At 31.9% G+C, this 72,089-nt stretch overlaps 4 protein-coding genes and 1 long non-coding RNA gene across 5 annotated transcripts in view; all 5 read right to left on the bottom strand.

Annotated features, from left to right (window-relative positions):
- The window catches only part of LOC111697829 (uncharacterized), a 4,878-nt gene extending 698 nt beyond the window's left edge, over positions 1 to 4,180 (bottom strand). Inside the window, exons 1-2 of the mRNA XM_023467956.1 lie at positions 3,463 to 4,180; positions 569 to 644 (exon numbers count right to left, since the gene is read on the bottom strand). Coding sequence (XP_023323724.1) covers positions 569 to 644; positions 3,463 to 3,708 — 322 coding nt within the window. The 5' untranslated portion in view covers positions 3,709 to 4,180. The remainder of the gene's footprint in view (positions 1 to 568; positions 645 to 3,462) is intronic.
- A 182-nt stretch (positions 4,181 to 4,362) lies between these two features.
- On the bottom strand, positions 4,363 to 10,627 carry LOC111697817 (ras-related protein Rab6). The gene is made up of 6 exons (XM_023467946.1): positions 10,561 to 10,627; positions 8,800 to 8,968; positions 8,422 to 8,519; positions 7,338 to 7,419; positions 6,553 to 6,675; positions 4,363 to 5,162 (listed from the first exon to the last, which is right to left on the bottom strand). Exons 2-6 carry the CDS (start codon positions 8,926 to 8,928, stop codon positions 4,968 to 4,970), a joined length of 627 nt encoding a protein of 208 aa, XP_023323714.1. The 5' UTR covers positions 8,929 to 8,968; positions 10,561 to 10,627; the 3' UTR covers positions 4,363 to 4,967.
- Positions 10,628 to 16,470: 5,843 nt separating this feature from the next.
- LOC111697812 (uncharacterized) lies at positions 16,471 to 35,178 on the bottom strand. Its single transcript, XM_023467943.1, has 12 exons — positions 34,869 to 35,178; positions 33,246 to 33,303; positions 28,449 to 28,495; positions 26,384 to 26,466; positions 25,468 to 25,517; positions 23,625 to 23,750; positions 21,500 to 21,599; positions 20,720 to 20,781; positions 19,949 to 20,056; positions 19,520 to 19,642; positions 17,311 to 17,470; positions 16,471 to 16,785 (listed from the first exon to the last, which is right to left on the bottom strand). Exons 1-12 carry the CDS (start codon positions 34,972 to 34,974, stop codon positions 16,585 to 16,587), a joined length of 1,224 nt encoding a protein of 407 aa, XP_023323711.1. The 5' UTR covers positions 34,975 to 35,178; the 3' UTR covers positions 16,471 to 16,584.
- Positions 35,179 to 36,025: 847 nt separating this feature from the next.
- Positions 36,026 to 56,459, bottom strand: LOC111697828 (uncharacterized). Its single transcript, XM_023467955.1, has 18 exons — positions 56,162 to 56,459; positions 55,140 to 55,272; positions 53,970 to 54,029; positions 53,456 to 53,892; positions 52,323 to 52,378; positions 50,890 to 50,938; positions 50,110 to 50,201; positions 48,276 to 48,457; positions 47,872 to 47,944; positions 46,998 to 47,070; positions 46,348 to 46,418; positions 45,903 to 45,955; positions 45,100 to 45,164; positions 42,300 to 42,374; positions 40,878 to 40,970; positions 40,571 to 40,626; positions 39,603 to 39,698; positions 36,026 to 36,261 (listed from the first exon to the last, which is right to left on the bottom strand). The coding sequence occupies exons 1-18, from the start codon at positions 56,281 to 56,283 to the stop codon at positions 36,026 to 36,028; spliced, it is 2,022 nt and encodes a 673-aa protein (XP_023323723.1). The 5' UTR covers positions 56,284 to 56,459.
- Positions 56,460 to 62,231: 5,772 nt separating this feature from the next.
- Positions 62,232 to 65,555, bottom strand: LOC111697823 (uncharacterized). The gene is made up of 3 exons (XR_002764390.1): positions 65,444 to 65,555; positions 64,336 to 64,397; positions 62,232 to 64,222 (listed from the first exon to the last, which is right to left on the bottom strand). It is a non-coding gene; the product is annotated as an uncharacterized LOC111697823 (long non-coding RNA).
- Between the last annotated feature and the right edge of the window lie 6,534 nt (positions 65,556 to 72,089).

Below are 72,089 nucleotides of genomic sequence, written 5' to 3'. Positions count from 1 at the left end.
TCGCTTTTGCAATCAAAATATCTTTCGAACGGTGTAATAATACAATTATAACACTATTATTTTGGTTCTCAGAGCTATAAAGTTTTTGGACAGATATTTTCATTTTATCAAGAAGGTTCAAGAATAAGCTCAAGCTCAAGCTCGGGACAAAATATAATCCAAAAATGCGATAACCTTTGAGATATAAAGGCAAGTCCGAAAACTTTATAGCAAGTTATGAAACTATTGTGTACTTTATCATTCATACTCACTTCATGGTGAATTTCATTATCGACGTATACTATAAAGTAATCATCGTGCTTTAAAGTTCAACTAGGTCTATATTATAGCACTGTGCTATAATGTTAAATTAGCTGTATATTATTAGCACCGTGCTAAAAAGTTTTGATTGGTTCCCGAAATTTTTCCCAAAAATTTATGATATTTTTAGAAATTAAATAAATTAAAATCAACTTAAAAATTTGTTTCTGTTTTTTTTTAAAGCTTACAATATCTATCCAAAATAAAAAGTGTTTCGATTTTTTTTTTTTTTTTTTTTTTTTTTTACTAGTAAATAAATGTTTCTCACCCGAGCTTGCCGGAGTAAGGAAACTAGGATGGTTTTCAGAATCAGAAAATTCAATGAAGTTCTCAGCAACCGTGTCCTACAGTGGTCGGCGAATAAATTAATAGAATGAAGACGACTGTTTTGTTAAGTTTTGATTATTATTGAGTTTTTTCTCTCGAAAGTTTACTAGTAATTAAAGAGAAGCTTTTTTAAGATTCTTTGTTTTTTTTTGTATTGGTCTACATTGCACAAACAAAAGCGTATGTTATAGGGGTGTTTTTCCACGAAAAAATAATACCCCCCACCCAATCCCGAAGTTAGGTATGTTAAAGTGGGGCGCAAAAAAATTTGTCGGGGCTTTCTTTGCTGAATTTTGAAAAACAAATGGTTTATAGGGAAATGAACGATTATTTTGAGAAACTATTAAAAAGGATGAAAAATCTTGCCTTGTGAAGTCCATTTTCTTTTTCTTTTTTGCGCAATTCATTAAATTGTGATTCTTAGCATTTTACACACTCCTGCTATTTTTCCAAAAGTCCATTAAATTATGTTTAGACTTAATAAGTATCTACACTTTTTCAGGGATTTTATAAAAATAATCAATAATATCAAATTGCCCTGATCAAAGATCAAAGTTACAATTAAGAAAACGCATTAGATTTCATTCCTACACAATTTACTGATGGCCATCGATTTGAGACATTTCGGGATTTTTGACGCAAGTGCTTGACCCATTTATACGTCAATAAATAGGATTTACAACTCAGATTCTTGTGAAGCCTCTAAAAAGTGTAAAAATGGACCTCAAAACGATACCCATCTGTATAATCACAAACAGCAGGAATTTGTATTACCAAAACTCTAACTTATGAAGCTTAGTCTTCCAAGTTGTAATTCAACTAAGGGTAGAATTAGGACTTGTTTTGCAATAAACTTTAAATTGTGACGTATTAGGTCAGTCCTGGAACAAATTTAAAGGGACTGGCGCAGATATCTCAAGTGACCTTCTATTTAAAAAGAGCATGCCATAATTTTAATAATTTTAATTATTCCACGGTTTTTCTTTTAATATTATAACAATAATTTTGATTATTACACTTTCTTCCTACGCATAATATGAGAGATAAGAATGTCTAGAACACATTAAAAAAAATTGGATCCTATCTAGACATAAAAAGGTGTGAGCCACATATGTTTCCAAGCAAAAAAAAATCTGAATGATTGATTGATGGGATGGGCGGATTTTTGGTAATGTCAATTTGGTAATGACAATTTGGTAGTGACAATTTGGTAATGACAATTTGGTAAGGTGACATTTTGGTAACGACGATTTGGTAATGACAATTTAGTAAGCTCACAAAAGTGACAATTTGGTAATGACAATTTGGTAAGCTCACAAAAGTGGCAATTTGGTAATGACAAATTGGTAACCACAAAAAAGTGACAATTTAGTAATACAAATTTGGTAACGTCATAAAAGTGACAATTTGGTAAACGAAATAAAAGTGACATTATGTAAAATTGTTTAATTTTTAGTTTTATATTCAATTGAAGATAATTGATTCTAGGAATCTTTTATTTCTGCACAAAAGAAATGCGTTAAAATAATTGTAAAATTCGCAATATTTTCTAAAAACCACGTTTCAACCTGCACTTGTGTCATATACTGCAAGAAGAGGAGACTTGGATCATGAATTACTTATTCATCACCCCTTCTAGGGGTGGCAAAATGTTACAAGATTCAGAAGGACTCAAATACTACAACAAGAACGGACTTTATGTATGTCAATGTTAGGAAGTTATCAATGTTACTTTTTATATGTAGTTACCTTCCCAGAAATTGTCTTAACCTAACTTAACCCAAAATATTGTGAGAAACAGCACATTATTTAACATTTAATAGCCCGCAGCGCTTGGCCCCTAGCCCACCCTAGCCGCAGCTCTCGGCCCATAAATTGTCTTAACCTAACCTAACCCAAAATAATGTGAGAAACAGCACATTATTTAACATTTAATAGCCCGCAGCGCTCGGCCCCCTAGCCCACCCTAGCCGCAGCTCTCGGCCCATAAATTGTTTCAACCTAACCTAACCTAACCCAAAATATTGAGAGACAGCACATTATTTAACATTTAATAGGCCGCAGCACTCGGCCCCCTAGCCCATTCTAGCCGCAGCGCTCGGCCCAGAAATTGTCTTAACCTAACCTAACCCAAAATAATGAGAGAAACAGCACATTATTAAACATTAAATTGAATTAAATTTAACTTTTATCAACAAATTGTCACTTTTTAGTAGTTACCAAAATGTATTACCAAATTGTCACTTTTTTGTAGATACCATATTGTCATTACCAAATTGTCACTTTTATGACGTTACCAATTTGTCATTGCCAAATTGTCACTTTTTTGTAGTTACCAATTTGTCCTTACCAAATTGTCACTTTTGTGAGCTTACCAAATTGTCATTACCAAATTGTCGTTACCAAATTGTCGCCTTACCAAATTTTCATTACCAAATTGTCATTACCAAATTGACATTACCAAAAATCCGCCCGTCATTGACGGGTTTCTACATTTTTGGGGCAAGTACTTAAAATCAAGGTAGGATGCTGATTTTTTAATCATACCATTTTGGATGATATATCTCGACACCATCTTCAGGATTTTAATTTTTTTATGTATACATTCTGAACTCTTTAGTAAGTGATATGCATGTCGATAACTAAACTTGGGGTGGGCATAATGAAATGTTAAAATTTCAGTCGATTGGAACAATCAGTAGTTTTTTTTTTACATTTTAAATTTTTTAACTCTTTGGCGTCTTTGCATGTTTGTACAAATTGACCGTAAAAATGAACAGCCCTAGTAAACATGTACAGTTTCATGTACATTTTAAAGAGTTTGAATATTTAAACCTGGAAAATATTGGAAAGCATTGAAGGATCTGGGCATCCTACTGTCAGAGGGACAGTGCTCAATGTGTGTCCATCTACATGGTCCATCATTTGATCCTCCCCACATACAGGGGTCATCAGCTGCTTCTCTACAGCAACATGATCAATCAGCTGATTCCCAGATTCCACGTGTTCTATCAGTTGAACATGGTTCACAATTCTTCTGTTTATATTTAGATTCTGCAGTTGCTCTGCATGAGAATTCATTTCGCTCCCGTCCTTTATTGAACTAAACACCAACCAGCTCTTAATCAACCATTAAAATTGGCGGGCATTTTAAAAATCCTTATTCATATTTATGATCTGAAATAAAGTGAAATAAATATTTCTACATCTAAGTTGCATATTGCTATCTAAGCAACGAGAAAAGTGCTTGAAAAACGCTTTGGATATACGTAAATAAATTCATAAAAATACGATAAAAAGCTAGTATTACAACCAATTGAAGTGGTTTTGAGTTTGGTAACGTTGAAGGATCAAAGTTTATTGAGCTAATTTAATAAAACCCAATTAGATTACAGAAGCTTGGAATGTTTTTCTTTTCAATTCAATGCATCCAGACTGCCTTCGTAGTTTTTATAGATTCTTAAATCTTAAGAGTAATAATTATTTAAGGTATTTTGAATACAATTGAATAGTTTTTGAAACAGTAGCGAGTAGAAAAGAACTAATTTGTATTTTCTGTACAAATGTAAAAAATAACTCAAAACTGTTCAGAGTTAAGAAGTTTCCTAAATAATTAATCTGAACTTACCTAGTCTCATTTAAAAAGCATTCTTAGAAAATAATGAAAACTAAAATTTGATCTCTATCTTACTACAACTCTTTCTCTACAAGGTGCAATACAGTTAAACCGTACAATTTGTACATGAATGCATTTTGTATTTTTTATACAGTTGCTCATTTAAATCTCTACGCATTAATTAAAAAATCATAAATTACATATTATAATTAATCATAAATACTTCTATTCTCGTAAACTGGGTAAAATTATTAAAAAACTAGCCATACAAATCACACATAATTCACGCAGGGTGGGGGGTCAAATTCAACATTCTAGACACTTTTAAGTTGAGAAATTATAAATAGTTTCCCAAACAAGATAAAAATTGAGTTATATGTTAGCAATTTAAACCAGGAAGAAGTCCCAAAATATTAGTTTTTATGGCTTTTCAAAATGCATTTTAAAGCAAGAAATACAATTTAAATTGAAAATTTGGAATTATTACAGAATTTCTAGCAATAACTTTCTTCAGAAGTAAATATCAAATCTGGCCGTTAATAAGATTTAAATTGTTCTGAAAATTTAATATTCAGGTCCTTGGATCTGAATTTTCGATTTCAAGTTATAATCTGGCAACAGAAACGCCTAGTTTCACAATTTTAATCTGAAGGGAAATTGAAATCGCGCATATCCCAAGTCTTAAACATGGCCGTTCAGTGGTTTGAATACTTTTTTATTCCTATTAACATGAGCAACCAGACTCCATGTTCTGGGTTGGAATAGGAGTGTCCTTCAGGATAACTTCGGTCATGTCGTCTTTCTTTGGTTCAGCTGACTCCATGCCGGGAAGTGCCGCGGCAACGCGCCTGAACAGCTGCTTCACGTTGTATCCGGCCTTTGCACTCGTCTCAATAAACATCACGTTCAATTCTTTTGCCTAGGAACAAAATTAAGTTTAGATTTTATCACAATTACACACAATTGTTGGAGATCGTTCAAAGTTTTCGACTAGAAGCCTGAAGTATTGACATGTTTATATTAAAAAATGATGAGAATTCAGTAATCTCAATAAATACTTTAGATACTTCAAGACTATCCGGTGTTATCTATATATAAATTTGGCTTGTCTGTCTGTTTGTTTGTATCCAATAAACGTCAAAACGGCTGAACCGATCGGGCCCAAATTTTTTGTGGGACATCACGCGACCACAGGGAAGGTTTATGAATGATCAAAATTTCAAATATTTGTCTCCATCAAAATTCGATCGTCATTAAATTTTTGAAAATTTTGAAAATCCGCGAATTATTTTTGTTTTGTTTTACGATGTACAGAAAGAGAACATGTTCACAATCTAAGGCTAGTTATCTAAATTGGCCGATTATACTAAAGTTGGTATGCCTGTTAACCCTATTCCGGCTGGGGGGGTAGTCCCAGGGATCCCCCTGACGTTTTTTGGAAATAACTCAAAATCTATTAAATTTTTTTTACTTTTCTAGCTTTGACGCCTTATTTTACCTTTACTAGACTAAATCTATATATAGACCCATTTCCGATCATTGGATTTCGACATTATATAGCTCTTTATAAAGCCTTAAACTTAAAGGATTTTTGCACAGATGCCTTTAAAGAGGATTTGCACATTTTTAGTTTTTCTTGAATAAAAATTTTGTTTCAGAAAATTTTGCAAATATTTTGGCATATTTAAATATGCAGTGGCAAGGGCTTTTCAAAAATGTATAATTTATCATATGACGCGCACTTTTTGTTTTTGCACATTTTTTCTTAATAAATTGAAATTGCAATAAATATTTGGAATTTAAAGGTTTACACTGTAAAAGGAGGGTTCAGAAACGTCCAGGAATATGAAATATTGTACTTTTAAATATGTAATCCAGGGAATAATAAAATTTTGAAGCTGTCCCTTAAAATTAGTTATTTGCAATGTTATAGATGGCTTAAATAAGAATTTGTTTGTTGAAGATTATTATGATTTAATAATAAAACCAATGATAGGTGACATGACTGATAATATATGATCTTGATATACATTATACATTTCGCTGCTTAGCATAATATTGATTGAACACATTGAACTGTGGGTCCGGCCTTCTAAAAGAAATTAACCCATATTATTGTTCGTTTGTTGTTTACCTTGTCCTTTATCCGATAGATCGGTTTAGTTTAAAGTTTACCTTCCTTGTCCTCTCATCAGTGGAAACCTGTCGTTTATCCGATAGATCAGTTTACTTTAAAGTTTACCTTCCTTTAACCCTCATCAGTGGAAACTTGTCGTTTATCCGATAGATCAGTTCAGTTTACAGTTTACCTTTCTTTCCCCCTCATCAGTGGAAACTTGTCGTTTATCCGATAGATCAGTTTTATTTCCCACCAACATTATGATAACATCAGATCCACGTTCAGTTCGTACATCATCAATCCACTTAGATGTCTAGAAAAAAATAGAAAATTAAGACCTGGAAACTTTTGAATAAAAAAGAAAAAGAAAAAAAAGATTTATTCATTTCCTCATCGCGGCATTATTTCTTATTAGAAAAATCCGATGCTCAGACTGATATAAGATTGGTAAAACTCGAGAGAATAACACTGGTTCATATTTCAAAAGTTTAAAGCTCAGTTATTATAATTTCACGACTATACTGAAGGATCAAAACAATTATATAAAGATAAAAACGATGTGATGCACTGGAATAAAAATGACAAAATGGACATCAAATGGGACATTTTGAAACTATCTCAAAAATTCGTTTGTATCAAAACAAGAAATTAATTTTTCTCCATTTAAACGCATAAAACTCAAAAAAAAACATGCCCGACACCTGAAAAAAAAAAGTTCAGAATGGAGGAATGATTTTTCAAGAAAATATACCCCTGTTCAATGTTCAATGTTTAATGTTTGATCAACATATCAAATAAATATATAACCCATAGACCAAATTTTATGAATTACCTACTGCCGGTTCGAATCCTAGATCACCAATTCAAATCCTCATAAATATTTATTTTTGAATCTATAACTCAGGGTTGGAACCGGCAATAGGTAGTTCAGCAACCACTTCCAAATTCATTAAATTCCATCCCTGTTTATGTTACCTGGTGGAATGAGTTAGCATTGGTGATATCATACACAACTACAGCAACCGTACTGTCACGGATATAAGACGGAATCAGGGACCTACAACAATTTTTATGTTACTTTTGTGTCCTTTATCACTCATGATCACTTCATAGTGGATTTTATTATTGACATGATATAAATTTATCATTGTGATAAAAAGTAATCATCGTGCCATAATGTTTAATTAGCTGTATATCATTGCACTGTGCTATAAAGGTTTGATTGTTTCCCGGATTTTCTCCAACTTCAGGACATTTCTAAAATATTTTTTCAATTTAAATCAATTCTTCAAATTTTGAATTTTGCTTTGTCAAAAAATTTTTGCGGATCCGGATCCGGATCCAAAATAAGTTTACAGAAATTAGAGGTCGAAACTTTTTTGAGAGGAATGAAATTAATCTGCAAATGCTGGAGATCAATGCTTGATCCCCATCTTTACAACACAAACTTGGGGTCATATGATCATTGATCATATCATTTTCTAACGACATATTCGCAGAAAAAGTTAATTAAAAATAATAAAATTTTTCCATGTTAGATAAAAATTCAAACTCTTCAATTAACGTCGTTTTCAGATTCTGTAGTTCTGACGAAAAGTTGAAAATTCTTTCTTCTTTTTTTCCCAGAGTACAAAGGACAACCGGGTAAGTTATAAAGAATGTGACACTTTCAAACCTGCAGACGAATGATAAAAGCCCGGGTCCGTCCTAGTATACAATGTTTAGACCCCTCCCCGCCCCCCCCCCTCCTATCAATTTTGTACAAAACCACTAATTTTCAGCAAAATTATTTTTTTTATTTTAGAGTTAGGTTAAGACAATTTATGGACCGAGCTGTGCGGCTAGGACAGGCAGGGGCCGAGCGCTGCGGCTAAGAAAGACTAGGAGGCCGGGCGCTGCGGCGACATGACCAATTACACCCTTGTTTTACAAACGAGATCCTTGTACAAAATTGATATAAGGAGGGGGGGGGGGGGTCCAAAAATCGTTTACTAGGAAATTCCCAAAAGCCCTCCAACATAAAAGTATTGCTACTTGAAAAATGCGGGAAAGTATCGACCTGAACCGTTCTTGTCCCGCGGTGTCCCAGAGTTGAAGTCTAACCGTTCTATCTTCAAGGTACATTGTCTTGGACAAGAAATCTATTCCAATTGTTGCCTAAATAGGAAAACATATGTTTTATTTTTAATCTTACAGTTCTTCGTCTACAGAATAAGGCTCTTCGCTCATATATATATTTGTTAACTAAAGGTAGCCGAACGGCCACACCATTTTGGCTAAAAAATTTTCTTAAAAACGTTAATTTTATTAAAAATTAAAACATGACAAATATCTTGTTTGAACAAATTAATTTATAAAACACAAACTTTAAGGTTTATACTCTTACATGAAAACTAATTTACAGCTTTCTTTACATTTCTAAATTCCGAATTCATACCTGATATGTATTGTCGAAGCTATCGTACATAAATCTTGTAATCAGAGAGGTTTTCCCAACACTTTGTTCTCCAAGAAAAACCAGTTTGAACTTCCGAAGAGGGTTTCCGAAATCTCCAGATGTCGCCATTTTTATTGCCGGTATCCAAGAGAATAGTTGAATAGAAAATCTGAAAATATCCAAGCCATCAAAATGAAAATTCTTACTTACAGAAATAATAAAAATCGAATTGTTGAGAGAAAAATCGAAGTGAGGTTTGAGATGGGCTCAATCCTAGAGCTATGTTTTTTTGCTTATTTGAACTATAATTTGGGTCCGTTCTAGTATTTAATTTTTGGGCCCTCCTATCAATTTTGTACATGGCCAAAATTTCAACTATTTTCAACAAAAAAAATATTCATTTTATATTATTTTATCTTTAGGTTAGTAAGACACTTTCTGGGCCGAGCGCTGCTGCTAGGAGAGGCTAGGGAGCCGGGCTCTGCGGCAATATGACCAATAATAACAATGTGATACCCATTAGATCCATGTACAAAATTGAAAGGGGGGGTGCAAAAATCGTATACTAGGAAATTACCGAACTATTTCTTGGTTCACTTGAACCATTGTTTTGCTCATTTTAACTATATTTTTGCTCATTTGAGCTATTATATGGCTTATTGGAACTTTTTTGGGCTCATTTGAACTACTTTATTTCTGTTTTGCTCATTTGAACTATTAATTGGCTCATTTGAACCTTTTATTGCTCATTTGAACCTTTTATTGCTCATTTGGCCTTTTTATTGTGCTCATTTGAACTATTGTTTTGCTCCTTAGAACTATTTTTTACACATTTGAACTATTTTTTTGCTCAATTTAACTATTTTCTGACTTATTTAATCTATTTTGTATGATTATATCTACCATATATTTATTTTTGTAGTTCAAATGAGCAAAAAAATAGTTCAAATGCGCAAAGAATGTTATCGTTTGAACTATTGGTACATTGTACCAAGTGCAATAGTTCAAACGACCAATAGATCAATAAGTCAATAGATAAAACGGCAGCAGTCCAAACTAAATAGCACCCTCGGACGGACCCCATCCACTACCCCCCCTGTAAAAAATGTACTGAAAATATGTTATTAAATTCCAGGATTAAGTTGGATTTAAACAATTTCTGGACCGAGCGCTGGAGCTATAAAGGCTAATGGGCCGAGCACCGCGCATAAGAAAGGCTAAGAGGTCAGGCGCTGCTTTAACTTTGCCTTGAAGGGGGGGGGGGGGGTTGTATTTATAACAAGGCAGATAAAGATTCCAAAAATTCCACAATAAACATTAAAATTTATTATGTAAGCAACTTTGGATTTATGATTTATGCAATATGCATGCACGATAAGGTTCAGCGGTGATTTCTTAGAGAACAATTTTTGGAACCCCCCTCCCCCATATCCTATCAATTTTATACAGCGCTCGGCCCTCTGAAATGTCCTAACCACAGCGCTCGGCTCAGAAATTGTCTTAACCTAACCTAACCCTAAAATAATACTAAATAATATAAAATTAAAGGTCATGTATAAAATTGATAGGAGGGGGCGGGCGGAGGGGGGTGGTTCCAAAAATCGAAATTTGGAAATGATTTGTGATTTTTCTATTGAGTTATGACGTCAACAAATTTCATAAAAACTTGCAAGATGTTAAAAATAATTACGATAACACTATTAAATAATTTTTAAAGAAATCAACGCCAACTTTAAGGTAATAGCTAACTAATTATACGACCTGAAATCAACCAGAACTTAATAAAAAGGAGATGTTCAATAAATTTAATAAGAAACGACCCCTCCCGGTCCGAGACACGTACTTAAGAAAACTGCGGGGCATTGCACAAACATAGCAGACAGACAAACTTTCTCTCAAATGGTGTCTTATCGATTGGACTAGTGTAAAATTGAACTAATGTATACCTTGCATGAAAGCCAGCAGATCAAATCTATCTGTTAAAGTTAGCGGTCTCAGGGGGCGTACAAGGGGGGACTGGTATAGCCGACCCCGTACGCGTGCCCCCCTAAGGGGGGGGGAATTTCCACATAAAAAAAATACTTTAATATAATTAATCTCACTTAAGCTCTATAATTAAAAAAAGTTTCATTAAAAAAGCTTTAATCACTACTACCTGTAAGTTTAAATATATGATTTATATCAATATGTCAATTATATAATACAATATGTAGATCGTTCCTTTGAAAATATATAGCTATTTTTTTTAAAAACGTTTCCATTTCTATATTTCACACCTTAATTGAAGCTTAAACACCGGATCAGTATTAATTATGAGGGAATGCCTGATGAGAGTCCACTTAAGAAAATTACATAAATAATTTATTAACACTTATAAGTAGCACCCGCACAAAATTGTATCTATTTCAAATTCGGTGCATGGTGATGGACCAAACCTCTGTAGAGTAAAAAAAAAGTAGATGTTAGTTCCACATTTATTGAAAATATATTTCGGTCTGGGTTGACCCTCGTCAGTTCTTGAGATTGCTTCTGTCACAAATATTAAAAACAAACTTTAAGCGGTAAAAGATATAAACGTTATTAATTACGTTATTTAAATTAATTAACACCATTTTTGTGTTCATTTACGTTATTCCAGCGAATTCTAATTTGTTCTGAAACCAAATTTGTTTTGAAAAGGGAGTAACTTGAAATTATCATATTATTAGATTATCTTCAAGCTTTAACGCTAAAATACGTGCACACAATATACGAAAAACCTGGTGTTTTCTGCAAGAAAATTTTTACATTACCCTTATACATTTTTTAAATGCAGATTCATTAATTTTAGATTTTATGATTAAACTACAAGGGTGTATATGCAGGGGGGGGGGGCAAGGGGGCAGTGCCTCCCCTTACACTTTGCAAATCTTAAACTGAAGAGTGAAGAGCATAAATAAAAATAAAATTAGTTTGCTGTTCAGAATTGGGGGTTTGAGGGAACTCTCATAGAATTTAAGTGTTAGGAGTTTTTCATTTTCAAAATTGTCTTTTTCTATCTCTAGTATAAATATTAAATACTAACCGAACATACAGGGTGTCCCACGAAACATGACAGTATGCAAGATGCCTTGAATGTCGTCTTGATTTTTTATATAATTTGCTGCATTTATTTGTCAACCTAATTTTAGAGGTTTAAATTTCTAGAGATAATAAGGACAAAATTTCCCTAGTCCTGCCATTTCCAAAATGTGGTCTGCCTTTTTTGTGCTTTCAATATTGCCCGAGATATGAACAATTTCGTTCAGATTTCGACAATTTTGCTTTTATTTAACAAAATTTAAATCTGAACCAAACTCTTTATATCTTCGGTAATATTGAAATTGGAAATGCCAGGGCTAGGAGAATTATGTAATAATTGTTTCAAGAATCATACATGTTAAAGTAGATAGAAGACTAAATGTCACAAATAAATTCAAATATCAAAGACGACTTGCTATTGTCATGTTTCGTGGGACACCCTGTATAATAAAATGTAGATTTTTTGAGACATGATTATTCTGCTTGTTTTGTTTAAAGGAGCGAAAAAGTATTCCAAGTTTCCAACGTTTCCCACTTGTGCGTCCACATGTAAGTGTTTCCTCATAAGACATTTTTAAGGGATTCCCTTTATTAGGGTTTATAAAAAGAATTAGCGGATTCACCATTTATTTTGGGGACCACTGTACTCTATACTGAGTGTTATAAACATGATTGTGTGTCTACGAAAAGAAACAATTTCCAATAGAAATTCATTTAAAGTTGGCACTTCGTTCGGTCCTCAACACACAGATCAATCAGGGGCAGTTTCAGGGGGGAATATTGGAAAATATGTTCCCCTTGGAGCTTTAGGGGAGAACAATGTTCCTCCCTGGAGAAATTAAGAGAAAATCTGAAGATTTCGAAAATTTAAATCAATTGTAGTTTAATAGATTATTCAATAGATTTAATAGATTGTTTCGATATAATATGTTTAATTAATACAATTGAAGTATTTTTCGCAAAAAAAATGTCACGTCAAATCTTTATAAGTTGGAAACTGTCAAAAATGCTTCTCAAATTAAATGCATACCATTAACATTTTTATACGTTTTGCTTCTTTATATCAAGTAAATGGTTACTTTTCTTATTTAAAATAAATGAAAGTTCATTTCTTGTATATATATTTACCTGAAGAATGAAATGAAAAATAACATTACCTCCTCCACTGGTCTAAACTGTAAATTACAATAAACAGTTATTTGTTAATTATTAATCCAAAAGCAGAAAAATATAAAAATACTGCTGAACCAATTAAACTACAGGAAACGTAAACATAAACAATCTTGTTTGTGTTTACCTTAAAGATGCTGTTGTTAAAACAAATTCGAAATATAAGGAAGACGATTTTTCCGACTCAAATGCCGTAGCCTTTTCTCAAGATGCGTGTGTACACAAGATCCATTTCCGCCATGAAGTATACACATGTAACCCTCACTCCTTCTTTCCCCGCCTCACCCCTCTATAACACATCCCTGTCAGTCAGGTTAGGACAGTTGAACTAGTAACAGCTCCGACACAGGGAGCCTCTTGACTCCTTTATGATGATGACGCAGATACTCAATTAGCAGCAGACAGGCTTACCCGAGGGTTCCCAGTTTATCATGCACTCCACTTCCAGAGACAAAATAATCGCTCAAATCCAGCATGATAAAGTCGTGATCTCTGCCTACTAGGTTGGATAAGCCCTGTTGCCCCAGTTCCTGTTGATCTGCTCCACCAACATGAAGCTCTACAACACTCCCATGAAGTACCATCAAATATCCATCATTAATTCCTTTGTTAATTTCTAAATCAACCAATTTTAATTCCGCCTTAAATGCAAATATTTCAAAACACTCGTATTTTTAAATAAATGTTAGAAATATCCATTTTAGATCTCTTTATTTTATTATAGTGACTTTTAAAGTCAACATTTTGAAATATGGAAATCTAGGCGGGTTATATCTTGGTTGGTTGGATTTTAAAGTTTCGAATTTGTTTTACCCTTTGTTAAATTAAAATCCCATTTTAATTTAACCCCAGTAGGGGGTAATGTTAAAACAAATTCGAAATATAAGGAAGACGAGTTTTCCGACCCAAATGCCGTAGCCTTTTCTCAAGATGCGTGTGTACACAAGATCCATTTCCGCCATGAAGTACACACATGTAACCCTCGCTCCTTCTTTCCCCCCCTCACCCCTCTATAACACATCCCAGTCAGTCAGGTTAGGACAGTTGAACTAGTAACAGCTCCGACACAGGGAGCCTCTTGACTCCTTTATGATGATGACGCAGATACTCGATTAGCAGCAGACAGGCTTACCTGAGGGTTCCCAGTTTATCATGCACTCCACTTCCAGAGACAACATAATCACTCAAATCCAGCATGATAAAGCCGCGATCTCTGCCTACTAGGTTGAATAAGCCCTGTTGCCCCAGTTCCTGTTGATCTGCTCCACCAACATGAAGCTCTACAACACTCCCATGAAGTACCATCAAATATCCATCATTAATTCCTTTGTTAATTTCTAAATCAACCAATTTTAACTCCGCCTTAAATGCAAATATTTCAAAACACTCGTTTTTTTAAATAAATGTTAGAAATATCCATTTTAGATCTCTTTATTTTATTATAGTGACTTTTAAAGTCAACAGCTGTATACCAGCAGCTGTAAATATTTATTAAATACAAAGTACAAATAAGAAAGTTTAATTTTGGTTAAATATATATTTTTTAATAGACATAACACAAAATAATTTTTAGATAAATGATGCCCTAAATAATCCAACAAACTATAATGGGTGGAAATTTAGATTTCATGTTTTATGCAATTACAATATATTTGGTGTAAAAGAACAAAAATGTTTTAACAAAAGGCGGGTTTTTGGTTTAAATTGGAAATACGTACTTTCGAGTAACTCCCTCCATTTACAGAGCTATAGTGGAATATGGATATCAACTATTTCCTCTTTGAAATTGTTTATTACTTTTAATTTTGCGGTTTCTCAATAAGGTGACTTGTGCATTTCTAAGTTAGAAACAAAGTGGTGGAAACAGGGGCGCAACTAGACATTTAGCAAGGGCAAATTTTGTTTTGCCCTCCCCTTCATGACCTTACCATTCAGGATATTTTGGGGGAAACATTTTTATATTTGGGGGAATTCTTTTCAGTTTGGGGCAAAATGGTTCGGGACATTTTTTTAAACTATATTTTAGGGGCAAGTTTTATTTTTAAGGAGCAATTTTTTTTAGTCGGGGGAACCGGAAATCTTAAATTTTTGTTTTTGAAGCAAATTTTATGTTTGGGGGGGGGGGGCTTCAGTTTGGTCAACATTTGGGGATAAGAAATTAAATTGTGCAAATTAAAAATATTTTAAAAAACTAAGGGTTACAATTATGTTTAAAAACAGGGGGCAAATTTAAGTCTGATGGGTCAATTTGAATAAGAATTTGTGAGTAAAATTTTTAAAATCCAAGTTTGGAGGCATATTTTAAAGAAAGGGGGCAGAAATAAAAAGAATTTTAGATTATATTGAAAAATGTTATAGTGGAATTGGAGTTTGCTTCAAAAATGTAGGTTTAAAAAAAATATTTTTGGGGAATATTTTTTTCAAATTTTCGAGAAAATTAGTTATTTTTGGAGTTATATTGACCCCTGTTAAGGACTTCNCCCCCCCCCCCACCTACAGGGGGTGTAAGCCTTCTTCAGGCTAGGGGGCCTTGTCCCCTTTTCCCACCCCCTTAGTTGCGCGCCTGGGAGGAAATTGTCGGAATCAATTCTTATCAAGCTTGAAAAACGACAATATCTTCCACATTGTTGATCAGATATATGTTGGAAGGGCCGGTACTATTGTGAATCGGGTATATATGTTGGAAGGGTATTGTTGTGAATCGGGTATGCACCCTTTGATGGGAAATGATCTGAAATTGCTATGCCATTCTCTTCACCGTACAAAAATAAAAATTTTCGGAACAAAAATAACTTTTTTAATGGGAAACCAATTTGAAAATTTTCCTTTCATAACATCATTTTGAGAATATTATTTTTGAATTTAAAAGAAATGTCGATACATTTTCTAAAATTTCCTAAAATTATGTTCTAGCCTGCATATACAGTGGTAGGCGATAATATCAATATAATGAAGACGACTTTTTATCTCAGTTTTGTTTATTATCAAGTTTTTTTTCGAATTACAAGTTTGCAAGTATAAAAGAGAAGCCTCATAATTGACAGTTTCTCTTTGTTTCCATTCTGTTTGTGTATCCATGCTGTTTAAAAGATTGATATACAACAAAATTGAAACAGAAAGTCGTCTTTATTGTATTGATATAATCGCCTACCATCGTATGAAAAATAAATATTAATTTAATAGATTACTGCAGTGAATATACAAACTAGAAAAAATGGAAAACATGAAGTACAATTTTTGTATTTGAAATTTAAATAACAGGAGTTTTATAAGGGGAGGGGCATGAGGGGACTGGGGAGAGGCTGCATGCGCGTACCTGGGTTTAATAATAATACAGGGTTTACCCACAAAAGATCTAGATTTCTGAGACAACTGTGCGAAATTTATCAAGACTTATTTCCTACAACTACTGCATTCATTATTACTCTTAATATTTTTTTCCAATATCATTCAGTAGACCCATAGAAATGAAAAGACCAAATTTAACCTTCAAATCGTCATATTAGGTAGTCATTATGATTTCATCCTTTGTGGGTATATCCGATATGCAATTAACTAGGATCCAACATTCAACTCTGCTAAAATATCCTCATCTAAGGATCGAAGAGTTTCGGAATATGTTCGTGTTTTCCGGCCTGCTTTATGCCCGCTCTCGTCTTCGATGTTAAATGTTTTAAGATGCAGCGGTGTACTGCGCCCACTGCTATCTCCGCTCTCTGAGTGTTTATACTCCCTCCGCTGGCTAAGAACCTGAAACTAAGGTAGAATTTTTTAATATAAATTTATGATTCACATAACTAAGGAATTGAGCCTTTGCCACACAATCTGATTTTCTGATTCCTTTTTTCAACCAATGTTGTAGACCTTAGATATTCTAAACTATGAATTCTGTTGGATCAAATAATCTAAGTTAGAAAAATCAACAGTTTACACCATCAAGCTGAAAAGATACAGGGATTAGAAAATTTGTGGCAAAAACAATAAATCCCTCTAAATAGATTTAGTGAAATTACAAATTTTCGTTTTATCATGTGTTCTTGCATGTGTTTAACATGATTGAAAGTGTTTTAAGCTACATTTTACAAGCTATATTTTAGGAAATGGACAACATAAAATCGTAAAAGTTAAAACTACAAAGCAATATTTTCAGTATCTTATGCATTCATGCAACAAAGCTTTGGCTAGAATTTCATGCTCGTTTGACAGTTTTGAAGGCTTGTACTGAAAATAAATTTTCTGTTAAATGCTACAGAACAGACTCACTTAATGTTTGTTGAGCACCTGGGCGATCATATCATCCACGCTGTCCGTTTTAGAGACTCCTCCAACATTTCCTGGGCTTTTTTGGGTTTCCTTGGGACGGGTGACCCGCCATTCAGATTTTCTAGGATACACCCTGTACAGGGGGACACCAACACACCCTGTTACTTGCCACCAGTTTCTAGATAATTCATTTATTCTTTTATTACATTATTTGTAGACATCAATGCAGCTTGTCATCAAATTTTTAGGCAGCCTCGACATTAAAGTCTCGCAAAGCCTTGGCCTTTGGTTTTACATCGCAAACTCATTTTGATTTTTGTGTGAGAGCGTGCACATCTTGGTTTGCAGTGGCCGTTGATTACTGAAAATTAATAAAACGGTTTGTTTTTCAGCTTATAACTTAAGTTTCTACATATTTCTCATAAACTATTGACAACTTAAGTTCATCACTAGAATTTTCCCCTGCCTTAATGCACGCAGCTGCAGATATAATTGCTATAAACCCGATTGCTAGAAATGCAGTTTCAAGAAAACCAAATAATGATATCTAAACGCCATTTAAATTTAAAGGAACTGAATTTTTGTCACAAACTCTACTTTTCTAATTTCTTTATCTTTGCTACCCAGACATAAAACTATATCTGTAAATACTGAGTTTGAGCGCACAGTCGACTTTCAATATCGTACTTTTGGGTGGATACGTTTTCCGAATTGTTTTTGTTAATTATTAAATAACGACGACAAAAAATGTAAACAAAATTCTACAGTAAACTAATTAGTTGTTTAGGAACAGGTGGAGAAAATAAAAATTAAGTTTATCATCGAAAATAAGTAATCTTATTCATTTATTCACAAAGATTTTCTGCAGATTTTTTGGAATTTTTATTGATAAGACGGCATTTGAAGAATTTGTAGAAATCTGCGAATAAATTCATAGAAAAAAAGAAATTTAATATAATGCTGAAAACGAAATAATTGATTTTAGCATTGGTTGATTGATAAATTTCTTTTGGAAAATGTGTTGAAATATGTTTCTAACCATCTTATTAGTTTTCTGTATCATTTTTTCTTTTTTTTTCGTAATTGTTATGTAATAATAATAAAAAAACTCGATTCATAAAACGTACCCACCTAAATTCATGATTTTGAACGTCGACTATGCACTCAAACTGAGAAATTATACACCGTGGAAACGAATTATATGTCTCAAATGAATCCAAAAGAATTTGTCCACAACAATGCATAGTTAGTTTGACTACCTTACATAGCCGGTCTGTCCCTTTAAACAATATGATGAGCTTAGTTACTATTGTATTGTATTGTATCTTTACTTTATAGAAATATTTTAAATTGTGAAAAAATAATAATTTTTTATATAGAATTCTACCCATTCTTTATGATGGATTGAGATGATTAATCTCAGGAAATGGATTTATTTCCAAAGAATTTCTAATAAATTCTACATTTAATCTAATAAGATCTGATCTCCATACTTTTGATACAAATTGATTCTCAAAGAATTATTGATTTGTGTCCAATAAAAGTATTTCTGAAAATAATGTTGAAAAAAGGTTTCTCGGATTTTTAAAATCACAAAAAGCAATAAGAAATAAGATCATGGGTTTAAGTTTACCCAATCTATTAAAAATCAGTTGCCGCTGATTGGCTGATAATTTCATAGCTTAACCCGAAGTTATTTAAAACAACATCTTTGTTTAATCCAAACCAAATAAGCATGCGCTTAGACAAAAATCTAGCAGTATTTTGCCAATTACTCCTTTTAAACCTAAGCTAGAACCAAGCACCTTGGTTTATTGAAATGAATATGCCAAGAGCTACAAAAAGTCTAAGTAAGTTGGTAAGGTAAAATTAAAAGCCAAGATCTTGCGATACTTTAAAGTCTGTCTGTAAGAGGCTGTCTGAAAACTTGGTTTTAAAGGAATTGAGTTTTTTCCACAAACTCAAATCTTCTGATCCCAATATCTTTGCATCCTGATGGTGCAAACCTTTGATATTTCAAACTTTGATTATTTTATCTATAAGTATTAATAGTTTGAAATATCTAAGGTCTACGACATTGGGTTAGAAAGATATAGAAATTAGAAAATCAGAGTTTGTGGCAAAAACTCAACTCCTTTTTCAAGATTTTAGTGTTTTAGATTTTGCTTTGTTTTTTAAGACCAATTTACTCTCAAAACAGTTTTAAAAGCTTAAATTGATTATCTTCCTAAAGTCCGGTTCATAAAACCATGTTTGAAATGGTTCCCAGCCCAGGTGGTCAACACAAGTACGTCGTTGATGAACGTTAGTTACATCATGGACCTCCTCAAGATGCCCGATATAATTACATCTAAACAAGTTAATGTTAAATTAAAACATATTTCATAAGATAAAAAGGTAAAAATAAACTTTCATAGAAATTATGACAATTACATCTTAGATAATGAAGTACATTAAACTAAATTTCGTCTGTTCCATACAGGCCCGTAGCTAGGAATTTAGAACCTAATTTCTCTAGAACATGTTGTTGGTCGTTAACAAGTGTTGATTGTTAACGAGAAAATAGATTATTTGGTTGTTCCACCGTTCGTTCATTTTGACAATTATTGTTCATGGTTAACGACGCCCAGTCCTACTTCTAAATATAATAACGTACCTTGAACAGTTAATATCCTGGTCCTGAATAGGACAAGAATCCTCCCAGTGCTCCCAGGACAAGCATCGAGGACAAAACAAGTTGTTGTACTCGGTACAGGTCGCAGTACTACAAAGTTGCATGTTTGAAAAATATTTTTTACAAAAAAACAGGAGTGATCACTGATCATTCTTTTAAAAAAAACATTTCACCAGGTTCCAAAGATGTAGCTGGACAATAAAGGAATTGAGTCTTTTCCACAAACTTAAGTTTGCTACTATATCTTTGCAACCTGATGGTGGAAAACTAAGTTATTTCATATTTGGGTTATTTAGTTTAACAGAATTTATAGTTTGAAAAAAGGTCTATTACACTGGGTTGCAAAGCAATAGGTATTAGAAAATCAGAGATTGTGACAAAGACTCGATTCATTTAGAGTTTTAGGCAGTGATCGATTCAATTTAATACGAAAATTGATGAAATTTTCTAGGATTTTTATAAATTCTATAAAAAGTTTGTGAACTAGGCAAGTTTAAAATAAAGTGTTTATCATATATTTGAGCTCTTGCCCATAATATTGTAAAATATTCTATATACAATCTATCTATCTATCTATATATCTATCTATCTTTCTATCTATCTATCTATTTATCTATCTATCAATATATCTATCTATTTAACTATCTATCTATCTATCTATCTATCTATCTATCTATCTATCTATCTATCTATCTATCTATCTATCTATCTATCTATCTATCTATCTAACTATCTATCTATCTATCTATTTACTTATGAGTTGGAAGATGGCAGCGTCCACAAAGTTTAAGATCAGATTCATCCTTATTGTCAACCTAAAGAAAATAGATGAAATAAAATTTTATCTGGCATTTTTTAAACAAGGTCAGTGCGGGTTAATGAGAGTTAATCGTTGTGTCGATAGTTTTGTTTTTTATTTAAAAAAAAACTTCCAACATTTAAAAACTTTGAAATATCTAATCATAAAAATAAGAAACGATCTGAAACTTTCTAAAACGATCGTATTTTCACGTTCGTTTCTGCATCGTTTTTATGGTCTTGCATACATCTTCTATCAGGGTCAAAATTTGTGATGTACCGAATCAAAAACAAAGTGCAGGGGTAGATATTTCGTCTAATGCCGCCTAAAATTGTCTCGCTTGATCTTTAACATTTGACGACAGACGAATCGAATTAAAAGAATTCCTAATATTAAAATGTGAAGTTCGAGTCAACGGCAACAACTTCAATACTACAAAAGAAAATGCTACACTTCAAAACTTAAACTTAAACTTCAAACTACGATTGTAACAAACTTTAGCTACAAAACTTCAAATTAAAAACAGGGTTGGATGAATAGACGAAATGGCAATAAAGCTATTGAGTCTTTGCCACTAACACACATTTTCTAAGTGTAAACCTTTGATATTTCAAGCTTAGCATATTTGATCTAACAAAATTTATAGTTTGAAATATCAAAGGTCTACAACCTCTCATTGCAAAGATATTGGGATTAGAAAATCAGAATTTGAATTCTTTTATAATATTCCTCACCTTCATATGGAATGCTGTTTTTTGTTGCAATGAATCAACCTTGTTCCCTTGTGCCATCTTTACACTGTACTCAGCTGTAAATATATCCAGGGAGTTCCGTCTGAAAAAGAGACAACAACTTTTTTATCTTTAATCCTACCTTGTTGTACACCAGCCACCATTTTTTTTTTGAATCGTTAATTGTAAATCCCAGGGTTCAATTTAAAAGTGGAAAATATTAATATCGAGTAAACAGTGTGTGTTAGTCAGGGATATCCCAAACATTTTGAACTTCGGAGACATCGAAAGAATTTATAAAATGTCGTCTTGACAATATTTCAAAAGGTTTTATGGTTAAATACCTACATTTCGGTAATTGTAAAAATAAATAAATTGCCATGAAATGCGGGAACAGTTTTATGTTTCTGTATGTAAAACCAAAGTTTAAATTTCCAATTGAGTTTTCCTAGTTGTAATTTTCCCAATATAAAATACATCCTTTATAGATGAAAATACACTTAAGAGATTATAGTTTTGGAAATATTTGTTCTTTATTTCAAGAAAATCTACATAAATATAAGTGACCTTCTATCTTTATCTGACAAATAATCTGAAGAATATTATCGTTTTCTAGTTTGAAAACAGTTTTATTTTCTAAAAATTTAAATTGTTCCAGTTTCATAAATCTGAAGTCATTTTTAGAAAGAAACCACAGTTCTAGATATTTAATTTCAAAAATAAAAACATTAATATCTCATTCATATTTGACCAAACAATGTTTATAGGGTTTTATGAAAAGCAAAAGATGTATATCTCATTCAGTTTTGATCTGACAAATTTTTAATGTTATCATTGTGAATCTTACATGATCGACACGTCACAAATAGAAGGTTACTTGAAACTAAGTTTACAATTACTTTAAGATATCAAAGTTCAGTTCCTATGAGTGATATCTAGTATCTGTAAACTGCTATTATCAAAAGTGTTAATATGTTTGAACATTTCTGACTCGTTCTTAATATTAAAATCCTTTTTAAACCTTAGTTGATCTTGCCGTAATATCAAGAAAGGATTATGTTAATCGTTTGATTCTAGAATGTGACGTTAATTCTCATAATTTCTGTTCGATTTCTGCCCAATGACCATCCCTATTGGGAGCATAGAAGGTGAAAAGTCTATGCGAAAGATAAAGATTTGACATCTTATTTTTCACATTTCTAAAATCAAATTTGAATTTGTTGAAACTTGAATTATTAGGTTAGGATGATTTATGAGGAGCTGAAGAGAAAGTTACTAGAAAATATTTGAAAAGAAAACTCAATATGATTCAAGACTAAATCATTCAACTTTTATTCAAGTGTGTGAGGAAAACATTTTCTTTTTATTAGATTTTAGGGGAGGACCATTGGAGACCAGTATTTTAGGGGAGGATCATTGGAGACCAGTATTTTAGTGGTACTTTACCATGAAGCAACTTCACAAATGTGCAATTTTTTAAGTTGCCACTTCTAATAAGTGCAATTTTTTCGAGTGACAACTTCCCAAATGTGCAGTTTTTAAAGTGGCAATTTCCCAAATGTGCAACTTTCCGAGCATGGCAACATCTAAAATTTAAAAGTTGCAACTTCTAATATGTGCAATTTCACAAGTAGCAATTTTCCGAGTGGCAACTTTTCAAATTTACATTTAAGGTTAGGTTCGGCATTTCGGGGGCCCCGCATGCTGAAATGTGGGGGGGGGGGTGCCTGCGCTGCGGCTAGGACAGACTTGGGAAAATGCCTTTGGGAAAGTACGTAACATCGTATTACAGTGGTGCCCATTATACTGTGGAATAATAAAACGATTGTAATACTTCAGTTATAGCTAGAATTTGAATAGTCCGATGAACATTTAACACAGCAACCGTGTAGTCTTAGATTTATATAAACACCATTTTTAAGTTAATATAATAACATTTTTTAACAGCATCAAATAAACAAGATAGCATAAATTCAGTTTTCCAGTTCTACAGTTCTTTGGGCCCCCACTGTACATCCAATCTAATTTCATTAACTATACAATCATTAACCGTTAAATACCAATTTAACATATAGGGTGACCAAAAAAAACCTGGATTTTTTTTCAGTCCTCAAAATCTATTTAATACCTGGATCTTTTCCCAATGTCTACGCTGCCTCTTCTACTGTTAATCCTGCTGGTGTTCCTGGAGGGGGGTAGAGATACAGTAACTGTTGTTACATCTTCACAACCTGATCCAGGAACAAGGGAACATCTGCACAGAGTTGTACATCAATTCAATACTAAAGGGACTGTAAGCGTAATTTTAAGAGACTCTTCAAGCAAAGATGACAATGTCAGATTCACAACAGTACTCTTACAAGCTCAAGTTGTTCAAGCATGAATTAAGTATCAATGTTATTAATTTTGAAAACTAGGATTATTAGAACAATATTTTTATTGTTTAGGTAAAGGTTTAAAGGGTATCGTTGTCAATCGGGCATTGACATATTTGCATGAAGCCTGGAGGGTCATTTGAAATTACTTTTACAGTCCCTTTAAAGGTATTGTTTGTGTATAAGGCCATAACTTGGTGTTTTGCAGGGGGGGGGGGTGATATACCGAGTGAAACATATTGAATAAGGCAGGGCCCAGGGGTGAAGACAATTTTTATAATTTTGTGAATAAAACTAGTCATTTTAGCTTGATGTTTATGATAATTTACGTTTTACAATTTTTTTATTAAAATTGACCAATTAAGCTTAAATTTGATAACATCTCTCTTTCACATAGAAAATTGTTATAATCAAATATTCACGTTCTATTTAAAAGTTTTATTATTTTATTCTTTGAACAAAATAGAAAATACATGCTAAAAACAACCTTTCTCCCCATATAATTACTGCCATGTTGAAATTATAAAATTTTCATATATGTCCTTTCGGATAGATTTCATGAGAATTGGTTTGTAAACATTCATTTTCTAATGTTACTGAGTTAGCTGTAGTGTAGGGTTTCGAAATTTTCTCTAAACCTCGTTCGAAACATTTTTATAAGCCATTCATCAACAAAAAATGAATATTTTGGAAAAAATACGATTTTTTTTGCTCGAAAATCTTGAAAATCTTGTTTTTTTACTAAATTCGAAGCCAATAATTTTCTTTCAGCTACTCAATTTGCCTTTGAAAAGTAGGACTAGACACGTTCCAACTTTTTTCTAGCCGTTTCGTTAATGGTTAGTTCCAACCGTTAAAAAGAAATATTTCAGGTAGCTGTTAATTTTAAAGGTGAGAACAAACGTTTGTTTTGTTTTTTTTGCGTTTAAGGTTTTTTTTTGCAATTAACGGCATTAGCCGTTCAGAAATAGCGGTTTGTCAAATTGTTAATGATGCAAGCCGTTATCGATTCTTTGTAGAACTAAAAATTTGCCAAAACTCTAAAATTTCCAGAAAAAAAATTTTAATTGTCAGTAAATTTTAGCCGAAACAAAAAAGAATTAAAGTTGCTGTTTTTAAAAAAACTGATCTGTTACGTTTCCGTTTTCAACTATAATTTTTTTTCAAAAACGGCTACTCCGTTTCATTATAAAATTTAAAAACTAACGGTTTTTTTCGTTCGTTCGTTCGTTTCGAAAATTTCATTGGAAACCCTAGTTAGCTGTCCAAGACGTCCAGATAAACATACCATTTCCGCCAAAATTTCGCGAATTTCGAGTTTCGAAAATTTCATTGGAAACTCTAGTTAGGTGTCCTCAACATATTTATTATTCTTGGCAGTTTCACAATGATACATTACAATAGCTCACTTTCTTTTAGAACTAAGGAAGATAGAGCTGGGTTTCTGCTCTGAGATAAATGATATAAAATAATAATTTCTAAAGATTAGAAAATATTTTGTGCATTGTTTCATACATGAACAATGCACAATAAACAACAATTAATAAAAACACTTGTAATTTAAAATGATGAAAAAATATTTTTCTATTAACTTACTTCCTTGAAGTTTGCCTGCTAGACACCTTGGCCACATATTCTATCTGATCCTTTAACAAAGTAAGATATTAACATAGTTCCTGTATTATTCGGTCGATCGATGGTCATGAACCTATTTTAACTTATAGGCTTCTTATAAATAATTGTAATTGAAAAATTACAATATCTTATTTTTGAGCAAAATTAAAAATGTATATTTTAGGCATTTTTAGACAACTCTTTCCATATTATTTTTGTAGAGTTTAATTAACAAATTAAATGCAATTGTAATAGGTTTCTAAGACACAATTTTAAAGATTTACAGTACCCTTTCCTGAAGCCAATATTTGAATATGCCTACCNAATATGCCTATTTTCTCTCTCAAAATGATTTATGCAGCAATGACAAAAAAGAAAGTTAACAGTTCAGTAATCTGTGTTCAAAATGAAAAATCAATGATTTCTTCTTCATTGATATTCTGAAATGAGTTCATACTTGTTGTTTTGAATCAGACAAAAGAAAAAAATATTTAAGTCCATCCTAAGGCCGAATTTAAAGAATTTGAGCCGCGGTTTAAATTTAAGCTGCGGCTCAAATTTTGTTGTTTTTCATTAAAATTTGAATTAATTTTTTCAAGATTTAAGCCGGCGCTTCATTGAAACCGGTTTTTGGGGGATTTGAGACGCGACTTTAATTAATTAAATTCGGACACAGAATGGACATAAATAATTCAAATTACTNTTCTGAGTGCAGATAATGCAACATATTTGAATACAGTGAATAAATGGAAAGAGCGGAAAGAAAACAATTTTGGGAAATATGATTCATCTGAATTAAAAACATTTAGCTATCAATTACTATATTCCCTTCAAAATTGTAATTTGTAAAAATATGAAAATAAAAAAATAAACAAATTTGTTAAATAAAAATAAGCACTTGTTGTTTCTGCTGGTGTGAAGCATACTGTTGAAGTGCTGAATCTAAAATCTTGAATGCTGATCCTACAGTCAGATCTTGAGCTAAACAACAACTTAATTCTTTCTATTATTAAGGATTAGCTGTCCCCGTGTAATTAAAAAAATCGAATTTTGAAAAAAAATCTGTTTAAAAAAAATCGAATTTTGAAAAAATTTCAAACTTTTTTTAGCCTATATGTTACCCCGAGGGTACCCACCCATGGGTTTCCTAAAAAAATCAGTCCATTCGGCCTATCCGTTTGGCCAGCTATAGCTGATTTATATCTATAAACAGGGTGAGTCAAAAAAGGTGAATATCGAGATCATGCACATAATGAATCATTTCTTAAGGGTTATTCTCATTTTTGACAAATATGCATGAAATTTTAGATTTTTTTTGATTGGTAATCTTATAGACCATTAAAAAAATCCGCTGAACTATTTTTTGCTCCAAATTAGATGAGTAAAAAACAAAAAAAAATCTTTAAAAAATCAGATGAGTAGTTTCGGAGAAAATGGGCGAAATAAAAATTTAGAAAATCCGCAATATTTTAATGATACGCTCTTTTTTGCATATTTTCCTATCATTCTGATTTAGACATTTTTACCTATCTCAAAAATGTATATTGTAAAATGAATTTAGAACAAATAAAAATTATCAAATTTTTTTAATTCAATTTCGCACATTTTCTCCGAAACTATTGATCTATTCTTTTTAAGATTTTAAGGTGTAATAGAGATAATATATTTACGCATTTTTGTTTTTCATCTCATTCTATTTTGAGTACAAAATAATTTCGCTGACTTTTTTTACAGGGTATATCAAATTGCTTATAAAAAAATTCTAAAATTTCATGTATTTGTCAAAAATGAGATTACAAAGAAATTATTTATTCATTATGTGCAAGATCTCGCTATTCACCCTTTTTTACTCACCCTATATATATATATGAGCGAAGAGCTTTACTAAATATATGATACAATATTTAATGCTTAGTTAAACATGGTTTGACCCCGTGGGGTGTAGATCTAGTTTAACCACTTCTTTTAATTCAGCTTATACTGGTGCACAAGAGAAGTAGTTGAACTATGTCTGCGCGGGTCAGCTACTTTTCACTGTCCATTATATCAAATTCTAGGTAATTTTGCGTCAGGATGTCTATGTAAATGTGAGTGTAACATAATCCAAGTAGAGATGGGCATCGTTATCTCAACCAACGAAATTTTTGAGAATGAACGTAAGTATTTTTCTAAAGATTTTGACAAAAACAAGAAATGAACTAAACAAATGATTTGTTTCAACAAACTTTTGAAAAAAACGATAATGTTTTTACTCAACGAACTATTTTATTAAGAAAATGATTTTTCTGAATGAACAATCTGACTGAATGTACGATTTTACTGAACTATAGTTAATTGAGAAAACAAACGAAATAGATGGAAAATGAACAATAACTTTGAGAAAAAAGAAATCTTTTAGTTTTGAACGGTTTAAGAAAACAAAGGAAATGGTTCGTAAACGAACGATGAACGAAAGAAATGAAAAAGCCGAAGGCGTCCATCTCTACCTTCATGCAGAGATAAGAATGCCTGAATCACAACAGTATCCTTTAAACCTTTATCTGATCAATGATGTAAAAGATATTGTCGTTTTTCTAGGTTTAAAACTGTTTATTTCTGACAATTCCCATAATGGTTTCCTGCAATAGAAATGCGCAAGTCCCTTTTTTAGAGAATTCATCATTTTTGCATTAAGATCATTTTAATTTCTCCGAATAATTTTTAGTTCCTTCAATTTTTATCTTTAAAAACCCAAAAGGGGCAATAGAAAAAAATCAGTATTTTTCTCCTCACACAATCCTAATTATACAAAGTATGCAAATCATTTTAAAGAAAAAGAAAACAATAATCTGATAAATTAATCAATTTTTAACCGCTTACTTTTTTTACAGACATTCCCTTGAAGATACAAGTTTTGTACTCTTCTTATAAATAATGTTTAAATTGGTCCAAAGTTCAAAGTTTAGACATTAATTGTTGTTTTCCTGTGTTTTGTTTGTTGAGATTTTCTTCTGATTGGACTCTGGAACTTCTGTGAGACAAATAATCAACACAATTTTTAAAAGTAAAAAAAATGTAAATTTAGAAATTATATTTTTTCCTTTATTGGCACAGACAACTAACTGATTTACCTTTTTAGCTCAAAAGTTGCTAGGAATGTAACAATGTTACGTTTACAAACAAAACATTTTTGCTCTTAATTTTATTAATTTACGTTTGAAGTCAGTTTTTACTTCTATAAAAGATTTAAATCTTATCTTTGATTGTTTAAACAAATCTTTTAGTTATATTCTACACTCGAACTGATATGAAAACATTTTTCTTGTTTGTAACCTTAATGGGCTTGGCCCACGGGGGTCCCAAGGGGCACAGCTCTTTGGAAAAGGGGATTGAAATTGAGGCAGATGGTCTAACCGAAGATATGGCGTCCTGCTGTAAAGAGTTAAGGTTGGACTCAATTGGATTTACAGAATCCTACCAAGGAGAGAGACTTGGTCTTTATGTTCAAACTGGAACATCCGAGGGAGGACGCCCAATATACACTCAGTCAAACGGAAATGGAAACCACCTGTATCTATTGTCTAACAATGTTTGGATGGTGGGACCAAGTGTAGGGCAGGATTATGGTGGTATTCTGAACAGAGAAGGAGGTGCTTGTCCTGATCAGCTAACAAGAGATTGGGAGTATTGGAATGATTGGTATGAAGAGTGGGAAACTGACTTCAGTTTTGAAGCTAAATGCAGTGGATCTCCAGGCCCTGATCCGACCAGCAAGCCCACTACAATGAATCCAAATTATGAGGCTTGCACATGGGGAGCTGCTTGTGATGGATGTAGTATCTGGCATGAACACAATGGAGTAAGATATTGTTGTGCTAATGACTGCAATTCTGGAGGAATTTCTGTTTCTACAGAAAATGGGGAAGTTACTTGCTATTGCTACCATTAAATATTCCACAGTTTTTAAATTTGTTTTAAAATCCGTAAATTTCAAATAAATCACAATGTAAACCTAATGGGGATACAAGTTTTAAATATTTCAAAAGAAAGTAACTAGGGCTGGGCAAAGTTCCGTTAACGAAACGAGTTTTTTTGAAAATTAATGGAAGAGTCCGTCAAAAAAATTAAAAACAAAAAATTATTTTTTGTGTATTTTGATGTTTGGTAAACGCCATTTCCTGTTTATTCACAGCCTATTTTTTTAACTATAGAATTTTATGCATTTTGATGATTCTTTTCATTTTTTGATGTTTTTGAATATTGTCTTCAAAATTATTCCTGCTATTTTCACATGAAATAATTAACACTTTCAAAAATTTATGCCATTAACAATAAAAATATTGACATTGTTAACAAATGATAGCTTTTAAAAATAATTGAAAATACCATTAATAAAATGAATACTCCTTTTTTTTCTTTACAGTTTTAACTTATTGTTAATATACGGCTTAAACAAATGCAGAAGGTGCCCAGTCCTAGAAGTATCTAAGATGAGTAGAGAACCGAGAATGAGGATAAGTTTTATGATAATTATCTTGCATGTGCAGTGGGCAACTGTTTTAGGGTTGGGCCTCAAAAAAGTTTGTTTTTGCTCTCATCGGCTTGGCAATAAATTAGTGCCAACAAAGTGATTTTTTAGAAGATCTTCAAAAATGTTGTCTTTCTAATTAAATTTCAGAGAAGGTATAAAAATGCTTTATGCAGTTAAAAGAATAATAATAAATGAGTATAATAATTCTGATTATAGTTATATAACTTCTTTCAAGTAACAGTTCATCAGTCCAAAGAAAACAATGGAAAATTTTTTAACACTGTATTATAAATGGCATGGATACAGTTTGTTTATTGTTAAACAATTTCCTGTTATCTTCTTTTTCTTTATTTAAGTAGCCAGTAAAAGATTACACTTGACCAGGAATGGTATCTTATTTTTTCCTGATTGCCTTAGCGGGCTTGGCCCATGGAGCTTCAAAGGAGCATAGCTCCTTAGGAGAAAAGTATAATATTCAGCAACAGGAGCAGAGCAATGAGATGGCATCTTGCTGTAGTGAGATACGTTTAGACTCTATGGGCTTTACAGAATCATACCAAGGTGAACGCCTAGGCCTGTATGTTATAACTGGAACTTCAGAAGGTGGGCGCCCAGTCTACAAACAGTCTAATGGAAATGGAAATTTCCTCTATTTTCTGACAAGTCTGAATTTGTGGATGGTTGGTCCCAGCATAGGACAGGATTATGGAGGTATTCTGAACAGAGAAGCAGGCAGCTGCCCTGACAAGCTGAATAGAGACTGGGAATATTGGAATGATTGGCTTGAAGAGTGGGATTCAGATTTTGGATTTGAAGTTATTTGCAGTGGATCTCCAGGCCCTGATCCGACCAGCAAGCCCACGACAATGAATCCAGATTATGAGGCTTGTACATGGGGAGCTGCTTGTGATGGATGTAGTATCTGGCATGAACACAATGGAGTAAGATATTGTTGTGCTAATGGCTGCAATTCTGGAGGAATTTCTGTTTCTACAGAAAATGGGGAAGTTACTTGCTATTGCTACCATTAATCTTGAGGTTTATGGAGGGGCTAAACAATCCTTCATTTTAGTTCGTCACACTTCAATAAATATGTANACAAGTTGGGATGCTTGGTACTTCAAAAATCTGCAAACAAAATTAAATATTTGCAAAAATCCAAATATTTATAGTGTGTGCAAAAACAAAAATTGCTCGAAATATGACAAAATATATATTTTGTCATTGTTCCTTTGAGAAGCTCTAGACCCAGCGAAATAAAATTTTCAAAAATATTTTCAAAATTTTCAACAACTTATTATGTACTTAGGATTTATTTAGCCATTTTTGAGAAAAATAAAAAGTTTGCTTAGTCCTATTGCTATTGCTATTTCCTAAGCAGAAATGCACTAAAAGTTTTTAAAAGACATAAAGTAAATGGAATTGTAAATTGTCAAATTAAAGAATCCAAAAATGTTTAACTACTTAAAAAAACAATCATTGAAAGTTTTTGTGAGAGATAATTGACAGTTCTTTGAAAAAAAAAAATAGAAAAAGAGCACAAACTAAAAATCTGTAGAAAAGGTGAAGCTATCTAATTCAAATCACTTATGGTTTCTATTAGTATAAAAACGAAGGCAATAAAAATAAATAATAGCAAATCTTTTAATTAACTACCCGTCCCCCAGCCCACAAAAAGCAGTGTTATGAAAATTTTATAGCTACTGTTTTGATTGTATTTAAGAGTCTATGCAAAAAGAACACCAGATGTCGTCTTTTCAAGATTTAAGGATGTTTCCTTCACAGTAACCCTGAGGCAGAAGCCCAAAAGAGTAACGTGTTGAATGACAAGACAGTAAGAGAGCATGCTCGTGTGTGTCTGCCTCATTGTTATTGTGAACGAAAAACCCCTAAATCTTGAAAAGACGACATCTAGTGTTCTATCTGTATTGTTATAAATCTATGGAAATATAATTCTCAATATCTATACAACATAGTGTGTATAGTATAATGAAAATGATAAATTCTAAAGCTTTTCAAAGTATGAAGTGTATGATAAGATATAAAATATAAACTTTAACATAAAATGAAAAACTATTTGATGGGAACAGAGAATTAATACTGAGATTCGTGTCTATAAATATATATATATCTTTTTTCTTGTTTATTTTAATTCGTGTATATATATATTTAATTGTCTTTTTTCTTGTCCATTTTAATTCATGTTTATATATATATTTCTCTTTTCTTTTCTGTAGAGTACAGTACACCGTATTTACTTGATATCTGCAGGGTGCAGTACATCTTATTAACTTGATATCTGCAAAATACAATATACATCTATTTACTTGATATATATCTACAGTATAAAATACACCTGATTTACATGATATCTGTAAAGTACAGCAAAATTTATTTGCTTAATATCTGCAGAGTGCAGTACACCTTATTTACTTAATATCTGCGGTGCTGAGTACAGTGCACCTTATATACTTAATATCTGCGGTGCTGAGTACAGTGCACCTTATTTACTTGATATCTGCAGAGTACAGTACATCTTATTTACTTGATATCTGCAGAATACAGTACATCTTATTTACTTGATATCTGTAAAGTACAGTACACCTTATTTACTTGATATCTGTAAAGTACACAGTACAATTATTTGATATTTACAGTGTACACAGTACTAATTATGTACTTGATATCGTGAACTTAGGTTATGAGCACAACTTATTTACTACGATATACTTTATGCTATTTACTACTATATACTTTATGCTGCAAAGCCAGACATTTTCTACCGAAAGAACAAGTTTGATATTTCTAACGTAATGAGACTGTTAGTCATTGTTAAACAATCTCATAAAAACTTTTTATTTTAAAAATCTTTGATGTCTGGTTTCCTTTAGGTCAGTTTTCATTTTCACTTTTCATCATAGGAATTCTTAGTATTTTCATTAAAGGGAGAAGAGGGCATACTTATTGGATCTTACATGAATACAAATGTAAGAAAGGGGGGAGGGGACGGAGAGAGAATATGGAAAAGGCTTGTATTGTTGACAAATACACTATACAGTGAAACCAATAAAACTGTGGAAAATGAAGACGACAATAAACTATCTTCGGCATTTTTAATATTTTTACCAATACACCATGGCCGAGTTTCATATACTTTGGACCACTGAAAGTCATAACTTGAGTTTAATATTCGTCTTCCTACAGAGTTTTGGGGTCCAATTGTATATTTTTTTTGTTGATTAAATTGTTCCTTTTGAGTCCATTCGTGATATTAAATCGGTTTCCTTGCAGCACGGTCCCATTACCACCTGAAATATAACAAGTTTTAGTACAGGGTGTCCCAAAAAACATGGGAATTCAGTGACGAATTCGATGTCATCTTTGTTATGAATTAGCAGTGTAATACCTAATGTCAAAAGCCATAATATTATTATATCTGCTAGAGTTTATTTTATGAAAAGTGTAAAAGACTGCAAAGATGTGTCTATAATGTCTTCGCAAGATGAACAGTGAAGACGGACAAGTTTACTCTCTTTGTATACTTCAATTTTCTTGTATTACTAAGTACAACCGTATGCAGTCAAAACATAAACAAAAAAAATTTGGACATAGCAGACGAAACTCTTACAGATTACAGCTTTCTCAGTAGGTATCACTATACTAAATCAAAGAATTATTTGAAAAGACGATATCGAATTCGTCACTGAATTCCCATGTTTATTGGGACACCCTGTAGTTTAAAGGGACTATATGCAATTAAAAAGACTAAAAAAAGAGTGACATGTCCGATTCACAACGATACCAAGAATAAATGAGATAATAACCATCAATTCGCTCTGACATTTTCGATAATATTTCTTCCTAAAGTGATTTTAAAAGAAGTAATTAGTGGATATCTTCCACATCATAATCAGATAAAGCTGTAAAGGATTTGTTGTGAATCCGGCGAGCATTATTTTAAATAGAAGCCGGCCTTCTCCTGGAATTAATAATTTTTAAAAAGATATCATAATACATATTTAAAGTGGCCGATATACCAATTATAGTGACACCTGGCTAAACAATCTGTATCTATATTGAAAAATCATATTCTTTGAGTGAAAAGTTGTAATGGATGTAATTATTATTCACTGCAGTTTTCCTCTCATCTCTAACTTTTACTAACTTTTGATGGTGTTTTTCTTAAACTTAAAGATCTGCCCGTCATTAATTAGTGTTTTCTCATATAGCTACTTAGTCCCAGAAAACATATACATCACTAATAATTAAGAATATAATTTTTGTAACATTTTTTTGTCGTCGTTATTAAATAATTAGATTAAGATAAATTTTAAAAATCAAGCCTCCGTAATGGACAATCCAGGAGAATTTTAAAAAACGAATTTGCGCTCTTAACGAACAATTATACACAGTAAAAACGTATAATAGGTCTCAAAAGAATCCTAAAAAATGTCTTTACAATGCTGCACTCTCAGCTCAACTACCATGTCTAGCCGGTCACTCTTTTTAAGTTGAATTTATACAATTAACTCATTAACAGCAATACGTAATTTTATAAAAGTTTTAGAAATATACATTTTGCGGAACATTTTGTTCTTAGCTACAAACATTTTGTTTAAAATTACAAACATTTATTCTAAACTTCTAAAATTTTGTTTAAAATTACAAAAATTTATTCTAAACTTCGAAAATTTTGTTTTAAACTACGAAAATTTTGTTCTAAATTTCGAACATTTTGTCAGAGAAATGGCAATTTGTAAATTTTCTCTACCATTATGTTCAGAATGGTTATTTGTATTTCCACATTAAATTGTTATAACTTATTTTTGCAACGTTAGGTTGCAAAAAAATAAAGACCATATAGATAAATTACCTGATACATTTCTACTTCTTGATGAGGTTTCTTGAATGTTGGAAGCGTTCAGGCTGGAAGATTGGGAAGATTGCATAATTTGGCTGGAAGATTGGGAAGATTCCATAATTTGGTTGGAAGATTGGGAAGATTGTATAATTTGGCTGGAAGATTGGGAAGATTCCAAAATTTGGCTGGAAGATTGGGAAGATTGTGTAGTTTGGCTGGAAGATTGTGTAATTTGGCTGGAAGATTGTGTAACAGAATTCGAGGATTTTGAAGAAGATTTCTGTTGGTATGATAGAGACTGCTGACTCGTCTCAATATTTTCCTACGAATTAACAAGGAATCTATACAAGGAAATTTCATAGTTGTGTTTACGAATAAAATAAATGAATTGTTGCCACAAACTTAAATTTTCCAATCCCTATAATTTGCAAACTGAGGGTGAAAATCTTTGCAAAGCCATTGAAATTAGAAAACCAGAGTTTGTGGCAAAGACAATTTTTTTTTTGTTTTTGGGAGGAATGTAAACAAATACAGCTGCTGAGTTTAGGGAGGAATGTAAACAAATACTGCTGCTAAGTTTAGGGAGTAATGTAAACAAATACAGCTGCTGAGTTTTGGGAGAAATGTAAACAAATACAGCTGCTGAGTTTGTTTTTGGGAGGAATGTAAACAAATACAGCTGCTGAGTTTTTTTTTTGGCAGGAATGTTAACAAATACAGCTTCTGAGTTTTGTTTTTGGGAGGAATGTAAACACATACAGCTGCTGAGTTTAGGGAGGAATGTAAACAAATACAGCTGCTGCGTTTAGGGAGGAATGTAAACAAATACAGCTGCTGAGTTTTGTTTTTGGGAGGAATGTAAACACATACAGCTGCTGAGTTTAGGGAGGAATGTAAACAAATACAGCTGCTGAGTTTAGGGAGGAATGTAAACAAATAAGCTGCTGAGTTTTGTTCTTGGGAGGAATGTAAACAAATACAGATGCTGAGTTTTGGGAGGAAAGTAAAAAAAATACAGCTGCTGAGTTTGGGGAGGAATGTAAACAACAGCTGCTGAGTTTTGTTCTTGGGAGGAATGTAAACAAATACAAATGCTGAGTTTTGGGAAGAATGTAAACAAATACAGCTGCTGAGTTTTGTTTTTATTCTTTAAGGAACTGCAGAACACTTTATTTGTAAGCTCTAATGTGAGTTCCTGGTTTATTTCTTCCTCCTCCTGTATATGTAAGATTAGAGAGCTCTGCACTAAACCCAGATCCATCTTCAACAACTCCTCCTCCTGTATATGTAAGATTAGAGAGCTCAGCACTAAACCCAGATCCATCGTCAACAACTCCTCCTCCTGTATATGTAAGATTAGAGAGCTCTGCACTAAACCCAGATCCATCTTCAACAACTCCTCCTCCTGTATATGTAAATATGTTATTAAAGAAAATGTCTTATTATTCTACGTTTTAAAGGGACTGTAAGCGTAATTTCAAATGACACCCACGCAAAGATGGCAATGCCCGATTCACAACGGTGATCTTAGCTTTTCCTGTTGATCAAGCATGAATTAGATATCAATGTTTTTTTTTCTTAAAACTGTTAATTTTCATATGCAGTTTTTAAGAGACAGTTAAACTTGCGCATTTCTTGCTTAAATGGGGAAAGTTTAGAAACATGAATCGCACTCCAAAATCGTTGATAATTTTTCCAATCACTACTAAAATATTTAAACTAAAAAAAGTGCTTTATCATTTAACAAAGCATACGTCTATAGGGTTCCAAAAAGTATTTGTGATTTAGCATGGGGTCAGTCCAAGATATTGCGACAATTCAAAGTTGATTCAGTCTTGAAAATTGATGCAGCTGGATCTACCCCATCTAGACAAATCCCCCAAAATTTGAATTTTGACCGAATATTTCTCATTAAGTTTCCTGGTGCAGTGTATTTTCAGAGAGGACAAGGTTTATTGAAAATATTAAACCCAGGGCTCAAGTTCAACCCTGTCATGTCTGAGAGTATATTTTAAGAGAATAATTTATATTTATCTTAAAAATATACATTACTCGGCTTCTGGGGCGCTTCCCGCCCATTTTCTATTACGAACATTTTCTTTTTGTATATATTGAAAAACAAAAACAACAAATTTCGCGGATTTTAAAAAACAAATTTCAACGTTCTCTATGCGACCACGTGATGTCCCACAAAAAATTTGAGCCCGATCGGTTTAGCCGTTTTGACATATATTGGATACAAACAAACAGACAGCCAGAAAGACAAGCAAAGTATATATATATATAGATACAATTATAACCAAGTAGAATGAAATTCGTCTTTGTTCAATATCTAATAAGGACTTGAAGTTTAAGATTTTATTATAGTTGTATAGTTGTATAGTTTAAGATTTTATTATAGTTGTATAGTTGTATAGTTTAAGATTTTATTATAGTTATATGACAGACACCGAATACTGTAGAGACGCTTCCATCTTTAAACAAAAAAAGTGACTTTCATTCCTTTTAAACTTTTCCTGTTTGCATCTTTGTTATTTTTATTTACTCCGAGTTTTTTATTAAATTTATGACATGATTTGCAAAATATATGCCTAGAAATTTAACTTTATCACCTCTTATTAAATTCGAAAATTCTCCATTTAAAAAAATATGTTTTAAAGTAACAACAACAAACTTTTATTTTAAAGGGATTGTAGTTTTAATTTGAATATAAACCCCATACACTAGGTTCTGTAAGCAGAAATGCACAAGTCATTTACAAAGAAAGAAACCTTAAATGAAAATAATTAAGTTTCAAAAAGAAAAACAAAGATAGCTTATTCAGTCTTAATCAGACAAAGGTACCGTTGTTAATCGGACATTCCATTTTACTATGGAATGTCACTTTAAACTCTTCGAAATGTCACTTAAAACCATCAAAATGTCAATTAAACTCTTCAATTTATCACTTAAAATCTTCAAAATGTCACTTAAAATCTTTAATCCAATCTCGGAGTTACGGTTCAAGAGCTAAACTATGCCATCACTCTCATCCTTTTTAAAAACACTGATTTTTGGTAATTTTTAAACCCAAGAAATAATCTAAAAAGACTTGAAAATACTTTTATCTCAGCTAAGTCCTCGGTCTAACATAAACTCTTTACATTGAATAGTAAATTTTTTCAAATTTAAATTGTTCCTTGTATATAATAGTTTATTAACATATGTCTTAGAGATCTTAAAGGGAGTGTTCGCGAAAAATGAAAGGGGGTATAGGCTTAATGCGATAAAAAAGCACTTTTGATCGCTACTAATCTTACTTCTATCTGTTGCGTCTATAAGGAGAAAATTGTTAAAAACAACTAATACCGAAGAACGTAGTGTCCATACAAATTCAGAAAGATGCAACATACGACTTAGACCGTAAAAAAATTAATTTAATTTCTAACAAATCATTCAGATATTACAACCTATAGTCTTCGATTATCTTTCGCCACATTTGTATATAGTTGATTTTTCATATTATGTTTTAATTCTTATGATCTGAGAGTTACTAATAAAAACATTTATTCCTGTTTCGAGGATTTTTGGTAATGAAGACGACATTTTCATATTTTCCAGGAATGTTCGAAAACTAGTTGTAAGCTGAATATTATTTAAAAAAATAAAATCAAAACATATTATGAAAAATCAACTATATACAAATGTGGCGAAGAATAATCGGTGACTATAGGTTGTAATATCTGAATGATTTGTTTGAAATCAAATAGATTTGTTTACGGTCTAAGTCGTATGTTACATCTTTCTGAATTTGTATGGACACTACGTTGTTCGGTATTAGTCGTTTATAACAATTTTCTCCTTATAGACGCAACAGATAGAAGTAAGATTAGTATCGATCAAAAGCGCTTTTTTATTGCATTAAGCCTATACCCCCTTTCATTTTTCGCAAACACTCCCTTTAAGGAATTGCAAGCTCTCAAGCGAAATCTATGAAAATTTTGCCAGTTACATCTTAAAAACAAAAGTACAAAAAGTGATCTTTAGTTTTAAAGAGTAGATGTCTGGGACTACAAAAAAAAGTGTTAAAAAGGTGGTCTGGATCTTTGTGTACATTGGCCTTTCTTCTTTATTTAACAAAAACCTTGAATCCGTCAGATCCAGAGATTGCAATTTTTCAGAAACAGTCCTTACCTTACTTTTCGTCATTTAAATACAGAGAGTTCCGTTAAACATGCAAGTTAAGAGAAAAATTTAAACTTGTGATATGATAAACAAAACTTGCAAAGTAATTCGCATTGATAAGATTTGTCCAGTCTTCATAAGACTGCTCTAAAAAGTAGCATTTTTTATGACTGAGTCTACTATGGAGTGTTAAAACGCCGTGTCCTTTAATTTTATTTCACTAAGGAAGGACCAACTAACTAACAAACTACTCTTTATGTAGACAACTTTATAATAAATAAAAACTATATCGTATTTGTTTTTAGTTTTAGTTTTAAGAATTTGGCAAAATTTTCATATATTTTTGCATGAGAGCTTTGGATTTCAGAAGAGTATTCTTTATTATCCTTTAGAACAATCTAATGCATTATTCTAGACTTTATTCTATTAACTATGTTTTTATTCTTGAAACATGATAAAGTCTAATAATTTCCATATCCCGGCGGGGGGGGGGGGGGACTTTTTTAATTTTTACAAAGCATCCACCGGCTTTACAAAATATATTCCAAAATAATTTTCTTTTCTATATGATAATGAATATACCTGGGTTTTTATGTACAGAAACTGCAATACACTGCACAGAAGGCTGTACAGTTGGTTGAGGAGGTAATGTTACCGTACCAGAATCCTGTACTGCTCCTAAAATGTATACAGTTTAGAAGGGTATAAAAGCATGCAAATATAGCATTAAAGACATAGTTTAATGTGTCCCTACAATACACTTATAGAGCGGCATCTATAAATTTTTGGTTGCACATCTTTATAAAAGTGACTTTTGGAGTTCTGCCATTGACACGATGGAGGATATGGTCCGAATAAAACACTTTTCAATCTTGTAAAACTTCGATATCTTCCACATTATTGAGCAGATAACATGTTTAAAGGTACCGCTGTGAATCATGCATGAATCACTGTGAGGAGAGTTAACTTTAAATAAACATGGAAAAATGAAAACTAAACCCTACCACCTTTAAAACTAATAGGGAATATTTAATTATATATAAAATATTAAGAGCGGACGAGTTGAGAGTCCAATAACATGTTTTTCTTTTCACATATCGGTAAAGAGCTATATAGGCGGCTAAAATATATTGTAAAATATCTGACTATCGGCTGGTTTCAATTTGTTCGTTCATCATCCGTTAACGACTCATTTCGTTAGTTTTTTCAATCTTTCAGAAAAAAAATGAATAAGTTCGCATTTTCCATCTAGTTCACTTGTTTTCTAACTGAACGATCGTTAAATTAAACTGTTCGTTTATTTAAATCGTTCGTTCAGAAAAAAAACGATGTTTTTTTTCGTTGATTTAAAAACAATATATTTTTAGCTTCTCATTGATACAATTCGTTCTTTCAACGTTTTAATTTTCTAAACGACGCCGTCTTTCACTCAACATTTGGTTCGTTTTGAAAATATCGTTTGATCACAAAAACGCTGTTAAGAATTAGTTAAGATTAAGCTATTTAAAACAATTTCTAAAATTTTGGGAACCACAATGCATATAATGTACCTGGAAAGAAAAAATGATCTGCATGCACTTCTTCAAGCTTGGTCTGGCTAGCATGCCTTTATCAGATACAATGTTTCAATAAAAACTATAAAGATTTATATATTTATTCAATTTACATATTGTGGTTGCAGTAAAACCTTATTTTTGATGAAATGTCCCAAATCGCGATTTTGCAAGACATTTTATGGAACATTTTTAATTAATAGGAATTCTTTGATCTGATTAGAAGGTATGATAGTTTTAAAGTTAGTTTAATATTTAATTAGTTAAAAAAAATATTTTTAAGCTTGTTAAAAATTTCTGATTCCTAGAGAGTATGTTTGGAACTGTAAGATTGTAGGCTGCATCAAATATTTCGACACTACCGTGCCGGGATAATTTCTTAGAATCCGGCTCAACACTAAACAATAATAAGGGAGTAAGGACCTTCTGTATCCGTCTGTCTTTCGTTTTTTCTTTCTCCTCCTAACCTTTGTCATTTCTTTCATGTATTTTTAGTTTTTGTTAATTTTTATTCTGTTAAGACTTTCCTTAACTGTATTGTATCTGCTTTTTCGTACTTTTCATCCCTTTAAACTTAATCCACTTTATACGTATCCTTAGTTTGTCCTTTTCATGCGTTTATAGTCTTTCTTTATCATCTCTGTCCTTTTTTCCTATCCCACAGTGACCCAAAGCTTGCAAACTATATCGCAAAAGTTGGTGATAATTTTGACAATTATATCTCAAAACTAAAGATTAAAACAAGGGTTTTAATGGACTGAATATATTTAGGGCTAGAAAAGTAAAACTGCGTTATTGGGGAAATATTAAAAGCTAAGGACGTTGTGACAATACTGAGTTAACCCAGCCTGGAAAAATGATGCAACTTTAAATAGCAGTCTGGATCTATGTGACCAACTCCTCTGCTTTTCTTGTCCTTCTTTAACCTTTTCTTCCTTTCTTGCCTTTTTCTATATATACGTTGAATAAGGTTGTATACGCATACATATATTCTGGTTTCTGGCTGGACCGGAAGTACGGGAAATATAACCGGAAATAGGTTGATATCTTGAATAGAAATGTATCTATGCAACCACTTTACTTTACAGCTTCCGTTATCAATTAGGAATAAGTTATTTATGAAAAGGAGAATCGGTACAGATTAGACAAGGTCAGGAAATAAGTACATAGACCGTCAGACGTAACCAGCAAAACTATTTGATAATTGTCGTCCTCATTCTTCTTTCAATTAAGAAATGTTGAAAAGGATTTAATTGTAAAAAATAACTAGTCTAGGGTGTATAGATTATTTTGAACCGGATAAAATAAAACACTAACCTGGGTTGTCTAGATTATCTTGAACCTGGTAAATAAAACACTAACCTGGGTTGTCTAGATAATCTTGAACCTGGTAAAATAAAACACTAACCTGGGTTGTCTAGATTATCTTGAACCTGGTAAATAAAACACTAACCTGGGTTGTCTAGTTTGTCTTAAACCTGGAAAATAATACACTAACCTGGGTTGTCTAGATTGTCTTTAACCTGGTAAATAAAACACTAACCTGGGTTGTCTAGTTTGTCTTAAACCTGGTAAAATAAAACACTAACCTGGGTTGTCTAGATTGTCTAAAACCTGGTAAAATAAAACACTAACCTGGGTTGTCTAGATTGTCTTGAACCTGGTAAAAAAAAACACTAACCTGGGTTGTCTAGATTGTCTTGAACCTGGTAAAAAAAACACTAACCTGGGTTGTCTAGATTGTCTTCTTGAACCTGGTAAAGACACAGTAAAACTTGATTCCTCGTTGCTTACCCTTCCCCTAAATATAATTAATTGATTGATTGATTGATTGATTGATTGATTAAGTATTAAAATTAGCTGAGAAAAAGGGGTTTAAGTTATATTTCTAAAAAAGGTGAACACTCGCTTTAAAAGTGTGCAATATGTCATTAGTGCACTTAAGGATAAAAAAGTTTAAATGTAAATAATTGCAGTAAATGTTTTTCCAATTTAAAGATATTTTGTTAAACTTAAACATATCCCCAATCCCCCCTGCTCCTCCCCCTCCCCCTTCCCCATTGGGTTGATTTTTTTTCTTTTTCCATGTTTTAGTACTTAGTAGACAATATATGTATGTATACTTTGCTTGTCTGTCTGTTTTATGTTTGTATCAAACTACGTCAAAATGCCCAAAAAGATATGGCCAACATTTGTTTTGGCAACTCACATGAGCCCAGGGAATGTTTATGAACGGTAAAAAATGAGAAAAATGTTGACAATTATTGTTTATTAAAAAGTCCACCAATTTAAAACGAAAATCAACGAAAATGTGTTTTTGTTTTTGAGAACGATGATAAAATGGCGACTTATAACACGAGAATTAAAAGTATATAAGCCCGAAATATTGATAAACTTTAAAATCAAAAGCCAATGCTTTGCTACTGCCTTTTAAAGCAGTCTGGATCTATGTGAGCTGCATACTGTCCTTATTTGTAATAATAGTGACATATTATTGTCATGTTTTTCATTATGAATAAAAGTATTTGGTCTATATCATTCATATTATACAATTAAGTATTGTTTATGCTGTACAGTGTACAATACAGATAAATATTCATAACCAGAGGTCGCTACTTTTGTATAAGAACTAGGGTTGGGCTTAATCTACATCGCCCCTAAACCCATGATTAACAGCTAAATTCTATTTGCGCAATTTTGGTAAAAATTAGATTCTTCGCGGATTCTGATTGATAGAAAAGGAAATAACATATCCCGTTACAGGTTATTCATAAAACAAATCCAAATTCACTCAAACACAGAAAAAGACAAAATTCTAAATATTTAAGACATTGTAAACTTTAATTTCAATTTTTTATATAAAAAGTATTCATGGCGAACTTTTTATTCCAGAGGCCGAATTTAAGGAATTTGAGCCGTGTCCGAAATTCGCCAAAAACCGATTTCAAAAGAGCGCCGGCCTTAATCTTGACAAGTTTCATGCAATTTTAAGTGGAAACAATCATATTTGAGCCGCGTCTCAAATTAAAGCTGCGTCTCAAATTAAAGCTGCGTCTCAAATTTAAGCCGCGGCTCAAATTCTTTAAATTCGGCCTAAGGAAAGCATTTGTATCTACTATTATGCTCATATATATATTTGTAAATATGAAGTAAAAAGCTGCTCTGATTACTGCTTTATAGTCATATTTATATGTGTATACATTTAAAAGGAAAATTATTGCAAAGAATGTTTGTAATGTTTTTTTAAAATACGCAATATGGGATGAACAAATCTTGGAATTTCAGTTGTTCAGAGAATTTTGACCACTGAGGATTGTCAAGAAAATGTGATTATAGCGGCGTCTGGTGCAAAATTGTACTTTTTTGTGCAACTCTCATGCATGGTGTTTTTTTAATATTTTATAAATATTAAATCACAGAATCACAGAAAATTCGCAAAATTGTAAAAACAAAATTCGCAATTTTTAGTTCTGGTCTAACTTTTAAGAAAAAGTTGCTTTTCAATGGATCTTCAGGTTTCAACTGAACAACGTATATTTATAACATAATAATATACGTAGAAGAATGGATCTAAAGGATTTAAAGAACCTTTCCTCAAAAATTATACCAGAACTGAAAATCGTGAATTTTCGTACTACAATTTTGAAAATTTTCTGTGATTCTGTGATTTGATCTTTATAAAATTTTGGAATTTGATAGAAATAATATATATATATATATACATACATTTTAGTTTCCTGAACTTTTGATTTTGAGAAAAAAAGGTTCGCGGATTTTTTTTGGGGCCATTGGAATATCAAAAAAAAAATCAAAATTTCAAAAGAATATTGAAAAAACACCAGATAGGAGAGTTGCTTTAAAAAGTTACAACTTTGCACCAGGCGCCGCAAATCACACTTTTTTTACTCACCCTGTATATATTCATATATCTTCTTAAAATAAGTTCAGAATATTTTCTATTCTAATATTTATATATATATATGTTAGCTTTAGCTGGCCAAATCACATTTTTTTTACTCACCCTGTATATATTCATATATCTTCTTAAAATAAGTTCAGAACATTTTCTATTCTAATATTTATATATATATATGTTAGCTTTAGCTGGCCAAACGGCTGCAGCCAGAATTGGCTGAAATTTTTGGGGTACCCTGGAATTAAAATAGGTTAAACAAAATCGAATTAAAAAAATAAATTTTTCATTAATTGCACGGGCAACGCCAAGCACTTCAGCTAGTCTATTTAATAAAGATCTTCGCAACTCGTGTATAAATATATTTATATATGTATATATGATATTTGTATATTTTTATAATGAATATACATATGTTAGCTATAGCTGGCTGAACGGCTGTACCAAATGGCTGACATTCTTTTGGGTTGACCCTTAAGTAAGCCGAGGGTAACATAGACTAAACAAGTTTAATTATTTTATCATGTGTTTCTAAATCTCCACGAGCACTTCAGCTAGTAAAAATTAATTTTCAATACAAATTTTTGGCACCAATCTTGAAAATATTGGTTACCTCGGCAAAGATTGAGCTCTATCTCGTGGTCTTCTAGTTAAAGTTACATTGATTACTTCAGATTCCTAAATACATATATATTGTACATGTAACCCAGGTAACATTCAGGTTTATTCACAAAGAATGAGACTTCAGATCACACTTGTATGCTGATTTCATTAGCGCCTGATCCAATCAGGGTTCAGTCATGTGTTTGTTGTCTATTCTGAACCAATAGAAATTGTATGGCGGTAACATCTATCTTATAATCTATCTCATTTTCCAATTAGGGATATGAATCCTTTTCGGAGCTATCAGTAAATGGAAATATTTACTTCTATTGAAACGAAAATACAGAGACGATATCCTTAGCTTTAAAGGGAGTGACCGCGCAGACATAGTTGCAGAGTAGAGAGTACACAGTATTGTAGAGAAAAATTTTGCATCTAAAAGGTCTCAAATGAATCGTAACAAATTTCTCTACCAATACTGCGCTCTCAGCTCAACTATTTTATTTATATAGTTAACCTTTATTACGATAATATCATACTTTCCTTTTGGAAAAGCTTGGAAAAGAATTTAAAATAGATTTTTGTTTTAGATGATATTGTTCTCATACGTATTCTATAAACAGAAATGGTTAGGCCGTAGCCCTGGCTTTAAATCATTTATGTAAAAATGACTAATTTTCAAATGTACATGTTTTTCTTGAAATGTATAACTTCGGTTCGTTTTCGATTTTTCTTCATCGTTTCCAAAACGAAACGATCGTTAAAAAAAAATAAAAACGTTAACAACCCTAAACAAGAACTAGTTTAACTCACCGTATTTGATTGTATAGAGTTCAGCGCTTGGTTTAAACTTTGCATAGCAGTCCCTGAAAAATTTGGACAGATAAAAAAAATATTTCTATAGATAATAATTGACTAAAACCCAGTTAAATTTCCGTGTTTGTTACTTTCCCGTCGACAAACTTTTATTTCTGTTTCGCAACAAAAAAAGTTTTTGGCCAGAAATTGTCTCTTTATCAAGGGGAAATATAATTTAAAAATTCAAAAAAAAGATGCTGAGAAAATACAAGTTAATTACGATTTTAGTATTATTTAAACTTACAGAATTATTCTAGAAATATCCTAAATTTTGGAGAAAATCCGGGAACCAATTGAACTTTATAAGCACGATGATTACTTTATACTTAATAGTTACGATGAATAAAAAAGTACACTGTAGAAATATAAAACCAAATAATATTAATAAATCATCTTTTACCTGAAGGTCCGCTGATACTACGATTTCTTTCCCTTTTCACGTGCTTCTGTTCACTACTTTGAACAGTTTTACTAAACAAAGCTTGAAAATCAATCCTTATATAAATTTTACTAGAATGGAAGGGGATTGTTTATTTGGTGTACAGTCCTATTTTGCTTTATATTGTCTGTATGTGTACTGTACAGCTTGCTTTAGCAGGTTTACAGTGTGTCATACAAACGTTTTAAATAATTGAAACGAAATACAAACATTTGTTATAAAGTGACGTAACTAGTTCTTGATGATTTCGTGTTTTTTTTTTCATTATCTGAATATTTTGTGTTTTACTTTGATTATCATTTTTAACAGTGATAACCAGAAAACTCTGTTAAAGGATTAGATTAGCGATTTAATAAGTGTCAAGCAAAACATTTTTCTTTGTGACAAATTCAAATTCACTTAAGTATTGCTATAATGTCGTCTTCATATACTAATGTTTTCTGGTTACCACTGTAAGTAGGAAAAAACCCTCATTTAGGATTCTTTAAGAAAAATTTTCATGGAAATCTTCATTTAAAATTTGGAATTTGCAGAATATTATAAAAATTAATTAGAATTAAAATGAGCATTTTTAAAAAGGTAAATGTCATTTAAATTATGCTTTTTGTTTCCTGGATTTTCTCTTAGTAAAGCTGTTCTGTGCTGATGAACCGAATGGCATGAAGAAGTTTGACGGAGGTTTCCCTGTGTAGAGATGGACATCGTTTTCATTTTATTTTAAAACATTCATCATTCAATCAATTTGATACACGAGATTTTACTTTAAATAGTCATTTATAGTACAGACTACAGAGTACAATGTTTTTTTTAAACAAATTACTCTTCTCAAATATGTAATTTTAAAATTAAAAAGAATGGTGATTTATTGTTTATATGCAGGTTGGCTAAAGGGACTGTAAGAGTAATATTTCAAGTAACCCTCCTTATTAAGTTACCAATGCCCGATTCACAATGGTACCCTTAAACACCTTATCTGGTCAATACTGTGAAGATTCTTGGTGAGCCTTTGAATAGTTAAATACAAATCATCAAGGCCGGTTCTCTTGTTATAATTTCAAAAATGAATTAGATATCATATATCAGCGTGGAAATTTTTTTCAATTGCGATTTGTGGCTTCTACAAAGATGACTTGCGCATTTTTGATGAAGAAAAATTGAGGTAAATATAGTAACTTAACACTTTTTAAGCTAGAAAAACCCTAGGAGCTCCTACGGGGGTGGGGGCAAACTTTTAACTTTAAATTCAAAATATTTGGCTTCTTGGATACTTTAAAGGTACACTATACAGACCAATTACCTTACAAATACCACTTTTTCTCTTCCTTAAATAAAACTATTAGAAAAAAATAGCAAACAATTTTGTTGCTCTTCACTCTTTAGATTCAGATTTGAGAAGTGTTAAAGCTCTGAGCCCCTTTATACGGCCTTGTCCATAGTTCATTTAAATATTTAGAATTTGAAGGAAAAATGTCTATATCTGTCTCCCTGAGGGTTCTATCAGATTTCCTCCAGTTCTAATCCCACTCCCTCTCACATCAGCAGTAGAGGATCTTCGCTCCTACAGGACAAATATTTTAAAAAATTTTATTATTAATGATTTACATTTAATAACATTAAAGAAAAGTAAGAAGAATGAAGAATATAGGCCCAACCTAGTTTAAGGAGTTCTCACTTTTCATAAATTTCGACTTTAGACCTTTTTATATAATATTTAGTTTTAATATTAATATTAATTATTGTTTAGTATCAAATAGGAAATTCGTTTTGGCCACAAACTCTAATTTTCTAATTGCTTTATCTTTGCAACGCAATATCGTGGATAAAATATTCACCTTCCAGTTTCCGGCTGAAGGATCTCTTATCTCTGATCCTATAGATCTAATATTCACCTTCCAGTTTCCTGCTGAAGAATCTCTAATCTCTGATCCTATAGATATAATATTCACCTTCCAGTTTCCTACTGAAGGACCTCTTATCTCTGATCCTATAGATCTAATATTTACCTTCCAGTTTCCTACTGAAGAATATCTAATCTCTGATCCTATAGATCTAATACTCACCTTCCAGTTTCCTGCTTAAGAATCTTTAATCTCTGATCCTATAGATTTAATACCTTCCAGTTTCCTAATGAAAGATCTCTTATCTCTGATCCTATAGATCTAATACCTTCCAGTTTCCTAATGAAAGATCTGTTATCTTTGATCCTATAGATCTACTACCTTCCAGTTTCCGGATGAAGGATCTCTTATCTTTGATCCTATGGATCTNAAATCGTTTTTTATTCAAAATGCACATTACATTGATTCTCTGAAATGGAAATTGTACAGAAACCGTAATAAATTAAAAATGAGAAGTTTCAATAATAAAAAATGCATATTTAATTTATTCTTGATCAGACACAATCAGACAGAGCTTTCAATTGGCATACTGATTTAACTAGGGCATTGTCATCTTTTCAAACAGCGTCACTTAAAATTATGCTTACAGTCCCTTTAAGTAATTTTATATTGTCTTCATGTCTTCAATAATTATCTTCAATGATTATTGATTATGTGATTTATCTTCAGTGATAAGATTTTTAGAATTTTTTTGAAATATTATTTNAGTAGGTTGAATGAGGATATTACCATAGTATATTTCGACGATGAATTCAATAAAATATGAACGAAATATTTTAGCTGAATATAAGCGCCAATGCAGAATTCTTTGTAGCTTAATTACCCCAACTATATTCAAATTCTATTATACTAGGTTTTAGGGCGCTTCGCGCCAATCTTCTTGTTCAATTGTGTATATATTCTCCTTGGGCACATTGTAAAGAAAATGTCGTGGTTTTTCAAAATTTTCAAAAAATCAATGAAAATCGAATTTTCTTAGAAATGGGCATTTAGAGATGAACATCAAGAGATGGATTTTTTAGAGATGGGCATCAAAAATGGACATTTAGAGATGAGGATCAAGAGATGGACATTTAGAGATGGGCATCAAGAGATGGACATTTAGAGATGGGCATTAAGAGATGGAAATTTAGAGATGGGTATCAAGATATGGATATTTAGAGACGGGCATCAAGAGATGGACATCACGTGATGGACATTTAGAGATGGACATCAAGACATGGATATTTAGAGATGGGCATCAAGCGATGGACAGCAAGACATGGACATTTAGAGATGGGCATCAAGAAATGAACACTTAGAGATGGGCATCGTTATTGTGAACAAACGATGGACAAACCGACTTGGAACGTTCAGAGAAATGAAAAACGAATTAAGAAGGAATGCAAAAAGCGAAAGATTTAAAATTGTTGGAACGATTTTGATAGAAGTATTTCTAAATCATTCGCTTGAACAGACTTGAAACCATCTATGGCTGTTTTACTGAATTTTCCGAAAGATTTTTAAAACGATATTTTTAGTAAGAACGATTTTTAACAAACTTTTAAAAATCGATTTTTTTAATTAAAGAACCATTTCTTTGAACGAACGATTTAAGTGAACGATTGCAAAAGGAGAAAACGAACAAAATAGACAAAAAAACAACGATAATTTTAAGAACAAACAAAATAATTTCTTTTGAAACGATTGAATGAAACGAATGAGATGGATTGTTTACGAACCATAAGTACTATGAATATCTTATATTATACAGGGTGTTTCAATAATTCTTTAAAAGATGTAAAATATATATAAAAAGTTTGTATCGTATTCAATCTATGCTCACCAATTGGATTACTTCGGACGGCATAATTTCCCTTCCCAGTTCTATTCATATAATCTTGACTAGATGTCAGGGACCATTTTCTACCAACCTCCCTGCAACAAATTATATGAATATATATCCCTCTTCTACATATAATCTTGACTAGATTTCAGGGACCATTTTCTACCAACCTCCCTGCAACAAATTATATGAATATATATCCCTCTTCTACATATAATCTTGACTAGATTTCAGGGACCATTTTCTACCAACCTCCCTGCAACAAATTATATGAATATATATCCCTCTTCTACATATAATCTTAACGAGGTGCCAAGAACCTTCCCTAGAACAAATTACATAAATGAATAATTTATAAATAAATATTCAAATAGTTAATCAATTAAAAATTTCAATAATCATCTCTCACTAATTCCATTGCATCCTTCATCAAAATACTCTTAAACAGCTCCCTATTAAACTTGGATTTAACTCAACTTTTGTTACTTGGGAATTGTATTGATGGAATTGCGCTTAGATCAATGATTGAAATTTCAATTTTGGTGCAATTAATTTTAAAACAAAAAGCTAAAATCTACATTTTATTTATATATCTAGCTTGGGAAGCCAGGTTTGTCATTAAAACCTTGAGTTTGTCCGATGAAAGTAAACTTAATAAATTTAGAACTTTTAAACCAAAAGATGTTGATCTGACTAGTTACCCAATCAAGGGGTAATGATCGGATATACAAACAAACATGACAGACAAACAGAGAGTACTTCTTTATATATATTTGTAACCTGTCTGGAGTCGGGGCTGCACTGCTAGTTCTTTTTGTCATCGGTTCCCCTAAACAATAGTTATATTATTTACATTTTCCAAATTTTACATTTTTCCCATTTTTTTATATTTTTTATTTTGTTTTTGTTTATCTTTGTTTATCTACAAATATATATTTTCTCTGGGGTTTTCTAATTGTAGTCTAATTTTTAATATTTAAAGATATAGGGATAAATAATTTATTTCTAAGGATTTGAGTTTATGTCACAAACTATATATTTGGTTTTCTAATCCCTAAATCTTTACAACCCAAAGTCGTAACTTCAAACAGTTAAATCAAAAAAATGTAAGTCCGAAATATCCAAGGTTTACACTTTTCGGTTGCAAAGATATAGAATTACAAAATTTATTTTGTAGATAAAACTCCGTTTCTTTCCTTGTAAAATACATGTGAAAATTTAAAACCATTAAAAACTAGCTAAATATACTTCATTTTTTAAATTTGAAAAGTATCTCTACCCGCCTTCACTGCTCCCCTTGTATTACTATACACATTTCTTTTTCCACTCATTAAGCGTGATGGTTGAACATTTCAATCAAATCTGCTAAAAATCTAAAACTCCATCTAATTAAAGGTTGTTCTCTAAGCTAAGGATAATACTTCGTAAGCCGATTAGTAAATATCGGTATTTTGAAATATATAAATATTGTAAACAGGAATCTTTTTAACAATCATTCTTTGGTTCTGTACGGGGTTAAAATAAGTGTTCACTATGGTTTATAGGGCTACCCATGGTCAAGTGTTTAAGACAACGACGCAACACAAAACGTTTAGATACATGACTTTTAATCGATCTTGAGCAAAACAAAATAATAGAAAGACCTTGATATTAAACTGGAAATAGATTTATTAATATATCGTTTTATTTCTATGCATGAGCTTGTGCCCACACCCCTTAATCAAAATAAATTATTAAAGTTAAAATGCCTTAAAAGTGTTGAAACTAGTTTTCCTATTTATTATTCAGCTTTAATCCTTGAATGTCTTTAGTGTAGTTAATCCGAATTTACGGCTCAAGAAATTAGGGGTTTACAAAATTATTCAGATTTGTTCTTGTATATCCTTTATATCCTGTATCCTGTATCCTGTATATCCTGTATCCTGGGTATCCTGTATCCTGTGTATCCTGTATCGATCCCGTACCCTTTATCCTGTATCCTGTATCCTGTATCCTGTATCCTGTATCTTGTATCCTGTATCCTGTTTGTCCTGTACAGCCTATATCCTGTGTATCCTGTATCCTGTATCCTGTATCCTGTATATCCTGTACAGCCTGTATCCTGCGTATCCTGTATCCTGTATCCTAAATACTGTATCCTGTATCCTGTATATCCTGCATCCTGTATATCCTGTGTATCCTGTATCATATATCACTGTATCACTGTATCTCACCTATGGGTTGAGTTCTATGTGGATAAGACCCATCTTCAGGGAGCAAAGAAAGATAACTAAAAAAATATTGATTAAAATAAAAATATTGACGTTGGATACTATTAATAATATTGATTTATCATGACTCATTTTATCATTACTCTTGCTTGATGTAATGATAACTGATTTATAAAAGCGCAAAATTGTGTCAAAATTTGAAATGAACCCATTTAATAGTTATTTAAACAAGTCTTTTTTTCAAACATACTTATTGGAATGGTTTATCGGTTAATTGCAAACCGGAGGTTGGAATTTATAAATACCAATAAATAGTTGAACCAGTTTTCTAAAGTATGCTTTTGATTATACAAGAGAAGTTGGTCTACTATCCCAGCCTTGTTAAGCTACATCTTTGTAATTGCAGTTTCGAATTGCAGTGTATCAAAAATTATCTTCGCATGCGCAAGTAATGTTTATATGGATCATGCCTCTATGCAAAGTTGCATTTAAGAAATGCATTCCAGGCATATATTTGAAAATCATCATGATATTTAAATTTTAAACCGATTCAGTCTAGATTTATTACAACATTCACCATAACCTTGTTGTTATTTATCCTTCACAATAATTCAGATTTTTTGTTTAAAAGAAATAAGTTTTTGCCACAAACTCTAATGTTCAGATCCCTATATCCTTTGTAGACCTTTGAAATTTCAAACTTTGATTATTTTATCTAACATAATTCAAAGTTTTAAATATCCAAGGTCTAAGATGTTGGGTTGCTAAGATAAAGAAATGACAGTGATAACCAGAAAACAATGTAATAGAAAGACGATATCATAGCAACACTTGAGCGGATATCATGATGTTTCAAAACAAATAAGTTTACTAGACACTCATTAAGTCAATTTTAGTTAAATGGGTCTGTTAACCTTGCACAATTAAATTTTTTTTGTACTTTTAAAGTTATAAAAACGTCGTCTTCCTATTCCATAGTTTTGTGGTTCTCACTGTACAAAATCAAAGTTTGTGTCAAAGACTTAATTTCTTCAAAACGTAAAGAGAATGTTGTCTGAACTTTAAAAAGCCATATAGTCCGATTCACGACTGTACCCTTGAAACCTTAATTTGTACAGTGTACAGTGTACACTGACCTAAACTGTGAACTGTTCCTCCGAGAGCCTGCCCGGCTGTTGTTATTACTACTGCTGTTCTGCTGTACACTGTTGCTGTTGTACTGCTGCTGTTGAGAAATCTCCATATTAGATGCTGTTGGACTCCATTCCGATTCGCTGTTGGCTAATGAGGTTGAACTGATGTTGATACTGTTATTCATAACAGTACTTTGTTGTTGGTGATGTTGATTCATAACAGTACTTTGTTGTTGGTGATGTTGATTCGTGCTTTCGTAATGTTGAGTAATTTGATGTTGTTGGACACTTTGCTGCTGAACACTTTCTTGCTGAACATTTTGATGCTGAACATTTTGTTGCTGAACATTTTGCTGAACGCACTGGTTTTGAACAACTTGTTCACAGCTCTTCTGTTCTTTGTATTTAGCAATATTATCATCCCGCTCAGTTTTCTTTAGCTAAAAAATGATTGATAAAAATGAAAATATTTAGAACTAATTTTTCAGAACATTTTTTAAAACTTTCGTTTCTTTACCTGAGCAATTTTAGCTGCTGCCGTTGCCATTGTTGATTGAACATAGCTATTACTACACACCTAAACATATTGAATCTACAAGTATGCATGCATGCATTGGCATAGTTTTTTTTTTTGAACAAAACAAGCACAATGTTTTTGAACAAACAAAACTTGTCGTGAACGATGGTGTCGTTCAAAAAAAAAAAGTTACGAACGAAATGGGTTGTTCACAGTCGTTCACGAACGATGAACGAACGAAATGAAAAAGCTAAACGGGCCTCTATCACTTAGTGCACCGAATAGATTCGGTGCAGTAAGTCAAATTATATAGGGTGGTTTAAAAAATAGTTTGCTTTACCAGTTTTTCTACACACCCAAAAGCAGTGATAAGGTTAAAAATACACAAAAACAAAATACATTGCATACAAGTTTGTCACTTTCTATGAAATCCCATGGCTAAAAGGAATAATCTGTTAGAATGTGCAATTTCCATTATTAAAAAGGAAACACATTACATCATATGCTAATAATAAGGATTTAAGTCGTAAACACGAAAAATAAACTTTGACACAGGAATCACAAACTTAAAATAAATATAATTTTTTTTCCAAGGCTTTTTAGCTCAAAAAACTTTTTTGAAAACACTTCATGATTTGAACTTAGATTTGGTGTATTCACAGAGTTCTGTAAACAAGGACCTAAGTGCAGTAAACATAAATTGAATCAATGTGAGATCTTCAAAGTAAAATAAAATCTCGCCTTGAATTCTAATTTCAGCAATATCCTTTTCAGTTTTAAAGGGAGTGTTCGCAAAACATAAAGGGTATAGGTTGATATATCTAATAAGATTGGCTTTACAGTTATTAATTCTCTCGCGGCGTCTGTTAAAAGAGACTGTTAGCAAAAAAAGAAGAACTTTGATGAAAAGAATTAAAAAGTTTGTAAATAAAACCAAGCAACATACATCAAATTTTAGATTTCTGAAAAGCTTGATTAAATATGCAAAATTTTCATTTTAAAATGATTCAAATCGAATAGTGAAAATGGATTACAACAGCGACTTATTTTGTCAAGGAAAAATCAAAGAAATGGGGAGTAACATCATAATATCACCAATATGCAATCTAATACTAATGGAATTAGGTACTTCCTGTAACTTTTAAATTAATATCTGGATAAGGAACCTACTTTAGCATTTGTTGTAAAGCTGTTTCTTCTGCTGGTTTGCCTACTAGTCTGCTTACTGGCATGCCTACTATTGTCCTTGGATGTCCCATATTGAGTAGCAAAGTAGCTGCTAGCAATGTCCTCATTTCCAGAACTAGACAAATAAGAGTAATGGGACATTAATCTCACTAGAGAGGGTAATGTCCTGTTTTACCGTCAAAAGTCTTTACGTGCAATGTGTACTGTACTGCTTGCTATAGCTGCCGATCCGGTACTTTAATGTTTTCAGCCATGGTGGTGTAACACTGTAAACTCCGCGGTTTATTTCAAGTACCGGGACGACTTTTAAGCAGCAAGAGTAAGCTATCCAGTGCATATACATACTATATAAGAGAAACCGGGACGGTACACCAAATGGATAATCCTCTTACATAAAAGTTATGTGGTAAGTAATCAAAAATCGACCAAGGCAAGTAGTTATGTAGTAGATTTTGTAATCTACATTTATCCATATACGTATAAAAATATAAAAACCGGTTTAAAAAGTATATATTCTTAACTCAGATTGCTTGCGGGTAACAATTTCAAAATGCTCGAAAGAATTTTTATCTTTTCTCCTTGCATACTGTTAAAAATAAGGAACTGCTGGCTTTCTCAGGAATTCAGGAAACAGTGAAAATAATGGGGTTGAGGTTATGCAATTTAGAATAGGATTTTTACAGTTTACATGAACGAACAGAAATTGCATCTCATTGATTACGCAATTAGGACACAATATAGACGTACATACTTTATAGTCAGTGTGTAATATTTTATGTAAGATCGAGTCATTTTCAAAGTAACTTGCATGGCTCAATAAACAATAGAAAACTTATCCTTATCTTACACTTTTGATAAGTCTGAAGTTCATTTTGTGTTATGGTTTTGTTGGACATAAAGTAAACAAAAGGTTGATGAAAACTTCAAAGGCCAGAAATGTACTGTAGAAATTTTCTATTCCAGGAATTTGTCCTCATTCGCAACATTTAAGATTCAACCTCTACCTAAGATGCCGTTGTCTTGTTGATGCTCTATGCTCTGCGACACCCTCTAGAGCTCCCTCAACCAGATCATCATAGTTAATATATCCTGGAGTATAACCCTGCTGCGGACCCGTCACAATCATATTCCCTGTAAAGTGTCCACTTGGAACAGTTTCCCGAATTTTTTAATCTTTTATTTTCGTAGATTTTCTGCCGCCAATATTCACAATTTACACAGGGGCAGGGTTAGAGATAAACTGAGTCACAATTTCACAAATCCATCCTTGACCCCAGCTGACTTGAGCTAGTGTTCCGGTCAGAGTAACGCACACACAGAATCGATTTAAGTATTTTTAACTTTTTAGAGCCTATATCTCCGAATAACTCTAGAAGAGTTCTCTTTAAAAATGTCAGCCCATTCGGTCCAGCCGTCCAGTCAGATATGACTACCATATATATACAAATAAATATATATGAGCGTAGAGCTTTAATACATATACTAGCTTGGGAACCCAGTGCTGCCCAGGTTACTAAAATTTACTCCCACCGTTACCCTCACTTTTGAATTTAAAAAAAATCGACTTTTTAAAACCTATTTTATTAACAGCCGTTTGGCCAGCCATAGCTAACATATAAATATAGAAGATACTAGTAAGCTGACTAGGACTAATTAATCAAATTACCGGCAAAGAAATAATGGGGTTGGATTATGGTGTTATGCAATTTATTATACATTTTTCAAAATTAAAAAAATGAATCATATTCTTCGGGGTCAGTGTTTGTATGTCAAAGTTCATTGCTAGCGACATCAATGTGGCTCTATCTGTGAGCATCTTCTGTTTGTACAATATAAAAAAATTACAAAAAAGTTCATGGATTTACAAATATTTTTCCATGAAGTTTCAAAATTTTACAAAAATCTGAAATTTGACGAGACTTTTTTTATATTCATAAACCTTCCTTTGGGTCACGCATGACTGAGTTGCCTCAAAACTGTTGAGATTGATCGGTTTTGCGTTTATTGGATGTAAACGGACAGACAAGCAAAGTATATATAACGACAAAAATGATCTCTGTTTTTTGTTTGTTTTCAATAACCCCTTGACCGATTTGCATCAAATTTTGATTTAGGATCTCGATAGAACTACGAGAACGTTCTAAACTTGATCCAAAGATTCCAGATTGGTTAGGAATATGGGCTAGGTTTAAAAGAAAAAGCTGTGGTTTCAATAAATAAATAAATAAATAATGATAATAAATAAATAATAAATAAATATTTTTTAATTTTTAAAAATCTTTTAAATAGTATGCAAGAAGGACATAAGATTTTTTGGTAAAACAGTCTCACCCCTTTACATGTTTACTTTCATCTTTATTTTGATATTACCCGGACCGCATGTAATGAAGATGAAAATTATTTAATAAGATTAATAGACTGCAGATAAATATATATTATGGTTTAGTATAATTTGACATCTGATCTTGTATACTGTAGTGTATACTGTATACTGCATATACCGTATACTGTATACTGTATACTGTATACCGCATACTGTATTCTGTATACCGTATACTGTATACTAGTTACTGCATATATCGTATACTGCATACTGTAGTGTATACTGTATACTGTATACTGCATACTGTATATTGTATACTGTATACTGTATACTGTATACTGTATACTGTATACTGTATACTGTATACTGTATACTGTATACTGTATTCTGTATACTGTATACTGTATACTGTATACTGTATACAGTATACTGTATACAGTAAACCGTATACTGTATACTGTATACTGTATACTGAATACTGTATACTGTATACTGTATACTGTATACTGTATACTGTATACTGTATACTGTATACTTATACTGTATACTGTATACTGTATATTGTATACTGTACACTGTAAACTGTATACTGTATACTGTACACTGTAAACTGTATAGGCAGAAAAAAGTCCTAGAAAATAAAGTCATAAAATGGAAGGACTTAATTTACAGAAACTTTTTATTTCAAGGACTTTTTTCCACAGGACAATTGTTGAGTGTTTTTTTTCAGAACTTTATTGCAGCGGTTACATTTTTGTAATACACAGATCCAACAGAAAATCACTTCGCATAATTACATTTCATAAACTTACAATTTATGTGATTACATTTGCTATAATTACTTTTTAAGTTATATTCCTTGGAAAGGAATTGAGTCTTTGCCACAAACTCTGATTTTCTAATCACTATATCTTTGGAACCAAATGTTGCAGACCTTAGATATTTCAAACTATGAATTCTCTTAGATCAAATAATCTGAGTTTGACATATCAAAGGTTTACAACATCGAGTTATAAAGATATTGAGGTTTAAATATTTGATTTTGTTCCAAAGACTCAATTCCTTTATGTAATCTTTATACATTTTTGATATGTTAATTTTTCATAAAGAAAGATATAACTTTATATGAAATGTAGTTCTAGCTAATGCAAGTAACATCTATATTCGTTTGTCTGTCTGTCTGTCCGTTTGTGTCCAATAAACGTCAAAACGGCTTATATGATCGGGCCTAAATTTTGTCTGGGACTTCACATGACCCCAGGGAAGGTGATGCTAAAAACAACAAATATTATTTTCCAAAAGTTTTTGATTTGTGGTAAATTTTTAAAATGCACGAAAACATATTAATAAATCTTTTGTTTTTGTTTTATATTGTACAAAGAGAAGATGCTTACAGATAGAGCCACAATTAAAAGTAGAAACAGAAGATGGGCGCAAAGTGTCCTAAGAGCCTAGTGCTGTAAAAAGTAAATGAGCCATAGTCTGCACATCTAGGAAAATTAGTCACCAAACATTGAGCCCGGACATCATGCATCACATAGATTCAGCCTCCTTATAAACAGTCTCATCAATTTTTAAGACAGGGCTGACTTTGAAGTGTCGCAACGCCCTAAGCTTTGATTTTACCGCTCTAACTCACTTAGGCTTTTCTGTAGCCCTTTACATGTACATTTTAGCACTGTAAAGCACTTCTTGTTAGATTTGGTTTTTTAGAAGTAATTGGCAAAATTCTCAACGATTTTTGCTTGAGAGCGTGAGACCATTAAATCGCAGTGCATGACTGGCTTCGACCATGGGTTGACCTTATCCCAGCGTTATAAAAAGATTATTTGTTGTTATTTATAAATTAAAGATTATTTATTTGATCGTGTACAGGGAAATGACTGTGGTACAAAGAACAAAGAAGGGATGCAGCAAATTAAGTTAATGCATCTTATTGATTAAGTATAATTTAATTTGCGACATAATTCCTCTGCAGTTTTCCTGGTTTTGTTTACCAAAATTAGTGCTATCTTTCAATATTAGTATTTATTAACCTAAAGAATATTTACGCAGTTCTGAGTAGAGTTAACATTTAAAACATAGGAAAATAAATAAACATAGATGTACTTTAACAGATTTCATGTTATCACTATATAAATAGACTTAATTATACCCAAATCTTANGCAGCACATTTGGTTTGTTCCTGAGCAGCACATTTGGTTCGTTCCTGAGCAGCACATTTGGTTTGTTCCTGAGCAGCACATTTGGTTCGTTCCTGAGCAGCACATTTGGTTCGGTTTTTTTCAATCGTTCTAACAAAAATGGATTTCGTTCGTTCTCAAAATTATGGTTTTTTCAAAAGTTTTTTTTTCGGAAAATCGTCATTTTGTTAAAATGAAACACTTGTTCTTTAGAATTAAATTTTAAAAATCGATCGATATGTGAAAAAACAAACGATTTTTTCTTCAAAATCTCTTACAAAATTTGTTAAAAGAACAAGATCGTTCAAACAATTTTAATTAGCTCGTTTTCTTCTTCCGTTTGTTTTTAAAAAACGATAATTCTGTCATTTCTCTGAACGATCCATTTCGTTCGTTCATCATTCTTTTTTTCTAATATTTACTTTCTAGAAGTGGCAGAAATTTATGGTTTATCAACATTTAAGAGATATATATAATGAGTTCCATACTCCTCGATGAACAGGTTTAAAGGGTACCGTTGTGAAATGGAAGATTACTTGAATTTACGATGATTAGGGTCCAATTAACTTCTGATTACATGTTCTCTGAAGAAAGGAAATCCTAAGATAACATTTAAAAAGTTTGTTTTCTCATGTTTCGGGTTAATAATTGGTATTAGGTAGCAAAATGTTTTCTAAAATTAAAGAATAATAAAACATGGTTGCCCTTCCGGCATTCCTTCATGTGCAGTTGACTATGATCATTTTAAATTTGTATGATAAAAATGTGCATATATATCCTTTTTTAACGCGCCTTTAAGAAAAGTATCAAAATAAGAAAAAAATATGTGTTACAAGTTAAATAACGTATTGAATTTAAAAAAACATAGAAACCGTAAAAATTCGTTAATATTAAACCAATTTCAGGCATGAAAATTTGGGATTTTTAACGGAAACTTGTTAAGGCCCCGAAAAACAATTTTTTAAGCCTTAGATCAAATCATCAAATAAAATCAACAAAAACAAATTTATATGCAGCTCTTCATTATATCATTTTTTTTTTCTTAAAATAAAAAGATTCAGTCTTGGCTAAATTTATTTACAATTTCCATTTTTTTTACATTTATAATTTATAACATTTAATTTTAGATTTTCTTACACATTATAATAAATGACCAGGGACCGAATTTTATTAACTGGAGAGGTCGCTGAACTACCTGATACAGCCGGTTTAAATCCTGATTCACCGATTTAATCCTCATGTATGTTTACCTTTGAATTGATGATTCAGGATTTGATAGTTCAGCTACTTCACTCCAATTCATTAAATTAAGTCATATAAGTATCATAAAGTACTGTTGATCTACCAAGGAGTATGAACGGGAATGGAAATATAACTGACGCGGCCCGCCCTAACATATGATTGTACAATGCTTTGCAGACGGGTACTCCATAAGTATAAGGAATATTCAGAATAGGTAATTGTATACGCGGTAATTGTATACATAAGACAAATATTTCTTATACAAATGGAGTACCGTCTACAAAGCATGTATAATCATATGGTAGGGCGGGCCCTTCTATTTCATACTCCTTGTGACCACCATCCAACTTTGTCTTTTGCTTATAGATCTGTTAAACTAGGTCACTATTTAACCACCATCGGGTCATTACTTAAATTACTAGTACTGTAGAACTAGTTTGCTAATTGACTACCATCGGGCTTAATCTTAAATCTATATATTCTACCTTGAACAATAGCTAGTGCTGTTATACTTGTTTGATATTTGAACAATATTCATCTTGATAAATAGCTTGTTCTGCTATACTTGTTTGCTATTTGAACAATATTCATCTTAATAAATAGGTTGTTCTGCTATACTTGTTTGCTATTTGAACAATATTCAGCTTGATAAATAGCTTGTTCTGCTATACTTGTTTGCTATTTGAACAATATTCATCTTGATCAATAGCTTGTTCTGCTATACTTTTTTGCTATTTGAACAATATTCATCTTGATCAATAGCTTGTTCTATTTCACTTATTTGCTATTTAAAGGGATCATGTGACATGCAATGTATGGTAGTTGAACTGATAATGCAGTATAGTGGACAACTTTTAGGATTCATTTCAGACATATATAACGTTGTATGATGTATAATTAATGAGTTTCAGGGCAAAGTTGACGCTCAAAATCATCCATTTGGATGGTTACGTTTGAGAATCGATTTTTAAAGAATTATTAGGCACATATTTCTCAATAAATCAATATTAGAATTAATTATTTCTTTTTCATCAGTATATTGAATTTCTTATTTTTAATGAATTTGTTCGCAGATTTCTTCAGATTCTTCAAATGTCGTCTTTTCACAAAAAAATCCTGGAAATCTACAGAAAATGTTTGTGAACAATGAGACATTACAGAAACAAATAACTGAATAAGATTACTTATTTTCGATGATAATAGTAAGCTTCAATTTTCTCCATCTGTTCCTAAACCAAAAATTAGTTTACTGTAAAATTTTTACGACATTTGTCGTCGTTATTGAATAACTTTTTAAAACCCGTTTCTCAAAATCATCTCTCAAAAATGAACAATCTATCAGGATTTAAAGATTGAATTTACGCTCTTGCTGAACAAATATGCACCGTAAAAACGTCTCTTGGGTCTCAATGATTCCTAAACAATTTTTGCACGATACTACAGTCTCAGTTAAACTACCGTACATTGCCGGTCACTCCCTTTAAACAATATTTAGCCACCCAGTTTAATTCACAGCTATAGCAGCGCTAGTACTGTTGTTTCACGAACACCCAGCTTTGTGTTTAGCTAGTGATCGAAATATCAAATGCATTTTCAAATTTGAACATTTTGTTTAAAATTATTAACAGAATGTTAAGTATATCTCACAAATAACTGAACCCCTAACATTCTGTTAGAAATCTTAAAATGCTATCGGTAAGTTCGATAAGTCATTTGTTAATTATGTTTTGATAAAAATCTATCTTAAACTAGAATACTTATTGCAGTTTCATATCTTACAACAATTAATAATACAATAATTCATGCAAGCATGATAAATACACTTCATAACACACACGTTACAAATACAATACATAATACAATACGTAACATACAGACTACTAATACAATGAATACATGATACATTGAAACAAATATATACTTTAAACACGAACCACAGAACTACGAGCCTCAATTTTTTTTGTAAATCCTTTAACCCTATCTAGGTTGGGATATCATTATACTAATTTAGAGTGGGGGGGGGGGGGGGGTGGCGCTTTTAAAGTAATACATGTCAATAATGCTAACTTTTTAAGGCCTACTTATTCTTTCTTATTCTTTATAAGTTTTTAAACTGGGGAGGTATAAAAATGTTCATAAGATTTCTTCCCTCCCCCCATTTTTAGGGATTAGCAATAAACACACAATACTTTTTATCAAGAATTCATTGAAACTTTTGAAAGTGAGCACTTCTAGACCAATACCAATTTTCTGATTGAGTTTTTTATCCGGAAAATTAAAGGCAATAAAAGACTATTTATGTCGAACAAAAAGCACTAAGAGAGAAACATAAAAAATATTTGGATTGTCATCAAATATTTGAACATTTAACAGTTATTCTTCACAAATAAATGTTCTTGCAATAAATAAATTTGGACATTTGATTTTTTAAAAAATTTTTATTTTAGGTTTTTGGCTTTCAGTAGGCTTTGATAAAAAAAATTAGTTGTTTATGTGAATTTTGCAATGGCTTCAACAATATATTTTACTGGACAAAATCAACCCAAATCTGGAAACAAATATTACAACTAAGCATATCATTTTGCTCATAGATGTCCCGAAGGTCCAGAATGAAAAATAACCCTAATCAACACGTTTTTGGTAAAACCCACGATTTTTATTTTGTGCATATTAAAAATATTAATTGTTTTTTTTTCCACATTAAAATAATCTTAATTTGAGCTCGAGAATTTAATACTTTCAAACAGTTCAGTGACCATTTTTGGTCATTTGGTGGACAAAATGATCCCGGAAATGATTAAGTGGCCATATTGGATCAGTAAATGATTTGGTGGCCATATTGGATCTTTAAATGATTTGGCGGCCGTATTAGATCAGGAAATGGTTTGGCGACCAAAGTGGATCAGTAAATTTTGTTGTGGTCATATTGGATCAGGAAATGATTTGACGGCCATATTGGATCGGGGGATGGTTTGCCGGCCATATTGGATCAGGAAATGGTTAAAGCAGTCATTTTGAATCAGGAAATGGTTTGGCGACCATATTGGATCAGGAAATGGTTTGGCGGCCATATTGGACCAGGAAATGGTTTCATGGCCATATTGGATCTGTAAATGATTTGGCGGCCATTTTGGATCATCAAATGATTTGGGGGGCCTATTGGATCATCAAGTGATTTGGCGGCCCAATTGGATCTGTAAATGGTTTATTGCAGCCAATCAGGAAATGTTCTTATTGTGATCAAGCCGCTTTCCTTTAATTGCAGCTCCCTTTTTAGACTTCGCTTTTTTGTCGTCAACAAGAACATTGCAAAAATCTGAAATCGTAAAACATTTAATATTTTGTAAGGTTTGATTGTATTGCAAAAGTGTACGGATTAAAAGTCGCCCTTCCTTTCTAGAAAGAATACAAAATCAATTATAACTTTACCTTCATAATTAACAAACCCATCTTTTGTCGTATCGGCTTCATCGACCAACTGCTCAAGCTCTCTAAAATAAAATAGGGTCTGTTCAATTATGTACAAAGTACAGTTATGTACAAAGTACGGTTATGTACAAAATAAAGTTATGTACATAGTACAGTTATGTACAAAGTAAAGTTATGTACAAAGTACAGTTATGTACAAAGTACAGTTATGTACAAAGTACAGTTATGTACAAAGTACACTTATGTACAAATTACAGTTATGTACAAAGTGCAGTTACGTACAAAGTACAGTAATGTACAAAGTACAGTTATGTACAAAGTACAGTTATGTACAAACTTCAGTTACACTTTAAATGATTTCATAACTTTCTTGAGAAAAATTATGCTATGATGCTTTACAATAGTATCTGAAAAATATTGAGGAAAATATCATCGTTTTCCTATCTAGTATATACATAGTTTTTAAATTTTAATTAATAATTTTTAAATTGAAAAATTTCTATGTTATTCTTGACCAGACAAATATTGAAACCGGATACCGTTATGATACTCTATATATGAAGGGTCTCTTGACCAGACAAATATTGAAACCGGTACCGTTATGGTATTCTATACATGAAGGGTCTCTTGACCAGACAAATATTGAAACCGGTACCGTTTATGGTACTCAACCGGATACCGTTATGGTACTCTATACATGAAGGGTCTCTTGACCAGAAAAATGTTGAAACCGGTACCGTTATGGTACTCTATACATGAAGGGTCTCTTGACCAGACAAATATTGAAACCGGTACCGTTATGGTATTCTATACATGAAGGGTCTCTTGACCAGAAAAATGTTGAAACCGGATACCGTTATGGTACTCTATACATGAAGGGTCTCTTGACCAGACAAATATTGAAACCGGATACCGTTATTGTATTCTATACATGAAGGGTCTCTTGACCAGACAAATATTGAAACCGGATACCGTTATGGTATTCTATACATGAAGGGTCTCTTGAAATCATGTATTCTGTCTATAACCATTTATATAAAACTATTATAATTATATTTTACCCACAAAATAAGACAACTATCCAACTTTTTGTTTTTATTTTGAATACCTGCCGGCCATTTTCTCTCCTAGAGAACTCATTATTTGTTTTAGCTCAGGAACACTCAGTTTTCCGTCCTCGTCTTTATCAAATATTCTAAAATAATTATTAATTAGGTTGGAGTTGGAATATCGTCTTTGTCACAAACTCTGTTTTTCTAATCTATATATCTTTAAGTTCGTAGACCTTAGATAATTCAAGTTTTGATATCAAATTTTCTAAGTTTGAATTATCTAAGGTTTACACCATCAGGTTTGTTTAGACCCCCTCCCCCCTCCTCATATTCGCGGGACTATGCATGTATTTGGTATAGATCGATTAAGTGCTTGTTTGATAGCCCCTGTGTGACATTAAGAGCTCGATTAATAGCTTGTTTTATAGCTACACTTGTGTCCCTGTGTAGCATTTAGAGCTCCATTAATAGCTAGTGTCCGTATTGACACCAATAGCTAACGAGATCGCGCCCAGTGGTAGTGGCGTTGATAATTCACGGGATTGTAGCCGTGTGGATCGTGTCCTACTCCTGGTTGACACTGACAGCGTACGGGTTGTACCTAGATAGATGCGTTTCGAGGACTTGTTTTGGAGTAAGCGTTTACTAAATGTATATATCTAACCTTACATTAAAGTATAATCCTGCGCTTGTTCAAAAGTTGAGTTGAGTTGAGTTGAGTATATCGTCTTTAAAGTTCTGTCCTTTGGATAATCCTGTAATTTATTTAACCCTAAACAGCCGGAGGGGGGGGGGGCGTCCTCCATTTTTTGCATGAGCATTACCTTAAAATTTCTTGACTTTTAAGAATATATTGCAAAAAATTTATTTTTTGATGCTAAAGGGATGATTAAGAGGCTTTTAAAAATTGAACTGTGAACCTTTACTCTCAGGCCTTTTCTAGGTGGAGGGCGTACGGAACGCTGTATGTATAAAATGCCTTTTTTTTCGACTACGAAATGTGCACCCTTTTGAAGGTGGGTGGAGAGGATAGTAAAGGTAGGAGAGTTTTATGAATGCCAGAAACAAGCTTAAAACATTTGATTTAATGTGAATCGATACCCATGCGCATAGAATAAACACAGAGTGGGTAAACTTTAATTTTCAGCAATGTAATATATTTTTTAATTTATATTTTTTTAACTATTTCTAATTTTTATGATTTTGTATATTCCTTTGTCGAATAGCATGAAAACTTCTTTATATTCTGCTAACTGTTCGTCATTAAGTTTTAGACCAGCCTAAGAAAGGTAAAATACATAAACGATGATACAATAAATATTCGAATATTTGTTAATATTCCTTCAGATATATATACTAGCTAAAGGGCACGTGCTGTGGCAAAAAAAAGAATTTGAAAAAAAAATTTAAATCAAAAAAAATATTTTTTTAGCCTATGTCACCCCAAGGCTAGCATGAGTGCCCACAAAAAAAAATTCAGCCCATTTGGTCCAGGCATTTGGCCGGCTATAGGGAACATCCGAATGTCTTGTTTTATTATATATAGAAAGAAGATATCTATTGGGTCACCTTAAATTATAACTGCATATACAGAGAGGCCCTATATCTATTTATATACAAGGTGTATAAAAAACGGGGAATAAGGGTCTACAGACTCGTTTGTAACCGGATTTTCAAGATTGAGACTTAAAATCTACCCCTGCACAATTTAGGCTTGTAGATTTTAAAATGACAATTTTATTGACTCCTAAAGTTTTCAACTGGAGTGAGGAAATTTGGTATAAATATAAATAATCTCCGTTTGTACAATTTTGTTTGAGGGTTTAAACTCTACGGTCTACACTCTACACTCTACACTCTACACTCTACACTCTACACTCTACACTCTACACTCTACACTCTACACTCTACACTCTACAGACTTGTTTGTTATCGGATTTTCAAGATTGAAAACATCTTTGATATCTTCGTACAATTTCCAATTCAATGCGTCCAATTTTAGGATTGTAGATTTTAAAATAACAATTTAATAGGCTCCTAAAGATAACAAACAACTGGAGCGAGTAAAAAGTACAAGGTAATCTCCGTTTGCACAATTTTGTATTTATTGTTGGTTTACAGTTTTTTACAATCTTATTAAAAATTTCCACCATTAGCAACAAGACATTTTTGGGTCCTTCCTTGATCTATTGAATCGTAAATTGTACTTAGAAATCGAAAATGGTTTCAATTTTGAAAATCCGATTACAAATAAGTCTGTAGACCCTTTTACAAAATTGTACAATCGGAGATTATCTTACCAATTTACTCACTATAGTTGAAAACGTTAAAGGTAGTGTTCGCGAAAAATGAAAGAGGGTATAGGCTTACGTCGAAAAATTATCGATGGTGATCGCTACTAATCTTACTTCTATCTGTTGCGTATATATAAGGAGAAAATTGTTTAAAACAGCTCATACCAAAGAATGTAGCGTCCATACTCCGTACAAATTTAGAGAGTTGCAACATTTGACTTGGATCACTTCAATTCCATTTATATAATATTTTTTATATTTACCAGGTCGAGGGTGACTATAAGTTCATATCTGTCAGGTCCTCCTTTTTTCCCTTTTATCTTCTTAACACACTTTACTGTACTCCTTCCCTAAACATTTAGCTAAATTTAAAAGTTTGTTAAACAAACTTGAAAAAGCGACCGCTTTTTTACTCTGAACCAACGATTTTTCAAGGGTTTGAAAAAATTCGAAACAAACGAACGAAAAATTTAAAAAATGCCGAACGTGCCTTTCTCTTTTTAGAATCTATTTGTGTATTGCTTCCAAATACAGTGATAACCAGAAGACAATGGAATTGGAAGACGACACTTGATTTTAAAAGTCATCTTCCTATTTCAGAGTTTCTGGTTTTCCCTGCATAAATACATAATGAATAAGGAGTCTATAAAGGAAGAGGAAGGCGCGAGAAGTATCTTTTGTTCCAGAATCTTAGATTACCGAGACATGTGGATTTTATTTTCACCTTTCGAGGATTTCATGAAACAGTTCGTCTTTATATTTTTATTATTATTAGTATGGTGGTCGCCATACAACTATCTGTGGAATAAGAAAACTACATTAAAAACTCAGTTTTCCCTTTAGCTTGAAAATTAACTAATTGTAACTTTGCAATAAATGAATGTAAACAAACTGAATAATAGAGCTTTAATTTACGCTCATTTAACAAATTTTAAATTATAACAATTGAGTCTAAAAAAGCCGTCTTTCTATTCCACATTCTTAATGTCACAGTGCAAGTTAAATTAAATTACTTTAGTATGGTTTTTTTGATTTGTTGAACATATTATTAAATATCTTACTGGGTGCGCTTTTCCTGAACGCTGTACATTCTTTGCTGCACTTTTTGCCTGAAATTAAAATTGTAAATTGATTTTTTAGAATTTGTTCTTACTTTTTTTTCGTTTTAAAAATTGGGATGGGTTTATTTCTGTGCACATAGATGTGAGAAAGACCAATGAAAAGAATAGATGCATCTTTAGGATGAATTCTAATCGATTTTGCTCTCGATATTCTTCTTCTTTTTTCAATGTTTTTTAAGTCATGGCGACAAAAGATTTATGAAAAACTGATAAAAATTACTTTCTTAGTTTCTGAAATATATAATGAAAAAATGATATGATACCATGTAAACTAGGGCTGGGCACGTTCCAACTATCGTTAACGTTTCGTTAACGGGTAGTTCCACCTGTTAAAAAAGAGAAATTTCAGTTAGCCGTTAGTTTTAAATTTAAAAACCGGAACGTTCTTTTCGTTAACGGCATTTACCGTTTTAACGATTTCAATTTACTTAACGACGTTAACGGAAAATTTTCAACAATTGTTAATGGTTTCAGCCGTTAACGTTTAAAGAAATAGTTAACAGTGCAGCCGTTAACGGCCTTTTTCAGTATTGATTAAATTTGTTAACAGTTAAAGAAATCGTAAACATCACAGCCCAAAACGGTTTATTTCAACACTCGAAAAAAAATGTGTTAACGGTTATGATATGGCTGGACCGTTAACGATCTTTTGTAGTTTTAACGGCGTTAAGGGTTTCTCAAATCGTTAACTGCACTATAGCAGTTGAATTATATTTATCCTTTTCTGCCGACTGAGTATAAGTATCTAGATATCCAAACCAACATATTTATCATATTCTGATGATCTATTCTCAGCGTTATGGATGTTAACAGAGAAGAGACATTCAAAATCATCAAAACACGTTTTTAACAAGTTTAATGCAAATTTTTTCCGAAATTGACTGTTTTAAAAATCCATTCCGTTTTCGTTTTCAACCGTTAATTTTTTTTATAAAAATGGCTAATCCGTTCGTTAACAGACTCTTCAGTTGATTTTCGTTAACCTCGTTCCGTTAACAGAACTTTGCCCAGCCCTATGTAAAGCGGTTTTGATTCGAATACCATAAACACATTTTAATTTTTTACAAAAACGCTTTTTTCGTTTAAAAGTTTAAAAATAATGATAAAATATTTTTTGTTTGTAGTTAAGCATGGATTTACATGATTTATTAAAGATCTAAAACTACTTTTAATTATTAAAAGTCTCATAAAACATTCAAATAGTCTTTAATAACATTAAAGCATGCACTTAATTCTAATTTACAGTTTATAAATCTCTTAAATTAAGCTTAGAATTAAGTTAAGCTCGGAATTAAGTTAAGCTTATAATTAAAATGAGCTTAGCCTAAGGGCAAGCTTAAACCTAAGCTTAGCTTAACATAAGATTAGTGTACACTTAAGCTTGCCTGAAAATGAAGCTAAGCTTAAGTTTATGCTAAACTTAAACCTTAGCTAAGTTTGAACTTAAGTTGAGTTAAGTTTGAACTTAAGTTGAGTTTAAACTTAAGTTAAGAGTTTAAAATTAAGTTAAGGGTTTAAACTTAAGTTGAGCCTAAACGTAAGCCTGGATGAATACTAGCATGGTATATTGCATATAATATACTCTAGGAATGTTTAAACTTAAGTTGAGCCTAAACGTAAGCCTGGATGAATACTAGCATGGTATATTGCATATAATATACTCTAGGAATGTTTAAAACAATATAAACGGAGTTTACAACCCTTCCAAGGATCATAAAAAATATTAAAAATATTAAAATATTTTAACAATTTTGTAATTTACTAAATGTTAAGGAGATATTAGATTAGTTAGTATTACATGTTTTTTTATAATTTAGTAATAAAATTTGAAAATATTTAAAGAATTTGCACGATCTCTGATTTTCTTCTCCCTATATCTTTGCAACCTTCTGTCTTAGTCTACGATACGATCTAAGACATTTAACATATCAAACTATGAATTCTGTTAGATAAAATTGTCAAAGTTTGAAATAACAAAGCTTTACAAAGATATAGGAATTAGAAGATTTGAGTTTGTATCAAAAAATTAATTTCCTTTATCTAATTTGCCATTAATAAAACAGAATCATTTTTTAATGAAATTTTTGAATCATTTTTCAAAGTTTAGTTTAAGGACTCTGCACACCTATGAGAAGTATAGATATCCTCGTTGTATTGCACTGGGATAAGTTGCGACACTATTTTTATGACATGGCTTTCACCCCGGACTAACCAGAGTGTACAGCATTCGGTTTCTTCTATTTTAATCAAACGTGTTTTGGTCTATAATTCAACGATCTTTTAACTTAAGGATTTATCTATCTATACTTTTTCATTCAAAATGTATATGCAGACAAAAAAGTATCTAAAAAAATCCAAAAAAATTATGTTTAATGGGTCAAATTGTGATCGAAATAAAATAAATGGGCATTTGATTTCGTTCGAATGGGATTTGTATCTACCTTTCTAGAACAAACTTTCAAGTCACAGGAATAAGGCCAAATATCAAAGTTTAAAAAATGATAAGGATTGTCGTCTTTGTTACATCTTTTGAATCAAGAAAAGTTGTTGGTAATTGTTGATTTTTAATACAGGTTTGTTTCTAAAAACATGTTCAGGGCACATTTTTAGAAAAATACCAGCATTATATAAGCTATCTATAAGCTATATCATCCTTATGATAAAAAGAAATAAGATATTTTCTGGTTACCACTGTACGATATTCAATTCATGATGGGATTTTTACGATATTTTCGAATTGGGGTTTCTTGTATAGGTTCCATCAATGATTGACAATGCTAAAAGATCCAGCTACAGAACAATTATAAAAATTTTTAGGACGCTTCGCTCCATCTTTCATTTCAGTTGTGAACATGTTCTCTTTGTGTAAATTGTAAAAAAAAAGTTCGCAATTTTCATAAAAAAAATTTGCGGATTTTTAAAATTAAAAAATATTTTACAAAAATAAAAAACTTTTAAACACATTTTTTTATCTTGATCATTAATAAATTATCCCTTGGGTCACGCAAGGTGCCACACAAAATATGGGCCCGATCGGTTCAGCCGTTTTGGCGTTTATCGGATACAAACGGACAGACAGACAAACACACAAGAAAAGTATATATAAAGATACAATCCAGGTAGACATGATGTGGTAAGAATAATAAAGTTCCCGGCTACCAAATAGGAATGGGAATAGTTTCAAGGTCCGTTTTTAAATGTTTAATGTTTTTATTACTTTTAAGTTAAAGAAGAATGCAATACAGTTTAACCCAGAGCTTCAAAGGCATCGAACAAATTATAAAATG

Source organism: Eurytemora carolleeae, unplaced genomic scaffold, assembly GCF_000591075.1.
Source record: "Eurytemora carolleeae unplaced genomic scaffold, Eaff_2.0 scaffold135, whole genome shotgun sequence".
In the NCBI taxonomy this organism is placed as follows: Eukaryota; Metazoa; Arthropoda; class Copepoda; order Calanoida; family Temoridae; genus Eurytemora; species Eurytemora carolleeae.
The sequence above is the reverse complement of the archived record's forward strand: the minus strand, read 5'-3'. Positions and strand labels throughout refer to the sequence as shown.

Coding starts and splice junctions, on each gene's coding strand:
- LOC111697817 (XM_023467946.1), bottom strand. CDS start 8,928: ATGGCGACATCTGGAGATTTCGGAAACCCTCTTCGGAAGTTCAAACTG. Junction 8,520..8,799: donor GCTTCGACAATACATATCAG/GTATGAATTCGG, acceptor TTTCCTATTTAG/GCAACAATTGGAATAGATTT. Junction 7,420..8,421: donor GCGGGACAAGAACGGTTCAG/GTCGATACTTTC, acceptor AAATTGTTGTAG/GTCCCTGATTCCGTCTTATA.
- LOC111697812 (XM_023467943.1), bottom strand. CDS start 34,974: ATGGAATCTTCCCAATCTTCCAGCCAAATTATGCAATCTTCCCAATCT. Junction 33,304..34,868: donor AAGAAGTAGAAATGTATCAG/GTAATTTATCTA, acceptor GTTATATTTCAG/GTGGTAATGGGACCGTGCTG. Junction 25,518..26,383: donor CACACCAGCAGAAACAACAA/GTGCTTATTTTT, acceptor ACTTTGTTAAAG/GATCAGATAGAATATGTGGC.
- LOC111697828 (XM_023467955.1), bottom strand. CDS start 56,283: ATGATTGTGACGGGTCCGCAGCAGGGTTATACTCCAGGATATATTAAC. Junction 50,202..50,889: donor GCAGCCCCGACTCCAGACAG/GTTACAAATATA, acceptor AATTTGTTGCAG/GGAGGTTGGTAGAAAATGGT. Junction 46,419..46,997: donor TTTACTAAGAGAAAATCCAG/GAAACAAAAAGC, acceptor AGCTTTGTTTAG/TAAAACTGTTCAAAGTAGTG.